This window comes from Anolis sagrei, chromosome 5, assembly GCF_037176765.1.
Source record: "Anolis sagrei isolate rAnoSag1 chromosome 5, rAnoSag1.mat, whole genome shotgun sequence".
Taxonomy (NCBI): Eukaryota; Metazoa; Chordata; class Lepidosauria; order Squamata; family Dactyloidae; genus Anolis; species Anolis sagrei.
Genome location: NC_090025.1, coordinates 143,304,022 through 143,354,489, shown reverse-complemented (window position 1 = coordinate 143,354,489; position 50,468 = coordinate 143,304,022). Strand labels below are relative to the sequence as shown.

Genomic DNA, 50,468 nt, shown 5'->3' with positions numbered 1-50,468 from the left:
CCAAACTTAAAATATGAATGGTTAAGTTGGTGGTAAAAATATCTTTAAAATTCCTGGGTATTAGATCTGGGCAAAGTAGATCATACATTTTATTTACTATACCTTTAGCATCTCGGCCATCACAGTTAATATTGTAGCATGCACAATAATAATCATTTGGACATAAGGAAAAATATAACCCCACCCCAACACCAAAGGAACAAAAGACACTCTTACATAGTAAAAATCAGATATTTTATTGCCATGCTACAGTTCTTATGGAGCTGGCACTGGTGAGGGGACAAGGTTGTCAATAATACAGAATACATTTTAAAATGGACATTGGGTAAGCTCAATGTAAAAGCAAGCCAAAATTAAGTGGTAGCATATGGAGGATGAAAAAGAAAATATATTAGCTGTAGAATAAATGTTACTCTCTTAAAGGGAAGGCTGGAATGTTTGAAAAGAACAATTGTGGGGAAGGTGGGGGTTTAAAACAGTTTGCAAACTGCTCAGGAATATTTTGGCAACTCTTTAGACTTTTTTTTAATAAAATAAAACTCTAGAAAGCTACTTTTATACAAAGTTGCTATATTGATGCCTTTACATAGGAAAACATTTTAAAATGCAAAATTAGGACATACAACAACAGCTTTACAGTATTTTACAATGTAATGACAAAAGTAACATACAGACACCGTTTTGGCTTTTTATAGAAATGTATAGTTAGGCATTTAAGAAACTCATTTGTGGCACACTGGTGATTATAGGACTATACTGTCCATTTTCATGCTAAGACTTTAGATCAGTTGTACTGCAAATTCTGAAACATTATTTTCTTATCTAATCTCACAGTGGTTCTGAAGACATAGGTGAGACTATAATGGAATGAAATGTCATGTCTAAAAACTAAAGAAACAAGGCACCATACTTGCTGGCTGAGACATGCCATATCGGTACATCATACAAACACTATTTTCTTTTACAAAAGTGGAAGCATTTCCTATACATTCAGTAGCAATCAATGTCTTAGAAACAAGACAGCTTGCATCCAGGGTTTGGCAATCATCAGGGGGAAACACAGAATTAGTACCATATATTATTTTTAATACAAAGTGTGTGTATTGCATTGAAAATTAACAGGGCATTCAGGTTGTTGGCATCCATTGCTAAGTAAAATGCGAAGTACATAAATTCCTGAGTGAAGGACCCTCTCCGTTTTCAAACCCAATCATTTTACACACAGTACTCCAAACTTCAATGCACCAATAAAATCAAAATTCAAATAGTAATTTCAACTTTAAACACAAATAGGAATTTTAAACTTTCAGGTTTTTAATAGTACCGTATGTTCAGGCCATATGTGAAAGTTAGACACGTCACTTAATCTGAGGCAAACATGATGCTTTCGGTGAACAGAATGTAAGTTATGTGGGAGAATGTTTAAACAACTCTTTGCAGGAATGGAAGAAGGAAGCAGGGAAAATTTTGTGACAAAGGACTATTTATCATCTTTACTTCACTTTTACACTGCAAACTTATGTTTAGAGATGCAGAGGGGCTGAGGGCAATACTACAAATTCCAATATGAAGCAAATTTAAATGTAGCTGTCCTTGTGACTGGCTGTCACACATTAGGCTGGTTGTCAAACTATTCCAAAAGGCCTTAAGGCATGTATATGTAAAGTATCTATGGTATCTATGTAATCTGGTCCTAAACTGTCAATCAGGTCTAGCCCCAGATTACAAACTTTATGGCAAGATCTCTCATGGCAAACCCTTTATCAACACTCGGGAAGACAGCCTTTTTAAAAAACAGACAATCTCATTCATAATGACAGCTATACATTTCATTTTATACATAAAAGTACTTTTAATTAACATAGCAGAAAGCATGTACTTTACCAAGTATGTACTATGCCAACCTAAAAAAATGCTAATAATGTTTTCAATGCCCTTTGAAATTATAGTTTAAAACTTTCATTGTAAAATTCAATTGTTCATGAACACGAAAAAGCAATGTTGTCAAACATTAAATTTCATTCTCATTCTCTCACACAAAATACTATCCTAGAGTCAATTCTCGGTTGCAACCTATTAAGAGGGTGGAACCCTGGAAAGGAAATGTCCACATCCTGTCCTTCCCCTCACAACAAGATGGGATCCTTCTGGACAATGGAGGCTGCAAGAGACATGCTTGCTGGCAGAAAGGTGGAGTGGCCCAGACTGAGGAGAAGCACCATGAACATGAAGAGCTCAAGTCATATAAGGACCTCCTCCAAGCAGCATTCTGCCTAGCAATCCCATAGCATTCCACTAATCTTCAGAAACAGAAGGGGAAGAGTACGGGAAAGCCCTGGTCCCTGAACTTCCTTCTACTTATGGTTTCAGAATCCTACTGATGCTGTAGTTCAGCAGAACCTCCAAAAAGCATCTTGACTCAAGAACAATATTAAGACGATTAATATCTAGGGTCATTCCACACATTGTTTTTAAAAAGTTAAAATGGACATTTTAACGTTATTTAGTGTTTTAGGATTGGGTAAGTATGTAAAAGTTATTTTGAAGGACACGTGTACCTTGAAACATACACCAGGAACAAATTACAATACTTTAAAATCAAAATATTTTGAGTGGTGTTTGCAAGAACTGGAGTGACTAGCTGCAAAAGACAGCACTGTAAAAGATATTGTTTCATAAGCAGTAAAAGCTGAAGAAATTCTATTGTTTTTATGGGTTAGTCAATAGTGAGAAGTGTAAACTAATATTTCAAGCACTTCGTGAAGATCTTAGTGTTATTATGAAGATATCAGATGGGAAAACACTGTTGTTTGCAGAGGAAAATAAAAACCTAGAACGTGATTATACTAATGATATTAAAGAAAAAAATGATTGGTTAGTACTAATGATGGGAAGATAGGAAAAAAAATGTCAAAATGTTTGTTCAGGCAATATTATCTGAATCTGAATTCAGAGTTCCATGATTTTTTTAAATGTAATGGGGAGAGTATTTACTTCAATTTTTTCTTAGAAAAGTTACAAGAAATTCATTTACTAGAGAAGGGAATAAACTGATTTAAATACCTAAATGGATCCAGGAATCAGAATCTAAATCTTATCAAAATCCACATACGTACCATTATGAGATCACATGCAACACTGCTTGGGCTGAGTCCACTTAATTATCAATCCATAATGTCAAAGACTACTGTACTAATTTAAATAGTAACCTGCACTGCAGTGGAAGAAACAAGAAACAAGAAAAGTTCCAGGCCAAGAAGATTAATTTTGTACAACCTGTTCATTCTTACACTAAATCTGCCCCAACACCCATTTTATATTTTATTTCATCTTTTCTCACTGGTCTAAAAATAAATGGCAAGCTTCCTATACATACATACTTATTTCCAGAAATTCTGCAACTGCACCAACAAACTTTTGACCTTCAGCACACTGTATAAAAATCCAGTACATGTTTTAAAGAACTTTAAAAATAGGAGAAAAAGAATACAAGATGACAAGATAATCTTGAGATGTAGCTCATGTGTAGCTCATTTCTGAGGTCAAATGTAATACCCAAGTTCTCCACTTCTGTTAGAAGCCTTGCTAATTTTGTCTTAGTAAACACATGCAATAGTGCAAAATTATTTGGAAATGAAAAACCATGATAATTTTTTAAAAAATATTGAAAACTAGGGTAGGCCAATGCCCACAAAAAGGGGAAGATCATACAATGTGTTTAGTCATACAATGTACTTAAATGTGTGATTTTGCAAAATAAAAAAGAAAGTTGGTCATTCTTATTGACTTCATATTGACTGGGCCCCTCAGCATATTAAAAACAGAAATTTATATTTTAAGAAAATACTGGTGCAGAGCACACTCCCAGTACAAACAAACCCAAAGACCATTTTCCCTACACCAATACCTTGGGCATAAGCATTTCTGCCATTTTTAGCAGAAATGAATCAGCAAACCAGGAAAATTAAAAAGAAGGACATGGAAATTATTCACTCATCTCATATTCTGGGAGGATGTTGTTCAAAAATGATCCAGAAAACAAGTGAAAGGGATATGAACTGGGATTACTGGATGAGTCCCTCAGTGGAATATGATATAGAAATATGGAATCCTTGAAAAAAATATGACTGCACAACTCTGAAAACTGTTATTAGCCAAAGTTGACAAAAAAGCTGTAAATTCCCTTTACAGTAGCTTTCTATGTTTCTAATTCTAGAAATAAAACTTGCAAATGTGTTATCAATATCTGGTAACATCAACTCAATATACCTCTCATTGTACTGGATCTGAGATGCATTGGTTCAGTAAAATCTTTTAAGGAACCAGTAAAAACGATAAAATTATATAAAATTATATATACAATATCTGAAATGAGTGTTGAGGCGAAGGGATTTCATGCGATATAGGGATACAGAGCTGTGATGAGTCATCTGTTGCTACTGCACCCGCAAATCTCACTTCTGTTTTGCTACTTATTGCTGAAATATAGCTTTCTTAAGAAACATGGACTTTTGAAGGAAAACATGAAAAATAAAAGACCAATAAGCAAATTTGGCTAGCAAAAGGCAAATTGGGTTATGCTGCCAGACCAATACAACTCTGGATTTGAAAAGGAAAAAAGGAAAATCTAAGACTTTATATGGATAACTGCAAGATGGTTTTCTAGTCGCACTGCCGATGGCCATTACAGAATAAATTGAGTGGAACTATATTTTAGATGTCAGACATCTGTTCTTGTACTTTTCTCCTCAGCAACAATAACATCAGCACACATATTGTACCTTTCTACAGTAAGGAATGGGTGGAGTAATTCACAGTTAAGGTTAACAGATAAAGGCACCAGAGAAATGCCTTGCATTCTTACTTCTGCAAGAAAATATGAGCTGACTGTAAAGCTAAAGACTTTCTGAAAGCTACTGTAAAAAGAGGTTTCACTATTATATTACCAGTACTCATTTCCTCAAAAGTATAGCATTTTTTTGGTAAGCACACTGCATGTCCAACAGAAGTCTTAATACTGATGGCAAACTAAAAAGGAGCTCCAATAAAGTGCATATCTTGTCATTTGATAGCAGCTAGCTAGACACACTGCCCCACTGAAGGTGACATAAAATGAGAAAGGAAAGAACTACCACGATTTCTTTCCAATATATATGGCAATTGGCAAGTAGATGATATCCAGGTACATAAGACATATGAAGAGAACAAGATAACAATATCCAGCAGAGACAATTGATCAAGAAACACATTATTGTAACATTTTCTTTCATATTATAATATTTTACTGGATACTTTTTAGTACCAATCTGCTACATGCGAGGTCCTGAGCTTAGCAGCATGGTTTAATGGCAGAGGAGAAGCGATCCCCAAACTTCAATCCACCAGATAATTTTCACTTCAGCTTCCAGAATTCCTGGCTGTTGGCCAAGCTGGCAGGGGCTTTTGGGAGCTGGAATCCAAATCACCTGGAAGGCCAAAATTTGGAAACCACTGTCCTATACAGTTCTGACCTGTTCTATTTACAATTGCTTATACCAAATCTCAAGAAAATGCCTACCTTCTCAAAAAGGGGCAAAGTCAAAACCTTATTATTTCCAGTCAGTGTTTGCAGCTGAGTAGAAAAAGATGAAACCTTTTTTAAAATCTATTTAAAATGTTTCTCTGTCAGAATTGGGATAAACCTGCCATAATTATAGCACCTTAAGGGAAAAAATATATCCCAAGTTAAAGATAAATAAGTACTGGGGATTGTGTTGTACATGCTTATAAATCTGGTGTTTACAAACAGGAATGCCACTAATCTTTCACTTCTTCAGATTCAAATGTTATTTTAGTTCAGATCCAGATGTAATTTGTAGTCATTTAAATGTTTCTAGGATCTTTTTCCCCCCAAACATACATTTTTGTACAGATCTGGAAGAGTTGAGGGTTGCAGGAAGCCCTGGGGCTATATTTTGCGCACCTCTCTTTCAGATAGTCAAGTTAATAATGATAGGAAAATGGCCTTTTCACCGCCCCTTCCTTGCTGCTTGCTAGTTGCTTTCCTACTTGTCATGGTTCAATATTGTTCTGCAAAGTAACGGAAATTTTGTAAAAGTTAATAACTAGTATTAATACTTGTCTCCCACCTCTCCCTCTATCTCATAAAGAAGAAGAAAGCTGGAATCATGAATTTTATCAAAATCACAATCTTTCTTTCAAAGCCTCTGGTAAAACCTGTACTAGGAACAGAAAGTTGACCAGTTAATCAATCCACCACACTCCATTCCTACCCATTGATCTGTTTGTATAAACTGATCAAAAAGATGTCAGCCATTCCCCTGACATACTTCCAAAACCCTGAACTCTTTCTAAGCTTCAATTGGCATTCTTAGTTCTGAGAACTGTCAAGGAAAGCTCTCTTTACCTCAAAAATCATCACAAGCAGTCTGAAGGAATCTGGGTCAGGTTTCAAGCTTCACTTGAAACTGATGTACATCTTCTAATTCTATCATTACGTTGCCATATGACATAAATAGAAAGGTATTCCAGGCAGTTTAAAGTCTTTAGGTATTATTTGAATGAAGACAAAACTACTAATGAACAGAATAGCATCTTTGTATGGTATTATTCACAAAATAACTAAAAACAGGCATACAGGTTGAACATCCCTTATCTGGAAATGCAAAATACTCCAAAATCACAAATTCTTCACATAGGTGGCTGAGAGAGCAATACCTTTGCTTTCTGATAATTCAACATACACAAACTTTGTTTCATACACAAATTATAAATATTATGTAAAATTACCTTCAGGCTATGTGTATAAAATGTATATGAAACATCAGTTCATTGCACATTTAGATGTAGGTCCCATTTTTAAGTTACTTCCTCAGGTATTCCAAAACTCGGGAGGATCTAAAATTCAAAACACCCCTGTTCCCAAACATTTCAGATAAGGGATGCTCAACTTGTACAACAATGTATCTTGCCACCGCAGCTGTTGAAGAACATGTAATCCCTTTGTAATCTGCTTAGCAACAATTGGAAAATGATGCTAGGATAGATATTCATTTGATTTAATCTAGCAAGAATCTCTTAATATATTTGTGTTTCTTAACTGGGGCAGTCCTTCCAAACATGATTAGAAAACATTTAGCTGTAATTGTCTTATTCAGTCTCTTGCATACAGTTTTGTTTAATACTTAGGGGCTTGTATTGAGAGATGTGAAAATTCAGAGGAAGAAAACAGCAAAATTGGAATTAGTTCACACATTTTCCACCAAAATAATCTTTTAGCATTTTTTCCAAATGAAAAATTGAAAGTTGTGGGAGACATCGCTTACACGGTGTTTTCTTTTTTCAGAATGAAAGGGTCCATTCTGAAGACTAAGATTCAAAGGCAGCAAATATTAATGATCAAAACACCACCATTGTGCAGCAACAATCTGTAAAAAGTAACCCCCAAAGTAGCAGAATACAGAACATACTCATAAACTTGGTCCTTTTGTGAAGCTTCAAATAAAAATTCAGAGACTGACATTATAGTTTTTTTAAATGATAAAATGAGATGGTGGAAACCAGCTTCAGCCTGGTATTTTGAGATATCCATAGACTGAGGGACAATGGTCTATAAATAAAATAAATATGGATGAGAGGCATCTAATTTTCTCTGTAATGACTAAATGATCAAGCCTGGTCTTACGTGTTTTTAACGAAAAAGTATTAGTGAATTCAATAGCACTCAATTCCTAAAGAAGTATGCACAAGATTACATTTCTAATACATTATTGCAAAGTTTAACCAACTATCCAAATTTACTGCCACATGATTTTCACAGCTGCTGTCTAAAAATATTAGTTCCTGCTGCTTCTTCACAGTAATGCTCAGCTTTGTGTAGTAAACAAACTTTTCTTTGTTTACTACAATATTAATAACTTCACTTTATGTCCTCTGTTTTACAATTGGTAGAAATAAAGATAATTTTGAGTAGACTCGTATGAGTGTTTACTGAGATTTTTCACTGAATTCAATGTAACTTACTCCCACCTAAGCAGATGCAGGACCATGGCCTTATATTTGCAGTTGCTGCACTTTAACAATGGACATATTTATATAATGTTTAAATAATGATGTTTTTAGTGTTACCTTTCATAAATATAACAGTACCATTATGTGCTGAGTTATGTATTATAATTCAAATGCTTAAAGTAAGAATAAAATGTTTTATAAAGAAAGTAAGTTTCTCGTACTCTGATCTTCCCCCTTATTTCTGGTTTTGTTTTTCAGTTCCAGTGTAAATAGGTTTTCTGTTTCTGAATCTGATAGAAGCCACGTTACTATTTTACAAACATAATGGCAATTAATGCTTCATCTGTAATTCCTCTAGTCTGTACTGCTATAAATCCTGCACTTTAATGGCTGTACTCCAAGTGTCTTTACTATGTAAGTGATGGCGCCTGGAAGATATTATCAGATAAGATCAGCAGATACCAAAAGTACTGGGAACATTCAGCAGTATTATCCATCTATTAAAGGGTTAAATTCATATGTTGATAAATATTTTAAAGGTATTCTCCACAATTCAGTAGCTACTCTGTTCTTAAGATTTGCTGTGCCAGAAAACATATCTTAAGATGGAACACAATGATATCAAGATCAGCACAACAGCAGAAACAAGTACTTTATGGCTGCAATGAAATAATGTTATCTTTTACATCTTAAACAGATAACACATTAAAGATGTTTAAGACAGGGATCATGGTCTGTCAGAAACCAAGAATGCCATTATTTATGGAACCATGTTACTGACTTGTATTGAGAAATCATACAATGTATTCACACCTATCATCCCACAGGCCCACAACTGTTTTCTGGAAAAAACCAAACAGGAAAACTCGTCTCTCAACATGCCCTTTTCTAAGGTGCCACAGCACTTTCTATTCTCAAACATATAATATGCATCTTTCCATTTGTGCAAGTAATAAAGAAGGCCATCTGAGAAGTGACAGTAATTACCAATGGGCCTTCAAAAAGTTTTTCCATGGCAATATAGAAACACGCTGAACAAAGACTATGTACAAAATTAAGAGTTTACAACCTATAGACTGTACAAGAGAGGTGAAAACAACAACGAAAAGCAAGGAAGGGAACAGACATTTTATAGAACTGAAAGTAAAAATATGCCGCTACAGACATAATGTAATTATAAATAGCATCACAACTGTCTAGCGTGAAAGTACCTGTACAACTGTACAGGAAAAAAAACTTGGCAAACCTAACCCAAGGTTTGTTTCAAGATGTGACTTTTCACACAGTATAAATAGAAGGTCAGTTCTGACTCTCTACTCTCAAAATGGTCTGGAAAGACATATTTAAGATACAGGCTGGAATCCAAAACTCTTTGTGCACTAGTGGATAGTGTATCTGCATATGCTATGGGAGAATTGCTGGTTATTGTTTATTTCATTGGACTGGACACGCCCCGGGGGGGGGGTCACTCCTCAACTCGGCACTGGCCCAGAAAAGCCCCACTGAATGCTATTCTTTGTATCCGTCATAGTCTTTTAGCCTTTCAGTACCATTCTCATTTTGATTATATCCTTTTCGGTTTTCCAAAAGATGTAATTTTAACTAGGTATATCTCATCTCCCTATGAAACACTATGCAATTTTTTGCAGAGAGGAAACAATCCTATAATTGACACACAGTCTTATTCTGACATCAAAACAGATCTGATCATAAGAGGATGGTTTTCAATTTCTAGTTCCTGGATTTGTAGTTGGTGATTTTAAAGTGCATCTGGTCATTAGTTCATGCCCTGTTTTAAACTGAAAGCAAGTGCTAAATGATAAATTTGCAGATTTCCATAATTCTTTTCCTGTCCCTAGCCAGACAACTCTTAAAAGTAATGGCATTCCAGTCAGCATTTTAAAATCTGAAATCTACTAATTGGCTATATGAAGAGACTTACACTCTTCAGTACCATGGCAAGCTGTTCCTATTGGGAGGGTTTTGGGGATCATTCCTACTCAACACTGGTTCACAGCCCAGAAATTCATTTAGTCCATGCAAGTTATTTAAAACAATCTGTACCATGTTTTTACACAACTCAGCCTGATCACAAACTCTCTCATTTGTGCTACATGAACTTGAACATGTGAAACTTCAGATCTATATTATGAGAGATTACACTGATCTGGGAGCAGTGCAGTTATCAGGAGGCATAGAAGTGTCATAACACTTTCAGTGACTTTGTTTATGGCCAGCCTGTCAACACTGGTATGTCACTACAATGTCCAGTCAAGGAAAGAGGCACTATAGAAAGATGGCAACACTGACCAAAAGCTGCTTCTGTAATAGTAAAATGATAGTGTTATTTAATACTCTTTCTGTCGTAAAATTCCCTTTAAACAAGCACATAAAGAAAAGGAAAAAAATCCTATAAATCTATGAAAAGTGATTTAAAAAGTCAAATAGAGCAGTCATTCATTTTTTTAAAAAAAAACTTCACAAAGGTGCAAATGATTTAACTAATGCTTTCCAGGCTCACATAGGCAGGTCAGTACTGTTATGTCTAGTTTTTCTAGAAGTACCGTCGTCTCGAGGCAATGCTTTCTGCAAGCTTGACATAGCAGCTGTTCTTTCAATGTCTATCACAGCATACAGCTCTGTGCGCCTGGTTGGAGTCTGTGGAAGTGGAGTGGTAGGCGTTTTGGGAGTCTGAGGGTTGTCAGAGTCACTACCAGCTTCCAAATCAACCTGTATATAGTTGAGCTGCCTGTGTTCTGAACTTGGTCGCCTAATATCGAAGTTAAAGACTGTTGGGGTGCAGTCCCGACGTCTTGCATATTCTATTTTGTGAGCACTTGATGGCACTGTTACGTTCTCTGTATTGACATAATTATGCATGGGATCTAAATTATTGTGATAGCCGTTAAGAGAAGGTGTCTTTGGTCCTAAAGTGTCATCCTCTTTACTGAGCTTGCGAGCTTCCCAAACTGGAGGCAAAGATGGAAGATTTTCATAATTTAACAGTGCAGTTCTCCTCTGAGCTGAATTGTTGACATTTTGAGTATCAGAGGTACTGGATGATATCAGGCGGCCTCTCCTGATCCCTGAGCTGCCAGGGATGGACAATCTATTTACATTTTCATATGTCAGTTTGTTACCAGAGGAAACATCTTTACGTTCATCACTGTCATACCCAGTGTCCCATTCATTATTACTATTCCCACAAGCTTGAGTACTGTTACCACTAGTTTCAGCACTGTTTCCACTAGTTTGAGTACTGTTCCCAGTTGATTCCAGTTTTTCTTTTTCCATTAATTGTCTTTGGACAGGTGTGGGGCCCAAAACAAATTTGACTCCTTCAGGCTCCAATACAACCTGAGCCTCTCTTTCATCAGGACATGTTTCCTCCTCTCTCGTGTTGTTCACTTCTGCACTGGAAACCTTTCGTTCCAGAGGAGTGCGCACACTTGGTCTGTTTTTCCTTTCCTCTTGCACACCAGTTGTATTCACATATGTATGGACCTGCAAAAAAACAGAGTCAAATATCAACTATAGAATCACACAGCTACCATCTAAGTTGTTCATGCCTGCATATTTTTGGCATATCCCAAAGGTGTACCAAGGAGAGTTCCCCCGGGGAGATAGGGTGGGTTACAAATAAGATTATGATGATGATGATGATAATGATGATTATTTGATACACAACAAGATTAGTACACAGCAAACAAGATCACTATGCTTGCTTTTGTATTGGATCTCATGTCAGACATTTTCCAAGTATCTAGGACTGTGTGATGTATTGGTGAATAATGTGTTGAGATTCAAGTAGGGTGACCTTTTGCAGGTGACAGATAATAATTTTGTCAGCACCAATTCTTTTTAAGTGCAGGCCAAGGTCTTTAGGCACTGAACCTAGTGTGCCGATCACCACTTGGACCACCTTTACTGGCAATTATAATTATAATTATAATTATTTTACTGACACAAAAACACAGTATGTCACAGCAAACGAGATCTATATGCTGAATTTCGTATCACAAAATCACAAATCGAACACTTCCCAAGCATCTCGGACTGTGTTGTTGTTATTGTTACTACTACTACTACTACTACTACTACTACTATAAAATAAGCACTATTTGAAAATACATGGAAGTAATTTATTAGCTACATGTGCAAAAAGGAAGGTGAATTTAAACCATCAAATGACCAAGGAAAATGATGAATGTTGGTAAAACATATCACAATGATTTTATGTAATGGAGAAAATGAAAATAACTAAAAGCAACAGAACTGAGAGAGCTGTATTTGTATAAAACAATACTGTAGGGAGTGTAGATTTGAGAACAGACAATGTAGCAATGCATTGTGATTAATGTTTTGTTTAATTAAAGAAAATGAAAAATTAAAGAAAAGAAACTTTAACAGAAAATGATAGGATTCCTTCCATTATGACTAACCACAACAGAATTAAGCTGGCACATGAATACCAGTACAGTTGCCCCCCCATACTTGTGGATTTGACTATTGTAGATTTGATTATTCACAGATTTGATTAAAATTGTCTCTCTAGGAAGCTCTAGGTCCTCCAGTGTAACTCTACAATTAACTTTCTCTAGTCATGCTGAAGGACATAGAGATTTCTAAAGAGAACACCTCTCTAGGAATCTCTAGGTTCTCCAGTGCAATTATTTAATCCGCTTCCAGTAAAAGCCGGCCATAAAGTCATGCTATGCTGGAAAACCTAAACATTCCTAGAGAAGTGTTCTCTCACTTAAAAAATAGCAATTTCTTTATCAGTAGTTTTTTTTCCTGTAGACTTTAAAAAAGAACTTACTTGCTCCTCAGCTACAAGCAAGGGATGCGTGGATTCTTCACCTACTGAAGGAAGGCGTGTACTTCCTACAGAAGGGTGCCTGCTGGAGGGATGGGATGAAGCATCTCCATAGGAAGGGTACCTTGGATATCCATTTGGTAAACTCTGCCCACTTACCCCTGGTGCTGTGCAAAAAGAAAATCCAATTATCCTGTAAGTTAGTAAAATTCCAGAAAATGTGTATTCATCCATTTGAAGGTCATTTCAATCTTGGCATGTGAATTGGACTGTTTAGGGAAAATGCAGGTGTAGCAATAAATAGTACACCATTTCAAAAACAAGAAAATGAAGTTTGTCAAAAAACCTTGATGGAAAGAAATCCCACCTTCTTGTTTAGATGGATTAAGTTTAATCATAAGATCCTGCAGAAAGCATGCATTTGTTCTGGGGTATGTTTATCAAGAAGTACTGCCTACTTTCCTCTCACTTCCTATGCATAACACAAAATGGCAAAATGAGAATTTGGAAAGAGGTCCTCTCAAAGAAGTCCACTTTTTGATCAGCAACTTCCAAATATTAAAAACAATTCCATTTTGAGCATTCCCTGACTCCTAGCCTGTGTTAAGCTATTAAATTCAATATTAATTGCCTGATTGCGGTGTTCATTGTTGTTGTTGCCTCTGCTTGGTGCCCCTATCGTGGACTTTTCCTAGCAGAATTTTCTCAAAGGGGGCCTGCCCTTGTCCTTTTGTGGCCGAGAGTGTGTGATTTACCTAATGTCATCCAATTGGTTGTCACTGTCCTAATTCTTCAACATTCAAACAACTACACCAGCCTGGTTCTCACAGGCGTGGTTGTGCAGCACCCAAATCACTGCTGTTTCACACCCAGTAGGAGCAATGACAGGTAATGTAACTGGGGGGTCACAACTAAGTAAAATAGATATATTGTTCCCACAAATTATCAGACTTTACTTGTCAAAGATTTTGGACACTTAGCCAAAATTATATGGTCAAATATTACTGTGCTGAGACCTCGGCACTAGCTAGCCATAGCCTGAAGTTACTTCAAGTCACTGATATCTTATAGCAGGGATTCTCAAACCAAGGCCCGGGGGCCAGATATGGCCCTCCAAGTTCATTTACTCGGCCGTCGCTCAGGGTCAACCTAAGTCTGAAACTACTTGAAAGCACACAACAACAACAATCCTATCTCATCAGCCAAAAGCAGGTCTACAGTTCCCATTGAAATACTAATAAGTTTATATTTGTTAAAATTGTTCATTTTAATTATTGTATTGTTTGAAAGTGGTTTTTTGCACTACAAATAAGATTTGTGCAGTGTGCATAGGAATTCATTCATGCTTTTTTTCAAATTATAATCTGACCCTCTAACAGTTTGAGGGACTGTGACCTGGCCCTCTGTTTAAAAAGTTTGAGGACCGTTGTCTTATAGCATAACTGTCGGGAATTTTACCAACCACCCCCCCCCCCCCTGCCCTTTAACCATCAACTTTGTACTGAAACCAGGTTTGGCTAGGCTTGGGGCTGCTGACTTTTCTGCCGATGCCCAACTTTCAACTCTGCTCCTCCTGGGCTTTAATGGGGATTTTTGTTTTTGTTTTATTTTCAGATTTTATTCTAATTTTAATATTTATTTATTTATTTTGTGGAGACTTCTCTTAATTTTCTTGTTGGCTCATGTTTATCACTGGCGACTGAGCTTAGCAAAATATACTATTTAATTGACGAGTTTCCACAATAATTGTAATTTGTTTTAAATTTTACTGTCTGTCCTTGTTAATTGTATAACGGTATTGAATGTTTGCCATATATATATTCTGTAATCTGCTCTGAGTCCCCTTGGGGAGATAGAGCCGCATATAAATAAAGTATATTATTATTATTATTATTATTATTATTATTATTATTATTATTAGCCTTCAGGTGATTTATATAAAAGTACACACACACATATGGAAATGCTCTCTAACATGCACATAAATCAGTGGTTCTCAACCTGTGGGTCCCCAGATGTTTTGGCCTTCGACTCCCAGAAATCCTAACAGCTGGTAAACTGGCTAGGATTGTAGGCCAAAACACCTGGGGACGCACAGGTTGAGAATCACTGATATAAACTCTATAGTGCATAGGTTCTACTGTACAATATAATGGCTTATTTGAATTGTTATAAGATTTTAAAATCGTATATATGTTTGTTTGGCAAATATTTAGAAACTGGGCTTAAAATAAATCATAGTAACAAAGATCAAAATATACAAATATTTGATACAAATTATTTCTCCTCTCTATCCCACAAAAATTATATCGCCAACATAGGCAGCTAAGCCACACATTTGTTAAATGGAACCAGTGTTATTCAAGCAATTTCTGTATGTGACTTATACTGCAATACTATATACATTTATTCTTAGGTTCTCATGTAGATGGGGACAGGATTGCAATAAGGCTTAGAAAAAGAGACTTTTTTGTAACTAGAATAAAGAGCAGGCTAAGGACAAAAATAGCCAAGACTCTATCACACTCCAAGGCAGCATATTCCAACTCTTTTCACCACTTCTAATGTTTAGGAGGATTCTCTTTTCCTCTAGTTTAAGCATGCTGCTCCATGTCTGCAGGTGTAGAATGCAGTTTGACGCCACTTTAACTGTCATGGTGAAATGCAATGGAATCCTGGGATTTGTAGGCACCAGCACTCTTTGGAAGAGAAGTCTAAAGAACTTGTAAAACTCCCACTCCCATGATTCCATAGAATTCAGTCCTGGTAGTTAACGTGATGTCAAACTGGATTATTTCTACAGTAAAGATGCACCCTTAGTCTCTGCAATATGTTCGTTTACAATTTCAAACATGACTAATTCTGCCAAAGACTTTCCAGGTCACAATTCAATATTAACTATCACTACATGATAATGAATTCACAAGTAATCAGTCTACAATAGACGTAATTTATTGGATAACACTGGCCAACACACATTTTAGTGCCTCAAATGTTAGAAATGTTTCTGAGTATATTTGACCTGCTGATTCCAAAAATGGTTTTCCCCTACCAGCTCTAGTTTTTGTGATACAGAACATATGTCATCTGATTGCCCACAGAAAACCATGATGACCATATCTAACAACCTAGAGTATATGTAGTCTATCAAATGCAATTTATTTATTTATATTTATTTATTTGGGGTTCTTATACCCTGCCCTTCTCACCCCGGAGGGGGACTCAGGGCGGCTTACAAAAGCAAAGGCACAATTCGATGCCTGCATCATAAAACAATCATACACAAAATACACAAAATTACATCAGAACACAGTTAACAACAATTCATACACTATTAACATAAAATCAGTAAAATCAATAAAAACCAATACAAACCCAATTTCTCCTTTTACCTGGTCAGCGTTCGCTAACTCATAGATCTAGTTTTACGTTCTACTTCATCAATCCTGCTGGTCTTACTCGCCTGATTGTCTGATTTAATCGCCAGAGTGCCCAAAGGCCTGGTCCCATAACCACATCTTCACCCTCCTCCTGAAAGCGAGGAGGGATGGTGCTGCCCTGATTTCCCCCGGGAGTGAGTTCCACAGGTGTGGAGCCACCACTGAGAAAGCCCTGCTCCTCGTCCCCACCAACCTCACTTGTGAGAGTGGTGGGGTCGAGAGCAGGGCCTCCCCAGATGATCTCAGAGTTCGGGGTGGGACGTAGAGGGAGATACGTTCGGACAGATACACTGGACCGGAACCGTACAGGGTTTTGTAGGTCAAAACCAGCACCTTGAATTGTGCTCGGAACTGAATCGGCAGCCAGTGGAGCTGGCACAGTAGGGGGGTGGTATGCTCCCTGTATGTCGCTCTGGTGAGCAGTCTGGCTGCCGCTCGCTGGACTAGTTGAAGTTTCCGAACAGTCTTCAAGGGCAACCCCACGTAGAGCGCGTTGCAGTAGTCTATTCGGGATGTGACAAGAGCGTGGACCACCGTGGCCAGATCAAACTTCTCGAGGTACGGGTGCAACTGGTGCACAAGTTTTAATTGCGCAAAAGCTCTCCCGGCCACCGCTGAGACCTGGGGTTCCAGGCTCAGCGATGAGTCCAGGATCACTCCCAAGCTGCTGACCTGTGTCTTCAGGGGGAGTGTAACCCCGTCCAGCACAGGCTGTAACCCTATATGCTGTTCGGCCTTACGACTGACCAGTAGGACCTCTGTCTTGTCTGGATTCAATTTCAATTTGTTAGCTCTCATCCAGTCCGACACAGCCAGACACCGATTCAAGGTCTGGACAGCCTCCTTGGTGACAGGTGACAAGGAGTGACAGATGTGGACATCATCTGCGTAGAGATAACATCTCAGTCCGAAACTCCGAATGATCTCTCCCAGCGGCTTCATGTAGATGTTAAATAACATTGGGGACAGAATCGAACCCTGTGGGACTCCACACACCAACGGTTGTGGGGCCGAACAGGTGTCACCCAGTAACACCTTCTGGGACCGTCCCTCAAGAAATGACTGGAGCCACTGCAAAGCAGTTCCCCCGAGACCCATGTCTATGAGGCGTCCCAGAAGGATACCGTGATCGACGGTATCGAAGGCCGCTGAGAGGTCCAGCAGAACTAACAGGGACACACTCCCCCTGTCCAGTTCCCTGCGAAGATCATCTACCAAGGCGACCAAGGCTGTTTCCGTTCCATGTCCCGGTCTAAAGCCAGACTGTGCCGGATCAAAATAATCAGTGTCTACCAGGAATCCCTGGAGTTGTGCCGCCACCACACGTTCCAGGACTTTGCCCAAATAGGGGAGATTGGAAACTGGCCGATAGTTGTCTAATTGAGTGGGGTCCAGTGATGGTTTTTTCAACAGCGGTTTGATAATAGCTTGTTTTAAGCTCGCTGGAATCTTGCCCTCCTGTAGGGAGGCATTAACCACCACCTTCACCCACTCTGCCAAACCCCCTCTGGCTTCCTTTATCAGCCAGGATGGACAGGGGTCTAGGATGCATGTTGTGGGTCGCACCTCTCCAAGGATCCTGTCCACATCCTCAAGCTGAACCAATTGAAATGAATCCAATAAAACCTGACAAGCAGATGCTCTCGCCACATTCTCAGAGACTGCAGGTAAAGTGGTGTCAAAAACCGACCAAATCCGCACAATTTTATCTGCGAAGAATCGAGCAAACGCTTCACAGCGAGCTCCAGAGCTGTCCGGGATCTCGCTTTTCGGCGGATTTAACAGACCCCTGACAACCCTGAATTAGCACCCCCAATAACCCCAGAAACAAGTCTAAAAACCAAGATTCACAAAAAAATTTAGTTGGGATGTGTAACTTAAATACACAAAAAGGCGTCTAAATTGGGGTCTCACTCTCAACACTCAGACAAGAGAAATTAACTTACTGGTAGGTGTGCGGGGTGTTCTTGGAACTTCCATCTCTGTTTGATGTGGATTTCTTTCTACTACTGGCTCTTCTACCACATTTATACTATTATTCTGCATAATCTCTTGCAACATATTAAATAGTTCTTCTGCACGGGCACACTTGAAGGCAAATATTCCTACAACAACACATTAGTTGTTAGATAGTCTTTTAATTATAAAGATAAGCTTTGAATTAATAGATCTTGGTATAGTCCATTTAGGCATAAACCTGTTAATAAAAAGTACTATTACTGTTTTAAAAGGTTTTACTCCCTTGAAATCACAAACTTGAAATAAAAAGTAAATTAAGAAACCAGAGAGAAAAATTAGTATGCATTTCAAAAAACATGATTTTTCTTGGTAAGTAAGGTACAGTTTTGCTGCAGTAGAGGATTTTTTGGTCAATTACTCTAACAACATAAAATTCCTGCACAACGAACTAAGAAGGATTTGACACAGGGTTCACAGTCCAGGTGCACATAAAGGTTAAGATAGGAGGGACTATAAAACAGATTGGGTAAAACAGACAAAGCCAGTTTGCTTTTGGTCTCAAGGATACACACAGAAACAAAGCAGACAATACCAAGGATGTCTCGCTAGTATTATTCCACTTTGCCTTTCAACAGCAGAGGGAGCCCAACTTACCATCATCAGCAAAGAAAGAACCAGTGGAGTTGCAGCTTTGGATTATTCTTCCATTGAAAGCATTAAGTTAAAGTTGACATTCTTGTTAACAAGCGTGTGTGTTTTGGTATTGCTGAGCTTTATCTTATCCAACATATTAAAACTATCAAACACTATTCTAGTTCAGCCTATAAAATTTACTGTGGTTACAAACTATAAAATCTAAAGATGTCAGTTTACTGGCCCTACATCAAGCCAAGAGTCTGTGTAATAAAGATGGGGGAAGATGGGGCAGTCATAAACACAAATTATTGAGAAGATGGTTTTCTCAAAACCATTTGTTTACGTGGAGTCTCAGTGCCTCCTAGTCTTGATGACGGTATCTATATCCAATGCCAGATGCAGTATTCCTTTGTATATCATTTTTTTTAATATTAGCAGGAAGATAATATGGTGTTCATGCCCTATCTGTGGACTTTCTATAAGTAACTAATTGGCTTCTTCTGTGTGAACATAATGCGACATGATAAGGCATTTGGTTTGATCCAGTATTGCTCAGTAGCACATATATAATATTGAAATGCATTGGATCTATGTCCTTTTCCTGGTTTTTTTTTTAAACTAAAAGTGGAATTATAACACACATAGTCGTTTCTGTATTGCCAGTTAGATCATGGTTATGGAATGAGCTGGACTGTACTCCCATTGTCCTTCATCACTAGCTATTTTAAGACTGATGTTCAGAAACAACCAAAATGTTGTTTCTAACCCTTGATTCAGACTATTTTTGTTTGTTTTTTTAAAGAAGCTCTGCTTTGCATTAAAAAAAACACATAAGTTCATGGTGGTATAACATTCAAAAACATTCTTGCTGTCCACCAGCTGGCGATGGCTTCAAGGTGACTTAGATTGACACTTGGTTAAACTGATACTGGTGAGCACTTGATTGAATTATTATCACCAAAATATTTTAGTGACAGTTACTAAATTTAGCAATCCTTAATAACGCAAACAAACAAACAGCCCTCACACAAGTAGGAAAACATTGTTGCTTACACAACAGGCTGGAGATAAAAAGGATAATTTTGCTAGTTACACAAGACAAGCCATGTAAAACACACTTCCTTTCCCCCCAAAGTAAACCATACTTTATGGTGATATAAAATGTTGGTAAATAGGTGTCTCTAAATAAACATACTTGCATTCAGAAAATACCAATCAATAGTTGGGTCTCTAAAGGAATGATTCCTTACCAAATAATTTTGCTGACATAATTTGATTTCAAAAAACAGCAATAAAATAAAATGAAATACATTTAAGGTTTTAAATGCATCAACAATTTATATCACTTAATCATATAATATCATATTTGTGCTTTACACAATGCCGCTGTTTCCAATTCGGTGAATAAAAAGCTGTAGATTTCAAATGGAAACAACACTTTCCTGGTATATGTCTTCAGCAACTGGGATTCAGGAGCCATCTACACTGATCATTTAATGTAGTTACAAACAGGTATTGAAAAAAGTAGTTTCACTGTGAAGATGATTACATAGGAAACCCTGGGACAATTTGAGGCCCAGATGGTGGTTACACAAATAACAGAGCATGGATGCACATTAAGGACCTTCTTTCGCATACTTCTGCAAGTGTTATCTCTTTACACTGCACACTGAACCCCAATAATCAACTTTTTATCTATCCAATCAATTTTAAGTACTATATAACAGATTATAGATAGTTAATTTTACTACTTATCCAAACTTTCATACAACTGCTGGAGTTAGCCAGAAAATTAATTGGTTATTTTCTGACATACTACAATAATTCATATAATTATAGTGCAACATAATTATAATTGATGGCATCGAATTGTGCCAATATGTAGACCGCCCTGAGTCGCCTGCGGGCTGATATGGGCGGGATATAAGTGACGTAAATAAATAAATAAATAAATAACATCCTAAAATAAATAACTAATAAAAGTTCTATTTGCCCAAATAGACTTTAGAATTGTTTTTATTCAATAGCAGCACTTTATGCTATAGGGTAAGTTGCTTCTGATATACAATTTAGTTCCTTAAGTATGACTAGTGATCAATTGCATGATTTTTTAAAAATTGACATGATAAATCTCTTGTGTGACCACCACCACTAGCCATGGCAGTTCTATTAGTATGTATGAGTTCTGTAATGAGTGCTTGAAATATAGATATGTGTAGAGATCAAATGAGCACACTTTAATGGAAATAGTACATATGGGCCATTTTAAGCATCCTACCTGAATCAAAATGAGAGATCAGAAAGACAAGATGTACTAAACTAGATTTTATTAAAATAACAAGGGTTTAACTTTTTATTTAGACCACTGTTTCTCACACTCCACTCCTCCAGTTGAAATTTCAGCTCTTAGAAATTGTGGGAGCTGAAGTCAAAACATCTGGAGGAGCAAAGTTTGTAAAACTCTGATTCAGACCAACTAAAACAGGGTGAGGCAGCATAACTTCCTTTTTTCAAAGCTTAATAAAACCCATTGTAGGAATCAGATTTTTTTAAATAATGTAGCACATACCTAAAGTTTTGTTTTACGTAGTTTTGAAGATCAAATTAGGTAGGTGACATCCCTCATTCTCCATACACTGAGTAAACTGATTTCTGGCGTTTGTCATTACTCTTGCCAGCATAGCAGGCATTATGTTGGTAATTTTTTCCTGGATGTTGGTCTTTGAATCTTGTAGGGTCCTTAGACGGCTCACATAAATACGGGATTTCAAAAAAAAAAACCCATAGAAAAAAATCACAACGGGCCAAATCTGGAGAGCGGGCCGGCCACTCCAAATCCGCTCGAAAAGTCAACGGCAAAAGCACGCTCCTCACTGTTCGCATGATGGCGACTGATGTCAGGACAAAACTTTATACTCCTGCCTCTCAAACGAGACAACTAGCGCTCCGCTACGTCTTCAACCGACTGAATGGCACGCATTTTTAAAAAGGAAGTTATGCTGCCTCACCCTGTATTTCTTAATACTAATGCTAATCCAAATTGTAATATTTACCTATTCCAGCTCTTCTTTAGGATCTAACTGCACCAACGCACTTGCCCTATAATACATATCACTTAACAGGAGTTATTTTTTAAGTTATTTCATATTTTAAAAGATGCCATTATACATACCTGGCCCAGTTTGACACCTTCGACCACTTTCAAAAGAGAAGAGATTGGAATCATAGCCATATCGGCGGAGACAGAGGTAATGCCATTTAACAGAGTCCCGTTTGCGGGTATACAAGATTAGTTCTGTGTCTGTAAGCTCCATTATACCAGAACCCAATTCATTACCATCATCATCCACATTTATAACCTAAAAAATAAAATGAAATCACAAACTAGTATACATAACATAAACATAGCTATTACTACTTATCATTTATTAAAGACAAACATGTACCTTATCAGATTCAACTGAATGGATATTTTATATATAAAATCTCAATATAATAGACAAATAAGTCCAATATGATGCAGGACTAATTCACAGTTCAAATGTATTTTATTTTTTCTCTAGGGAAAACTTGAGAGAAGTATAGTACCCATGCACTCAGAGTTACTAATGGCCACAAGCATTTTCCCCTAATCACCTGGTGGTTGATTACATCATCCTTATTTACTTTTGTAAAGCCATGATTAAAGACAACCCCAAACCATCCCTTTGGTAATCACAAAGGAAACCTACAGTATTTGTAACATACACATTACGATTCAGTTATTTCTTAATAAATCTATTAACTGAGAAGCTAAGTTAATATAGAAGGGAAAAAAACAAGTTGCCAGGATAATCTCTATCAATTCTTACAACTGTGTCACTTTCATCTCATCCCTAAATTAGAAGTTAGAACTCAAAGTAGCAAAGCCCCTCAAAATTTTACCTTGAATTTGTTTCGATGGTTATCAGGGACTGTTTCTTTATCTGGACAGCTACAACAGCTACCCATGACTTCTTTAGAAGACCATGTGATTGCTAGAGTCAAAGCAGAGAGATTTTTAAAGGGATGTGAGTGAATAACATAAAGATTGCCTATATTTCCAAAATACAGCACTAAAAAAACACATACAGAAAAAAACAATTATATATCAGTGAGGAGACAGTTAATCTATGCATATGTGACAGAATATCAGGACTTATTCTAGACTTGCATTTGCTTAGAGTAGATCAATTATAATCAACTGATATCCTAAATCCAAACCTGTCTGATTGATTTAAATAGGTGTACTCCAAAGTTCCGTGAGTTCACAGATGACCACAAGAAGAACTACAATTCCAAGTAACCAACCTGTTCTCCTTCTTTGTGGGCTCTGTGACTCACACAAATGGAAGACGAGCAAGCTAGTAAACATAGGAGGAAGGAGTGTCATTCAACACAAGAGAAAAATACAGTCCTTCTGCTTGAGACCTCATGTCTAGTCTGTAGTGAGAACAAAAGGTTGTAGGCTAATACCATGTGGCAGCTTTACAAGTGACATACGGGGGGGGGGGGGAGCCACTGACACCACCACTGCTCTACTTGAGCAACTTCTCCCTTGGGCAGGAGGCTGTTTGCCTACAAATTCATAACAAATAGTTCAGGCAAATGGTAGCTGGAACCCATTCACTGTGGTGACACTACAAGCCCTTTATTGTGGAGTTGCCTTTAGCTACATGAACTACTTAGCTGAAAATTCAAGGGCATTAAGCTGAATATCTCTTTTATCTGGAGGCCAACAGTCTCTGACAGTGAGGCCCTCCTGAAACAGGACTATAAGGCAAGAAGCTGGGTTGCAACATGCCTGAAATAGCCAATGAACACAGGCGCTGACAACATGGTCCTCTCCTAGATAAAGGAGTTGAATTGCTGTGCTTTTCAAGGATCTTTTCCCCACAGGAGGCACAGCATTTGAAAAATGCAGAAGAAATCACACAATGACAAGGCTCCCACACAGGAGTGTCAAAAACAATATGGGAACTGATGGAGAAACTAAAAAAACATGCCAAATCCAGCCATGAAGATTGTCAGAGAATGATAGCCAAAACACAAAGAATAACTCAAAAACCAAGACAATTCATAGTCAACTCAACAAACAGTCAATGAAAGAGAATGCTTAAGGCACCTAATCTATGCTGCTGCTGTGGCCTACAAAAAAGGAACACTTTGTCAGAAGTGTGTGAGATTAAATGGACATGTAAGAGTCTAGATGGTTCCAAACGATGCACTGCACAGACACAGACAAACCCATTTGTGTGAGTCACAGGCCCCTTCTACACTGCCATATAATCCAGATGATCAAAGCAGACAATCCATGGTATCTGCTTTGAATTGGGTTATATGAGTCTACGCTGCCATATAATCCAGTTCAAAGCAAATAATGTGGCAGTGCAGAAGGGGCTACAAAAACCACAAAGAAAAACTGATTTTGAGCTGGAGAACCACTCTTAAACCAATTAAATATACTGGTATCTCAAGAAAGGCTGTAGAGTTTCCACTTTTTCATGGATTCTTTGATTTGGTCCTTTTCTGTTGCCCATATCAGGAGGATCTTATATAGTATTGTAATTATTTTCCTTCCAGCTGTCATGATCTTATCCCAGAATTTGTCCTTTTCTTCGAAACCACTTTTTTTCTCTTTCCTAAAGGCCTCATTCAGTTGTCCATATTGTAACCATGATAATTTCCCGTATGTTTTCTGGATTTCTTCCCGAGTCTTCAGTATATAGGTATTGTTAGCTTTTGTGAGAATCTCTTTATATCTGGGCCATCTCTCCCATCCGAGTTCTCTCCTCTGTACTCCTCTCCAATAGGGAAACCCAGAGGGGGGTTTTTTGGTAGAATTTTAGCTTGTATTTCTCCCATATTCTTATCAAGGAGGACCTGACAAAGTGGTTGCCGGGTTTTTTTTTTATCATTCTTTTCTCGTACCAAAGGTACGCATGCCACCCGCTTCTTAAGTCGTTACCTTCCAGTGCAAGTTCTTTAACTTTACTAAGATTGGTCCAGTCCCTTACGCATATAAGTCCACACGCATTGTGATATAATTGCATGTCGGGTAACCCAAGTTCCCCTCTCTTTCTCTCATTGGTTAAGCAGCCTCGTCACAGAAGAAGAAAGATAAATAGACTTTAGTGGTTTACGGGAAGATGACACATTGAAAATCTAAATCTTGATGTTTGTTTGTTTTCTTCTTCTTCCTTTTTTCTTTCCTTCTTTTTTTCCTCTTTTCTCTTTTTTCTGTCTGATTTTATTATATGTAAAGTAAATTTCTTGAACAATGTATCCCCCTCACCCTCACAACCCCCCTAATAAAGATTATTCAAAAGAAAGAAAGAAAGAAAGAAAGGCTGTAGAGCAGAAGTCCTCAAACATTTTAAACAGAGGGCCAGGTCACAGACTTTCAAACTGTTGGAAGGCCAGATTATAATTTGGAAAAAAAATTGAATGAATTCCTATGTAGACTGCACATATCTTATTTGTAGTGCAAAAAAAAAAAAACACCCACTTTTAAACAATACAATAATTAAAATAAAGAACAATTTCAACAAATACAAACTTATTAATATTTCAATGGGAAGTGTGGGTCTGCTTTTGGCTAATGAGAAAGGATTGTTGTTGTGTGCTTTCAAGTCGTTTCAGACTAAGAAGGACCCTGGGCGAGGGCCAGGTAAATGACCTTGGAAGGCTGTATCTGGCCCCCGGGCCTCAGTTTGAGGACCTCTGCTGTAGAGTTTCAACAAGGAATTATTGGGAGAAAAGGAATTCTTTGGAACTGTTGGTTTTTTCTGCCAAGCTACTTTCCAAATTGAAAATTTATTTGGAAATTATTCTTTGAAACCAGTCAGAAAAGATTTCTAAACTTGTTGAAAAGGAACATTTGGCTAAAGGTAAATACACTCACCTAGATTTGGCCATCAATATTCCCAGCCTCTGGTACAGCATGAGTATTTCTGTCATACTTCAAAACACCATGTTGACCTTTCACATAGTCACTTGACCTAGAAAAGAATGCATAAAAACAAATCTATGATATATCTTCCAAAAAGGTCCTTTGCAAAGAAAAATTGTTCTAAAAGTGAAATGTTTAATTAATGACTGATATCTGTAGAAGATCAATGTGCATCTTTAGCTTAGTCATGTAATGTTGCTTTTCTGCAGTCATTTGGAGATGGCCTTCACTTGCTCTCTCTGAAAGCAAGCACCCAAATATAAAGAAACAATTACTGGCATTCTATGTAAGAGAGAAATATCTGAAATCCCAGGATCCATTCCCTTGACTTTCCAGGTTAAATATTACTTAATGGAGCATTTCTACCATTTGACAGATTTTCTCCGTTTGTCTAACATTGCGCAATAGAACACTTATTCCATAAAGATAATGCATTTTAACTGTGGGGTTTGGGGGATTTCCTCTTATCAGAAATATGGCTTACCTGGAAATTGCTACTTAATTCAAGTGGGATGCTAACTTCAAAGGTAGCATAAGATATAATCAAAACCTCTTGTGTTCAGAGAAGAATCAGTAACTACTTTTCAACAATTTGTGTCAGGTTTAAGATTGATCATTTGTCTGACACATGTGCAACTCCCACTAGGCAAGAATGTGAATGGCCACCTGAAGCAGTAAAATTATACATGCAGTCAGGTCTGAGTTGGAGGAATGTGCACCTGAAGAGAACTATTATTCTCAGGTCAGGCTTCATGTGCCTAGATCAGGCATTAGCAAACTTTAACCCGCCAGGTGTTTTGGACTTTAACTCCCACAATTCCCAAGAGTCAGTAAGCTGGCTGGGATTTCTAGAAGTTGGAAGTCCAAAACACCTGAAGGGTCAAAGTTTGCCCATGCCTGGCCTAGAATGATCCTTCGGGCTTTTAGAATGGGGCTTGTACCTAGGACATTAATGGAAGGATTAAGGAGGTTGCACAACATTGTCTTAAAAATGACCAAAATGTACAAATAAAAGCAGTCCATATTATACTAAAAGGCAACAAGACAAGGCATCAGGCAAGTCTCCCAAGGAAAGGCACAATACAGAGACATGTAATAGTTCAGAGAACTGCCAGATTAGCACAACTAAATTTAAGAATAGTGCAGGCAGAAATTGTCCTTTATGTTGGACTTTCTTGGCCATTAACATTTTAAATGGAGCAGAGAAAGTGAACCCACTCATATGTTTTGGGGCTAAAACCCTCATCATCCCTCACTTCTAATTATATTGTAAGGCAGTGGTTTTCAACCTGGGGTCCCCAGATGTTTTTGGCTTACAACTCCCAGAAATCCCAGCCAGTTTACCAGCTGTTAGGATTTTTGGGAGTTGAAGGCCAAAAACATCTGGGGACCCAAGGTTGAGAACCACTGTTGTAGGGGAAATAATTAAACCCAACGTCAACTGAAGGGCTGCACAATTCCCACCCATGTGTCCAATTAATCAATGCTCTTTTTAGCTAGAAGGAATACTACACTTGTGATATAGTCAAATAAGCAGATAGAAACAGATAGTATAGAGCAGTGGTTCTCAAACTGTGGGTCCCCAGGTGTTTTGGCCTACAACGCCCAGAAACCCCTGCCAGTTTACCAGCTGTTAGGATTTCTGGGAGTTGAAGGTCAAAACATCTGGGGACCCACAGGTTGAGAACCACTGTTATAGAGCCTGTTAAGACAGCAACCTGACTTCTAAAATGTGTATTCCCTTCTTCCTAAACACTTATTTTACATTTTATACTTTTCTTCCAAGGATAAATTGTAAATGTCTCAAACTTTCTAGGCTTTAAATTTCTACAAAATTTATTATGAAGTGAGAGTACAACAAACTTTGTGTTCTTTGAGTCACTGTTTTAAAAAATTAACTAAATCCTAGACATTGTATTAGTAATGACAATATTAATCATAATAAAATACTGGCTTTTGTTATAAAATAATAAATTTACATGTTGGATAGCATTATGATGGACAGACAACACATACTTATTTTTCCCAGTGAACAACAATATCATACTTTAAGATCAACAGCAAACAAAACATTGTAAAACCAAAACCTCTTATTCAGTATAGTTTTGATGTCATGGATAAAAAGAGATTGGTGAAATGTGGCTTTCTAGGTGGTCCAGCCACGCACTCCTAGCATTCCTCATCACTAACTATGCTGACAAGGGCTGAAGGCAACTAGAGTTCAACTATAGAAAAGGGGATTTTGTCCATTACTAGTTTATAGGACATGGAAATACAGGGAAAATAAGATAATGCTTCCAGTTTCTAAAGACTGGTGACAATGAAAATCATATCAGCAGAACTATTTTTTTAAAAGCCTTGAATTCTAATTTTAAATATTTTGTTTCTCAGATATTTAGTTACTTAAAAGTCTAAATATACATGAACCAAGCATACTAGAATATGATTAAATTGCTGATTTAAAAAAAATATATTGCATTAGAAGAGCCAGCAAAACACAAAACCATAGATACTATACTGTTCTCAAACCAGCAAAACAAATGCTTACATGTGTAAGGTAAAAACAGTGAAGTTACAAAATTATTTTTTTTTACTAAGCTTCATATATAAATGCTGCAGCTGTCTGTTTTCGAAACATGAAAGAGACTACATTTAGTTTGTAAGTTTATGAACACATTCTTCAAATACCAGTAATATTAAAGGTCTCAGAAGAGGCAAGACCTTGTTCCCGAACCTTAACTTCACAGTTTAATCCTTGGAACAGCTGATTTAAAAAAAACCTACACAATAATTTAGCTCAGCTTGTCTTTTTGAAGAGGAAATCATGAAATACCATTTTGCACTAGTGATAAAGTTGGTATATTCTGGAAATCTCTTTTCATGGGATTTTTTCTCTGCTATTCAGTATTCTTCAAATGAATATTTAGTTCATATCATTTCCACACAAAAAGCAGTGATGCTAGCAGATGAATGTTTAAATGCGACACAGGCTAGCAAAACTGGAATGACAAACCATTTCCCACACCAATGAATGGTTTATTTCACATTCACAATTTTTATAAATATTCAGTGATACTGTAGCCAGGAACTTAATAGATATTTCCTACTGTGATGCCTGGGACATATCTCTTATATTTTGAAGACATCGTTATTCAAAGTAATAAACTATGTACACTGATTTATCTTCAGGCCTAAAGCGCCTCTGAAGTCATCCATCATGAACAACTTGCCTTTTGATTATTTGTATGTATCTTGAAAGAGGCTGAATAAACTAGCTAGTCTTTTACAAGCTGCCTCTGAACAACAGGAGGTTTCTCCAGAGCAGCTAATTTTATTTACATCGCCATCTATTCTTTTCACATATTCTCTTACACAAGGCAAGCTACTGTTCCATTATATCTGGCTGAGGTTCTCACTTTCAAACCTAATTGAAGCATAAGTATATCAACAGGAAAACCATGACAGACCTAAAGCACATGCATTTATATCCCCTTTCACCATTTTCTGAGCTCAATGTGCTACATGTCATGTCACAAATGACTCCAGTGCCGAACTGGAAAGGAAGATGCAATATTTAAATGGGAAGTATAGTGTGTAAATATAACTTTATACACCTTCTTTCTAACCACAGTTCTGTTTTGAAAAGTCTATCAAGTAGCTAAGCACCAGGCTTGTCGGGAGGGATTCTACTTGGTGGGTCATATGCTGTCTGGGGCTGATTCAATCCTATATTTAAAGAAAAAACAGAAAAATAAAAATAAACTGAAGCAAAACTCCATCTTGGAGGTTAGAAAATAAAATTCAGGAAACAGGAATAGCTAGTACAAGTTGAGTATCCCTTATGCTTTGGACCAGAAGTGTTTTGGATTTTGGAGTATTGATATCTAGGAGATGGAACCTACATAATTCATTTACGTTTCATATACATCTCATGCACATAGCATTTACTAACCATTGTCTGTGCACACTGAACATCCAGAAAGCAAAGAGGTCACTACCTCCGTCACCCATGTGGACAATTATGGATTTTTGCAGTATTTTGGATTTTGCAATTCCATGTAAGGAATGCTCAAAAAGTAACAACATCATTCACAGAGTCAGATCTAATGATCTAGAGGAAGAAGTGTTATTTGAATGTTCATTTTCCCAGTGAGAAGACATCATAAAAACCCACAAGCTTCGTAACAGCAACTTATTGTCACAGTTTTAACGAGTCTCTCATCACAGCGCCTTAAAATTAGAAATGTAGGCTCCTCATGATAAAATCCAAGGGCTTTGGCTCCTAAGAAAATGAAGCAATAGGGAGCCCCGCACAAGCTTCAACAAAATTGTAAGTTGCTCCACACCGCCCACATAGCTTTAAATGCTTGAGTGTGTGTGATTAGGAGGGCTGATGCATGATCACATCAAATTCCTTCCCTCAACTCACAGATCAAAAACTTGCCCTCTCAGCTACATTCTTCTTTAGACAGCCCCTGTTACCCTGGTAACTCTATGCTGCTGACACAGGCAGCTGGTCCATTTAAAGTCAGCCCTAGCTGGCAACTGAAATGTTTGTTCAACCAGTTGGGAATATATTTTCTCAATTCCCGAGGAGCTGCTGCTTTATGCTTTCAAATCTCATGAGCAGTTTTATTCTCATCACTAGTTACCAACTGAACTTCATTACATGCACTTCTTGTACATCTGGCAAAGTAAACGTAGTGTAAACTTGTGAATAATGTTTAAAGACACTGGAGAAGAAAGGAAGAGTTTTTTAATGAGTAGCTTTATGTACACAGAGATACATTGTCTTCCTTGTAAACTTACAGTATCAACTGCTGTAAATATGCTGCTATATCCATAAACCCTTGGAGTTATTAAACATTAATGGAAGTCTTCTGTAAAGTTCATCAGAGCCCACAGTGCTCACAAATTTCTGACAGACAAGAAAAAGCATTGGTTCTGAATTAAAATGAAAAGCATATTTCACAACAAATTCCTTTATATTTACAAAATCACTGTATCACTAAAATGTCAAAAAGATGACAAGCAGAGATGATGGTACAAAAATGTGCTTGCACACACAATGGCCAGTCCTTGAGATCAAATATTTGGACGTTATGTTTCTTTTTCTGCATGAAAAAGATTTCTTGGAAGAACTCAAAAGCTCACCATGTTTATGACATTTTAGTGATCCCTACCCTGAATTTTACTTTTATTCATTGATGACATGGCAACTTTTTTGCTTTTTTATTCCTTATTTTTAGAGTAAGAATTAAAAACTACCAAGGCTCAAAAGGAACCACCCAAATTCTCTGTATGAGTCAGTGTTCTGTGCCATCCCCTGACATCTCTGTTAGCAGATCGCGAATGGATGATTCAAGCACACCTGATGGAGATATGCAGCAGAATGACCCATGCCCAGTCAAAGCAGACAGAAAGAAAAGACTAGAGCAATAAATCAAGCAGATCCAAGGTGGGTGGCCTCTGTGAGAAAGGGGGTAAGCTGGTCTTGCAATGATGAATTTTAGTTCACACTGAGCATTATTTGAAACACCCAACCCTACTTAATAACAATGAAAAATAGTATTGTTTGGTATGCTATAAACGTTATTTTAGTAGACCGCCAAGAGAGCACACCAAAAGCTCACTCACATTCCAAAGCTTTTGTTCTTGACCTCTAGTCAACAGAATATGCTTGCATGCATTAAAATAGGAATAACATTCCACTTCTTTGATAAAATAAAAACTTCAGTCTGATTAATTCTGATAAAACAAAAAAATTAAAGTTCCGATATCAGGATCTTTTAAAGAACCTAAGACTAAATGGATGAGACTAAAGGCCTCTCTTGTCCAGCATTCCATTTCCCCACAATGGTTAGCTCAATACTGATGAAACCCCTCAAGCACAACAAGAGGGAAATCTTGTCCACAAAGGTAAATGAATTCTATTTCCTTTTACTCCTCTCCCCAAAAAGTTTCTCTTCTCTTTCTAGAGCAGTGGTTCCCAACCTGTGGGCCGCGAGACCTAAATTAAGGTCCGTGGCTCTAGATTATTAAATAGGGTTTTCTGTGGGTGAGAAGATGGCGACTACTGGATGGCATACGTTCTGTATCAGAACTAGAGCTGATGTGGTCTAACCAAATCAAATCTGAAGTTGACCAAAAACTGATTCCTAACCCTTTTGGTACTAAAGTTGGAGAGTTGTCCCAAGCCAAAGTGGTCCCTGGTGAAGTGGTCATTGGTCAAAAAAAAGTTGAGAACCACTGCTCTAGAGCTTAGACTGTATATCAAGTGGGTGCAGTCTAATGCTCTGTCCATACTGCTCAGTGCCCCTGCCCCAACTTTCAAGAGAGAAGACAGCAAACTCAAAGGAGCAAGAAACAAAGCAATCTTTTCCTTCCCCTTGAAACAAGTATCAGCCACTTCTTTCTCCTTTAAATTGTCTCTGCCCTCACTTCTTACCAGTAGCTTTTGCTTCTGCCCACCCTGTTTGCAAGTTGTGGACAAGGACGCTTTGGACAGGGTGAAAAAGGGCAAAAGAACTCTATCAAAAAGAGCCCTTTCACCCCCATCTAAAAACCCTTGAATGCAAGCCACACATGTGTAAGCTACAGACATGACTCTGTGCTAGAAGTCCAAAAGTTGTCAAATTCTACCTACATATCTTCCCAACATGTGCTCCATGCTTTCTTTTTATAGATAAAAACTATTTGAGATCCTTATAGGGAGAAAAAGCAGGATATAAATTAAATAAACAACACACAAACTACAGTATTTCTGTTGCTAACTGCACTATTTAGTGATGGATGAGATAATCAAGAGTTTTAAAAGCCACATGAGCCAAAAAAGGTATCCAACTCTTTAATTATGTGGGAGTTATTTATTAGCAGCAGGGTTTGTTTAACTATTTAGAGACATGGGGTACTACCTATCTAACCCCCAATACTCCTATAAACCAACAGAAGAGTATGTAGTGCACTTGCAAGGGAACAGGCTGGATAGCAAACTAGATGCACCCAGACCTTCTGACTTCATCTCTGATATCTACCCTCCACCCACCAATCCTAGTGGGAATCAATCACAACTCATTAACAAAGGCAGATGATTTATCAATCTAGTTTCAATTAAGCACATGTCTCCTTTAGAAAATGAGGAAAAGATATGCAAAAGATTGTAATATCTATTGAAGCAGGAATTACGAAACTTCTACTTTCTAGTTACTTGCTTTATTGACTGTGAAATGTCTCTACAGTATATCTGAAGGGGGAATATTCATAACTAGCATGATACAATCTTCATACAGGGAATTCTCACACTTTACAATATTTACATATTAATCTGAACTGTCAAGGCAACCAATAAGGAAAGCAAGCAAGCAGTAATTTGAACTAGGTGTGACTGACACATGTAAATATTAGTACAGGTTTAAATGAGTATGATCATTGTAACATGCAGAAAGACATGGATATACATGTAATCTAATTTCATTGAAATTCATACTCAAAAAGAGCAATGGTCTGTTTTCTTATTTATATTTTCCTAATCTGATGCCACACAATAGTCACTCTTTTCTATTGTGACATCATGTTCTGTTTAAGTTTCATTGCTTGTAAACTGACAGTCAAATCTAGCACATTTTTCTGCATCTCTTCAACATTAACTATACACACTGCTGAGAAAAATGTCATTTCTGTAAGGCAGAAGATGGCCATTACATCCCACTGGCTACTGGCATGTTATCTTGCCATTGTTACACTCAGAGATGTCTTAACTAAGACTTCAACAGTTTAGTTTAAAATAAGGTTCTTTCCATGCCCATTTCCCTTCCCCTTCTAGAAAGAAAAGGAAAATAATGGGTTGCTCTGAGTTTTCCGGGCTGTATGGCCATGTTCCAGAAGGAGAGAATGCTTCTGGAACATGGCCATACAGCCTGGAAAACTCACAGTAACCAAGTGATTCCAGCCACAAAAGTCTTCGACAACACAAGGAAAATGTTTTTAAAGACTATTAACCCACAATCAAACCAGGAAATATAGAGAAAATGAAATAGAGAAAATGAAATCAAGAAAATGTTAAGCCAGCAAGCCTGAATACCCTAAGGGCATTTCCCAGAATTACCTTCTAGAACAGTGATTCTCAACCTGTGGGTCTCCAGGTGTTTTGGCCTACAACTTCTAGAAATCCCAGCCAGTGTATGGGAGTTGAAGTTCAAAACATCAGGGGACCCACAGGTTGAGAACATAGAATCATATAATCATAGTATTGGAAGAGACTACATGGGCTATCTAGTCCACCCCTCCCCCCCCCAAAAAAAGCAGGAAAAGCACAATCAAACTACCCCTGACAGATGGTCATCCAGTCTCTGTTTAAAAGTTTCCAGGAAAGGAGGCTCCACCACACATTCAGCCCAAAAAAACCACTCCAAAATACGTCACTCCAAAGGTCTATAGTAGCCAAATGTCTCAAAAGGTTTAGCAGAATCAACAAAAAAGCAAATCCTCCTGTTCAGTTCCCCACATGGAGCATCTACCAAGGCAATCAAGACCATTAACTAGATCTGAACTTAATCAGGAATTGATCCAGGTAACCAGTTCTATCCAATAAACCCTAGAGTTGTGCTGCCACCTGGGATTCATATGCTTAAACAAGAGTCCTAGATTCTCTATGCAACATTCCTCACGTCAAATGAGTTTGAAGCTATTTTAACTCTATAATGTAAACCTACCTCATAGATCATAGGAGGCCCTCTATTCTTGCCTGTGCCCCATGTTTTGAATGGCTTTTATCCTCTTTTCCACACCACTGTGTATTTGTTGTCTGCTGTGAAATTCATGGGCCAAGTTGCTAAAGCATAAGGGAAAAGAGCTAAACCTTCAACAACAGTCATATGGTTACTATGATTTACAAACTTTAGGGAAGAAACTTACCTGTTGAAAACAGCTTGAATCAAGGCTACAGCTAGAAAGATCTCAAAGGGAAATTCTTAGTATTCCAGGGAATCACAAACCTGCCAAGGCAGGGATTCTGTACACTTGATGAAGTAGATAGATTATACATCCCACTATGACACACTATCCAGGAAGTAAGTCGAGGTCACTGCAGCACACTAGGTTAGGGAATTACAGGTTTGGTAAGTGTGTGAACTAGTCTTCCATGACGTCAAGTACAAAAAAATGTTATCTTATAAGGTGGTTTTGTTTTTGTACTGTCATCATTTCACTATTAATAAATTATGTCTTGTTAATCAATTCAGATGGGCGGGTGCTTGAGTAGGGCATAACATCATCAACTGAGACAACTGGGCTCCATTTCTTCATACCTCGAGATTTATAAATAACACGAGCAAGCCGTCAACACTACCAATTCTCTTGCTTCCTCTTACACATAAAGAAACGAACAGGATGGGGGCCCACCTTTGTGATAGCTGGCTCAGGTTGATATTCAAGTTGTTTGCAAACAGGAATGAAGCCCAAAATTCTGAAATGTCCAGCTCCAGCAAAAGCTGTGCTTCATTAAAACTAACCTTGCATCAATCCTAATTACTTATTCACTTGCCTTCTCAGTCACATTAACCACATAATCATCCCATCCATTCTACCCACACACCTCTTCACAGACTGGAGGGGGGGGGGCTTCTTCAGCTTATCTGTTGATCATGCCAAGTATGTGAAAGGTTAACTTGGCAACAGACATGCAAGAAACAACTTGTCTGAACAAACAGTACTCTTAGAGTACTTTCAGTAAAGACAATTACACTATGTGTTTAAAAAAAGAATCAGCACCACCAAGAAAAGAATTAGCTAGACAATCTTAAAAGATTCCGCATGACTGCCTTCAAGTTGTTAAACTGCTATTCCAAAGTGGTTTTAAACATATTTTTTGTAATTCTAAGTCTAATGTACCCAACTCACAGAAAAGGGTGGGGGCTTATAGCTTTGCATGGCACAGAGTTCACTCACCTACAGACCCGTGTTAGTAATAAAGTAATGTCTAATGAAGATAGTCAAGATTTCAGATACCTTTACAGTCATGTGGAGTATCTGTTTTTTTTAAAGGAGATTCTCAGGATACTGAAATGAAAGGCTGAAGACAAAGGACCTATTTGTCTCCCACAGGAATGCTTTCATGGTGTTATCTGTTCTGTAGGAAAGCATGGAAAATCAACCTCAGCAAATTTCTCTGAAAACATGCTGTTTGCATTCTACTGTGTTTTTCTTATAGTCTTCACTGGAAAATCAATTAATCGTTACAGCAGATAATGATATCCTAATTAAAACCATAATAACCAAATTAACAGCAACACCATGCACAATTTTAGCAGGACAGAAGGAGGAGAGCCCTAGGTGCTCTTAATAGAGGAGGAAAAGCAATAAAGTGTAGCCATCTTCCAAGAGAACATGTATATTACTCTGGGAAAAATAATATTTAATCACTCAAATAGATTGAGTGATTTATCTGTATCAAAGAAATGCAGGGTTCATAAATAACATCACTCAAATAGATAATAAATAATAAACTTTATTTATACCCCGCCACCATCTCCCCAGTGGGGACTCGGAGCAGCTTACATGAGGCCAAGCCCGAACAAGTTACAATAAAAATAAAAACCAAAACACAACCGAAAACGCAAACAAGATCTAATATATTTAGCTGTATCACAGAATTGCAGGGTTTTTTTTTCTATATTTAATTTTTTTTAGAAATTTATCCTCTTTCTTTGGGAGGCAAGTGACAGAAAAGTAAAAATAAAAACAAATATTTGAGTACTACAAAGACAGACTTCGTAATGGCCCTTGTTTGTTAGGTTTTGTTTCCTGTTTGCTCTGAGGGTACTATTCTGTGCACCCTGTACCTTTTGTCATGGCTTTGGGCTTGTACAATAAACAATTTGGATTTTGTAATAACATCTTTAATCAATTAAATCTTAGTAATTGGGTGTTATGCTGTTATAGCTGTGCCCTAGCAGCATTGTCTCCTGACATTTCGCCTACATCTATAGCTAGCATCTTCAGAACGTGGCTATACAGTCCTGAAACCACAACATCTCTGTGATTCCAGCCATAAAAACCTTAGACAGTACAAATCTCAGTTTCTTGTGCAACATTGTGTCCAACACTAGCAGATGCTTTCAGTAACAAAACATGCTAAATTGACCAAAACAAACTGTGTTCACTTGAACTCATGCGAGAACGTTTTTGAAATTGAGTATTTTCATAACTGACTTTTGTGGACATCATTCTGTATCAGGAATACTAGCAAAACTGAAAAACCTTTGAAAACACAGTGTAGTCTTTCCCAGCATGGTGCTCTCCAAATTTGTTATCTACCTGAGGATTATAGGAGCTGTGGTCCACACATATGAAGTCAGGAATGGATGGAATAATGGCAAAAATGGATTCAAACTACAGAAAAGAAGATTCCACCTAAATCCCATGAAAAGCATTTCTGACCAAGTTCTCTGACAATGGAATATGCTGTCTTTGAGTGTGGTAGGATGTCCTTCTCTGCAGGGTTTTCAAACAGAGACTATGGCTATCTGTTGGAAATGCCTGGACTAGTGTTCCTCCATGGCAAACAGTTGGACTGGATGGCCCTTGGGATCTCTTCAAACTCTATAGTTCTATGATTATAAAATAGTATATGTTGTTTGTTGTACACAGCAAAAATCACAGGCAGGCACTACTGCCAAAATTTGGGCAGGGCTAACTAGATGACAAAGAAGTGGCCACTATTTGAAGCAAGACTCAGCCACACTGAAATACAACATTACAAGGAAATGTAGTTAGGGCAGTATGACTGGGCTGGCAGGTCTACAGCCCTGCTTGAAAAAGTCTAGACCTGTTCCTGAGCAGTCTTAAAATGTTTCTCTATTAAATTCTTCAAAATATTGTATTTATTTTTTTTCCACAGTACATAATAAAGGATCACAAAATTCATTATCAACACTAAATTATCCATTAACAAATTTAATAACAAAGGAAGGGCACAAATAAATAAATGAAGTTCTCCCCCGCCCCCCTTAACTTTTTCTTCTTTCAAGGTATTCCATTGCTATTCTTACAGATTTAATTCCCCCCTCTCCATAAAGGGTAACCCAGCCTAAACATCCCAAAGGCACCAGTTCCTACTGATCTTGGAAGCTAAGCAGGGTCAGCCCAGGAGGGACACCACTTAAAGGATACCATTTTATATATAGACATGATGATCCACAGGTGGAGCAACCATAAGTGAAAAATAACATCCTTCTAGACCACTTAACTGAATAATGGTACGCAATTGCAATAGATTATTTCAGTATACATTTTCTGCCCCATTCAAAATTTGTGGGTTTTTTTTCAAAAGCAAATATCACTTCTACCCTGTGGAAGCTATTAGAATATCTATTTCTTAAGACCATGAGAAATAAAAAGCTATATACATCTAACTATTTAGCACACTGCTGTTCAAGATAGCTGTTACATGGAGAAGACTGCAGGAGGAATGATCTCCCCTCCTGTTTCATTGACAAAAGCTGTGTCACCAGTGGGAAAAAAACAGCTGACCCCTCCCAAGGTAGCCACAAAAAAGTCTGACAATTACAGTACAGTTTTCTCATAATCAGTGCAAACATTTATTAGCTTTTGGAAGTGTTAATCTGTGTGTAGCCTTGCAGCCTGGGCCCATCATTTTGGACAGAGCAGAACTAAGAGAAGTACATATCTGGTCACATAAATCTTTCCACATAAAAATATCAAAACATGACGAAACACTCTAGGAATCAATATAGCACTGAACTTACTAAAGAAAGTTCTAATAAACAGAGAAAGATGGCATTTCATTTTTTAAAAGAACTGAATTAATTATACATCTCTGGAATTACACAGAAAAACATCACATTAATATGCATGGATTCAAAAAGAAAACAGCCACTTAGGAATAAAACAACGGTCCTGTGATAATATGCAACTGAGATACATAATGACATTTTTCAGCACGACTGTCAGTGGTACGAAATGCTCTTCAGACTTATGTAGAGAGATTTCTATTAAGGATGACAGTTTTACTGCAAACTATGCATAACAAAATACCTAGAGTACAAATAAAATATTTATGGATGCTACTGTTACATATGGCATTTCACCACTAACATTAGGGTTACGTTAGCAGATCTTTTCTAAAACAGACTTTCCCGATCTCCTTTTGACCAGAAGGCATTGAACACTATAAATGTACTGTTGTAAGCATGTCAAAATGTGGAGATTAAGGGTATGGTTTTTGAAAACTCGGGGGTTTTCTTTTGCAGCTACATAAAATACATATCTATATGTATGTTTTGATCGTATTAAATGAAGAATATGGGAATAAATAATTCAATTTTATTTACAAAGTAATAAACACTGATCTTTTAACAAACTTATCCTGAAACATTAAATTTTCATTGGAATGTTATTATACAGTATGCATATCATAGTTGCTAGACCTCCCTATTCCATAATCAGTCTGATGTAAACAGTTTCCTTAGTAATATACAGCAGGCAATTTAACAGCCATCAGTGCTGGTCGTTATCTATAAAGTCCTAAATGGTTTGGGTCCAGGCTATTTGTCCAATCGCATCTCCCTATATAGGCCATCACGTGTACTGCGGTCAGTGGAGGAGGCCCTGCTCTCAGTCCCACCCCTGTCTCAAGCTCGGCTGGTGGGAACGAGAGAGGGAGCCTTCTCCGTGATCGCTCCCCACCTCTGGAACTCTCTTCCAAAAGAAATAAAAATGGCTCTACCCTCCTCTCCTTTAAGAAACTTTTGAAAATGCACTTATGCACTTCATCATATGGAGAGGAGGACTAAGATATTGTAATGCTGGTAAATCCATTTACACTATATGATGGCTATGATACATTTTTAATAAACACCTGTATTGGCCATTTCAAATGGAATTCATTTCTAATGGCTTTAAATGATATATGTTTAATGTTCACTCATGTCTTTGTTTATTGTCTAACTTGGTTTAATGCTACCTAGTTCCATTTCAATGTTTAATTTTTCATTATAAGTTTATTGTTATTATGGTTCATTATTTTGTATTATTCCTGATGTTGTCTGTACTTTGTAAGGCATTGAATATTTGTCTATTACTGTGTGTAAACCTCCCTATTGGGAGAGAGGACGATCTAGAAATAAAGTATCATCATCATCATCATCATCATCATCATCAGTAAATTAACCATTTTTCTATGTGATCATCATACATACCACCTTCTAAATAAATGCATACATTTCTGAAGTGCAGGGGGTCCTTCAGAAAACAACACACACACATGCATGTGTGTGTATATACACATTCAATATTTGATATATGTGTGTATGGCACTTAACAAAAACATTGTATACCGTACAGTGCCATTATTTTAATTTACAAGGACCCTAGGACAAATCTATCATTTAATTTTTTTGATAAGATACGCTTAGAGAGGGTTTACCACAATTGCCTTCCTTTGCGAGAGTTTTAAAAGTTTATCCAAATCTTGTTTTCTATGAAGCTAATAGAATAGCCTTTTAAAAATGGATATAGTCCTTCTACAACATTCTGGTCTAATGTTGCAACACCAATTGGAAATATTTACTGATCTCCATACCTCTCAATATTGAATAATTTATCACTTTACACCCTCTCCCCTCCCGCCTCTACCAGGACAAAACCCCACTCAATTAGACAACTTTCAGCCAGTTTCCAATCTCCCCTACTTGGGCAAAGTCATGGAACGTGTGGTGGCACTTTAAATCATGGCTCCCACAAATACTAAGTCCAGCACTCAAAGTACTACATCATGTAAGCTTTCTCTATTTTTCTAACTAAATACATGGTGAGCTAGGGAACTAGAAAATATACAAAATTACAAGGTTGATTTTCCTCATAGCTGCCATTACTGAAATCGGAGACCTTTAATAGATGTGAATAGTTTGTAGATATTTCTTTTATCAAATTGTACACACACATTTCAGAGGAAGGAACTGGCAAAACTACTGCGGAGTATTTCTTGTCTAATAAATTCATGGGGTCCATAAGTTGACAGGCAGAAAGTACACACACACATTATAAAACATCTATTTCACTAATGGCACCTATGAAGAAGAGATTACCTGTAGACTCCTGTGTTTTTTTTACTGTTAATCTCACCACAGCTTGTTTGCCATTACCTTCTAACAAAGCCCCTTCTTCTCAATGTTGGAAATGCAGTGGTTAACAACAATTTCTACCTGTGGAAAAGTCACACATTACATAGGGCAACTTTTTTTCTTGGTTTTTTCAGCCTGTTCCTGGGGTTATTTGAGGCACTGTTTCAGAAAATTGCATTAGATAGACCACACCACCACTACCAGTTTCTTATATAAGGTTATCATGATTTTCTATGGGCAAGCAGATAGCAACTGCTATATGTTTGTATCTCAAAAACTAAAACTCATATAGGAAAAGCTGTGCCATTTTTAGACTCAGTATGTCACATATACCTAGAAACAGGTCTAACATATGAGGCACCAACATGTGTGTTGGCCAGTGATTTGGCTGCTACATTGAAAAGGCATTCAGAGCAGCTCAGGTGCACAGGAGTAAGCTCTCATGCTTCTTTTTTTTTTTAAGAAGAGAAGGGAGAGTCAGAAGGAAAACAGAAGGAAATACAGAAGTCATCAAAAGGTTTTGTCTTGGCTAAGAAAGCAACCTCAAAATTGTTGACACTACAGGAGATAATATTGTTCTTAACATTTTCACACATATAAAATGGAGATATCTATACTCCAAAATTAGTTTTGACAGTTCAAAAAGGGACTTCTATATTGACTCCTCTTTTCCCAGCATCACTACCATTGAAATATAAGCACTTTCCTATCTCCCACCCATCGGAAATTCAGTGGATTTTAGAGATGTAACATCTCTAACTAACTTTGAGATAGACTGGAGCCCATTCATTGTGTTCCATCAGCAAAGACTGTTATGTGGGGAAAGGATGTATCAATGGTTCTTTATCATTTAATGGGTGTAGAAAATTGAGAAAATATAACCATCAGAGAATGTAACATCCTTAGATTAATGTAGATTGCATGTAGTTGATGTATTTTGATGTTCAGAATGTAATAGTAAAATGTTTTCTTTTACTCTAGAAAAAATATTTTAGGATGTAAGTTTTGTATGTTTTTTTTCTAAATAAAAATTAATTTAAAAAGAAATTCAGTGAATGTTCAAAGCATACATACAGTAAGGTGAAAACACTCAAAATTATATGTGCTTGAAAAACAACTGCCCTGTAATCCCAACTCCTTCTCTCCCTTGTATCACTAAACAAACAACTTAAACAACAACTGTGTCTTGTAATAGGTATACTCTAATGTTAACACAACATTAATATTCATTCATTTAATGTATTATACATATATGAATATCCTTCTAATATTTGTTCTATCTAAAACTGTCTATAATGACATCTTTGCCTCCTACACTAAGGAACATCAATAAACTATTCAGGGAATTGGTTAGGCCAGATAAATAGAACAAATCCTTTGCACATGGTCCATCTTTAACTGTTGCCAAAAGGAAGTTACAAGAATAAATTCAGCATTTAATATGCATGAAGAACGATATCTCATACTCAGATTATGCCAGAACCATAGCTGTTGCTAAAACAGAAAAGTAATTTCTATACATAATGTGATGGTGGTAAAATGTAGCTCTAAGTTTGCATACAGCTCTACTCTTTCAGTCTCCTCAACCTACATTTTTTTCTAGCAAAAAAGTGTGAACGGCCTCTTCTGGAAGCCTAACAATTTACCATTGAAAAAAGTGTAAAGACATCCCTACATTGTTAAATGTGAGTGTATGTGCCTTCAAATCGCCTGCCAATTTATGACGACCTCATGATTTTCATAGAATTTTCTTAGAAAAGGAATACTCGGAGGTGGTTTTGCCAGTTCCTTCCTCTGAAATATAACCTAATGCACCTCATATTTATTGGTGGTCTCCCATCCAAGTACTAAATGGGGCTAACCTTGCTTAGTTTCCAAAATCAGACAGGGCCTTTAAGGTATTTACTTTCTTTTTAAAAAACACAGACATGGACTTTGATCCACTTCTGTACCACCATCTAAAGAATTCCTGGGGTCAAAAACTGCTCCAAGACTTTAAAATTCAACACCTTATGATTTTCTTTCCTTTTTTGAAATGTGAGCACTGAAGGAAAATGTCACTAGTGGAGTGATATTTATATTGGTGACAATATCCACATTTTGTCCCATACCAATAGAGCAATGGTTTCCAATCTGTGGTCCATGGACCACCAGAGATCCCCAAGACTGGAAATATGGTCCACAGCCTCACTATTACTACAACAAGAGAAACTGGTCTTGCAAAACCTTCTTATAGTGCCGAGGATTATTAAATATGGTTTTCTGTGGGCAACTACTGGATGACATATGTTCTGTATCAGAAACTAGAGCTGATTTGGTCTATCCAATGCAATTTTCTGCACCCCAAATAACCAAACCAAATTTGAAGTTGACCAAAAACTGATTTGTAACCCTTTGGTACTGACGTTGGAGAGTTGTCCCTGATCAAAGTGGTCCCTGGTCAAAAAAAGGTTGGGAACCACTGCCATAAAGTATGTCCCTACGGCTCACTACTAGACATCCCTACACAATGGGGATCAAATCTTCCTGTTCCACAAAAGAACTGCTTTTTGTGCAAACTAAAAACAAAGAAATAGAAACTGTACAATATCTGCACAATTCCATGGGCAAGATCCTTTGGGGGCACAAATAGCCTCCCTGGAACAAATGCCCAACATGGGAAGGAAAGCCATTTGAAAGCAGCCAACGTAAAGAGACAACCCCTGCAAACATAGACACACAGTGACAATTTCCACACACCTATTTTTATGTCAGAAAGAGGAATAGGCATGACCCTGGGACAAGCACAGTACCAGGCAGATGTTTTCTCCAGTGAGAGAAAAAAAGAATTCTGAATTGTTAAGCAGAACTACGTTTAAAAACCATTAAAGTGCTGGGATGTTATCAAGAAATGCCCAGGTTTTGCAGCAATGGAGGATGACTGTGTGTCAATTAAAAAATGCTACCTAACCTCATTCAATATTTTTATGAATGCAGTTTCTCTTAGATTTAAGCTAAAATAAAATGGTAAATAAAGTTAGTTGTGAGAGACATACTTTATTCAACCCAACCTGGCAAACTAAAAAGTACCATGAAGTTTGAATTAGCATTTACTATAACTGCATTTTCACAGAGCCTCTTTGGTTTGTTAATCACAGTGGCACATGAAAAGACCCTTTCTGTACGTGCATATAAGCATAAACCTAAATTACTCTGGTTGGACATTTTTTAAGACTATCCCTTCAATGTTCCAATATTTCAGTGTTAATCATTGAAACAATGTAACATTTGACTTTAGATAATGAACTGATCTTCAAAATAAAAGAATTAACTGGGAAAAATAATTTAAAGTATGCATAATCACTATAAACCGAATATTATCACCTTTATTTAAAGTTGGTATTTTCATAATACAGACATTAATTCAGAAATAAGTCCCACAGAGTCCATAGGAAGAAAGATGGATAAAAGGGTGGCTTACTTCATTTACTTCTGAGAATTAATTAGATAGTTAGGAACATGGGTACCATCTGATAACTTCAGAAGTATGACCAGTTAACTCTGATTTTATCCCTCAGAAAACTTGCATTTTAAAAAAACGAAAACAGGACTAAATTTATTTATTTATTTATTACATTTATATCCCACCCTTCTCACCCCAAAAGGAAGGACTCGTCGAGCGTCCTTACAAAAAAGCAGCAATTTGATGCCATGCACATTCGTATATACAGTAAAAATAGACATATACATTAAAACCAAAACTCAGCAGCAATATTAAAATAATTATTAAAATCATGTCATCCAGAGTCAAATCCAAGGCCATTCCACTAGTCATTTCACAATTCCACTAGTCATTTCACTTACTTGTCTGCATTATGAAAACGACTTAGGACTTAAAACATTAGTGCCAACTTCCAATACTGTGTAGCTATATCAACTACCTTTTTATGTTTATACTACTAAGCAACATTCAAAATAAATCACAGGTTTAAGTATACCATCTATGACATAGACAGCATCTCATCTCAGTAATCCTATAAATGCATGTGAATTAAGTAGTGTAAGGCTAACTCTTCTACACCCTGTGTAAGCAAGTAATTTGCCCTAAATTCCCCACCACTATGTTGTTACAAACATTTTGCAGAGTAAAAATGGAAAAAAAAATTACCCACATTCAGCTACCAATTGGCATGGGACTTCAAAAGCAAGGCCAGTAAAATCCAGCCTTTTCCATCAACCATCACTTTTATCCAACTAAGGACATCCACAAGGGAAAATGAGCCTGACTCCCACTAGATATAAATGTCTATGAATAATCATTGCATTGATCTGGCACTACCAAGCAGATCTCCTTCCTTGTAATGGAATCTCTTTTTATTCTATAAACCTGAAGGAGGATCTGTGTCTTCTTTATCATTGATGTGATTCACTTTGTACTTGCTTGAGAAGCAAGTTCAAATATTTTTTTAAAAAATGAACTATTTTGTTTAAATGCCAGGAAGAAATGCTTGAGTGAACAAATGTCACTATTTCTGGCATACTTTACTTCTCAGGCCATACTTCAAAAATCTAGTTACTTGATTCATTTAGAATTCCTTCAGCAATTTTGGCATCAGTCTGAAAGCACACACAGAATCACTTTACTAACATATTACAAAGATTTTACAAGAGGCATAAAAGCATGAATCTTCTTCTGAAGAATTTACAGTTAGACAAATGAAAAACAAAATAAAAAACCATAGCTATTAAGAGTCAAAGCCCAACAAGTTAGAGGCTAGAAACACTACTTTTTACTGCAAATTCTAGCATTCCCCCCATCCAGCAGAAGCCATTTCTTGTCATCACAAATAAACACACACACACACAAGCACTGCTTCCACTACCTCAAATAAGTACAACATACATGTTCAAGGGGGGAAAAAGATGTTGAGAACACATTTCAATTCCTGTAGGTCTATGGTAAATATGAAAGGCTTGATGCTATACTGGAGTCATCAGTTATAGGTCATCTCTGAGTAAAGAAACATCTCCATTCCTGCTTACAAGATCAAACTGTCTTGATGTGTAAGGAGCAGTATTTATCTCCAAAGGCAGTTCATCAAATTAAATAAATCAAAGTATTGTGAAAATCACAGTGACCAAGTTATATTTTATTTGAAGAGCCTCAGAAATCCAGTTTTGAGAGATTACTGTTTAAATCATGTCTACTATTCTGATTATTTATTTATCATATTTATACCCCACCCTTCTCACCCCAAAGGGGACTCAGAGCGGCATTTACACATAGGCAATAATTCAATGCCATAAAAACAACATACAATTAAAAATAAACATGTACATTAAAACAAAAGAAATTAAAACATCTAGACATTACACCAATTGTTAAAACCACACAGTCCAAGATCATAATTCAAAGCCATTCCAGTTGTCATTGCACATATTCCTTATTCATTTATTGCATCACAATTATCCAAAGGCTTGGTCCCATAGCCACATTTTTACTTTCTTTCTAAAAGCCAGGAGGGAGGGGGCTGATCTACTCTCACTGGGGAGGGGGTTCCACAGCTGAGGGGCCACCACAGAGAAGGCCATGTCTCTCGTCTCCAACAACTGTACCAGCGAAGGAGGTGGAACTGAGAGCAGGGACTTCCCAGAAGATCTTAATCTCCAAGATGGTTCATAGAGAGGGATACATTCGAACTGTATAATGGACTGCAATATTTTGAGCCAGGCATCCTCAAACTGCAGCCCTCCAGATGTCTGGGCCTTCAACTGCCAGAATTCCAAACAATTGAACAAGCTTGTTGGAGCTTCTGGGAGTTGGAGGCCCAAACAGCTGGAGGGCCGCAGTTTGAGGATGTCTGTTTTAAGCCGTTTTATATTGATGCACAATCAACTTGAGACATGCAGGAACATAATTTACATATGTTCATGCACATCAGCTTAACTGATTTACAAAGCAGGTTCACAACTAAGCCAGTGATCACTACAATAAAAACAACACACAAGACAGCATCTGTCTTTGCTTCCACCTCCATGTTATTTATCTCAAGGACATCCATTATAAAATACAGGATGTCTCCCACCATCCCCCCCCACCAAATACACCCTTAACTACTTGTAATTCTGGAACTTTATTTATTTACTGCAATTTATTTCAAACAAAATATATAATGTATTGTCGAAGGTTTTCATGGCCAGAATCACTGGGTTGCTGTAAGTTTTTTGGGCTTGAGGATGCCTGCCATAGATACAGACAAAACATCTGGAGAGTATGCTTCTGGAACTTGGCTATACAGCCCAAAAAACTTACAGCAATCCAATATATATACTGTATCCTTAAAATAATTGAAGATGCCATTAGTAGAGAAGTGTCATTAAAGTACAAGAGAAACAAGTGAAGTTTGCAACTGTGGGTTTGTGAATAGCACACTGCTACACAGGGATGATCATTTGAACACCTTCCATAAAATTGCAATTTGTAACTGACTAAATCATTATTATAACATTTAATCTTCTGTATAAATATATGTACATAGCCACCAAATAATTACCATAGCTACTATTTGCTGTTAGAGGCTGTATACATTTTTAGGAAACAGTCTGTATAGATTGCATCAAGGAATACAAGTACGGGCAAATAATATTTGTTATTTGGTGGCTCTTCTAGTTTCTGTGCTCTGAAAGGAAAGAAGAGCCATTCCTCAATATAAATATATGTACATAGCCACCAAATAATCACCATAGCTACTATTTGCTGTTAGAGGCTGTATACACGTTTTTTGGGGAACACTCTGTATAGATTGCATCAAGGTATGCAATGTATGAGCAACATTTGTTATCTAGTGGCTCTTCCAGTTTCTGTGCTCTGAAAGAAGAGGCAGTGGACATGTGGGAAATATGTGTCTGCCTAGCTCAGCATACTATGAGTGCACATTCACTGTAGAAGTAATGCAGTTTGTTATCACTTCAACTGCTATGGCTGCATGCTATGGAATTTTGGGAGTTGTACTTCAGTGAGGCAATGGATAAAGACCTGACAAAGCTACAACAGGACACTGGGGGTCCTTCCACACAGCCCTAAATCAAGACAAAAAATCCAAAATATCTGCTTTGAAATGAGTTATATTAGGCAAGCCCCACCCTGGCAATCTTTAGGAAGAGCTTGAAAACTTGGCTGTTCCAATATGCCTTCAATGAATGAATGAATTCCCTGACCTGACCAAGTCCTGCAAATGCCCTCACAAGCACTTTACCTCCCCTAGTAGTGCAATCCAATCTCATTTATCCCCCGAATCTCCTGTCCAGGTACAATAAACTGCTGTCTCACCTAGTGTTTTTAATTTTTTTAATCCTTTGGAATTGGCCCTGCCCACTGAGATTTATCCCCGCCCCCGTCTTAAATGATGTGATTTTATTTTGTTGATGTATTATTTATAATGTACTGTTTTGTATGTTATTTTTATTTTTTCATTAATTTTATTGCTGTGTCTATTGTATACTGATGTATTGTATTGTGGGCTTGGCCTTGTGTAAGCCACCTTGAATCCCCTTGGGGAGATGGAGGCGGGTATAAATAAAGTATTTTTTATTATTATCTGGATCCACACTGCCATAAATTTTAGTTCAAAGCAGACAGTGAGGGATTTTATTCAGCTGTGTGGAAGGGTCCTGGGCCATGGCAGTTAAAGTGATGTAAAACTGTATTAATTGTACAGTGTACCTCAGACATGAGCAACCTTTGGCCCTCCAGGTGTTTCGGACTTCAACTCCCACAATTCTTAACAGCCTACTGGCTGTTAAGAATTGTGGGAGTTGAAGTCCGAAACACCTGGAGGGCCAAAGTTTGCCCATGCGTGGTGTAGACACATCCTACACCTCTATAAAGAAACAATACTTATGGCCTTTTATTTGCAGTAGAACCAGTAGGGATACAGTGGCCAAAACTTCCCTTTTTTTTGTTGGTTATAACCCCATTCTGACAACAAAAGTTGCCCTTTATTTGTTTAAAGCTGCTAAAAGGAGATCAGAGTACATAGATCAGATTGGGGTGCAGTGTAGGGGAGATGAGGATAGTTGATGCATATATCTATAGCTACCTGTATATTTAGATTTTATTTTAAGAGGACTAGATGTATGTTCCAGTGTGCCTTCCCGGAATAATGATCCCATAGCACTTTGTCCTCCAAAGCACTTTACATTTCTTTAGGTCTGCCCGTATGCCCTTCCATAAACACCACTATCACCTTTTCGTCCATGCCCCAGCATTACTTCCAATTTTAATTTTACATTTGGGCTTCCCAGTTTTTAATTGTGTGCTGTCTTATTGATAATGTTGTATATTTTATCGTCTATGGTTTTTTTTAATTTTAATTACTTGTATTGTTGTTTTATTGCTTGTATTGTTGTATTTGGGCTCGGCCTCATGTAAGCCGCACCGAGTCCCCTGGGGAGATGGTAGCGGGGTACAAATAAAGTTTGTTATTATTATTATTATTATTATTATTATATTGCATGTTGTGTCTACACTGTTTGTTTTTGATAAGGCCAATTGGCTAATCAATAAAAATTGTTGTTGTTGTTGTTGTTGTTGTTATCAAGAACTCAACTGCAGAAAAATAGGAAGCTGGCCTCGAGAGACCCCTTATACTTGCAATGGAAGCGCAAGTGTAGTTTCGGTGCTTTGAAAAGCGAAAAGCACACATACACACACGCACAGACATGGCAATATTATAGACACTTCCTGGAGGCAAAGCACCCAGCCGGACACGTCAATGACCCCTTCAGCCAAGGGAGCTGCCCAGCCCAAACCGCAGCCAGGGCGGGCATTTGTTGACAACAGCCTCCCTTCCACGACTGACGCGCGTCAACAGAGAGGCGTCTACATTTAATAAGCACCCACCCTGCCCACAAGGAAAGCCCAAGGCGTTCCTCCCGCCCGCTCTCAATCTCTCTCCTCACAACAGCAGCAGCAGCAGCAGCAGTGGCTCCCAAGCCAGGCCGAGGAGGAGGAGGAGGAGAGGCGCCCGGCCTGGGCTGTTGGCGGAAGGTTTTCTTCCCCGCTCACCTTCTCCTTCATGAGGCCCAGCCGCCCGTGGGTAGCCGGAGACTCTCCCCGCCGCGACGCCAAGCAGACCTCCGATAACCAACAGCGGCAGGGAAAGCAGGCAGGCAGGCCTCGCTCAGGACAACTTCCGAGGCCGAGGGGGCGACTCCTTCCGGGGCAAACGGAGGGAGAGGGGCGCTTCTCCTGGGCGCGCGCGCCGGGATGCTCTGACGTCGGCGAGGCTCCTCGCCTTACCCAGCGGGCGGGGGGAAGGAGGGAGGGAGGAAAGCAGGGAGGGAGGGAGGCAACCACCCACTGAGAGGGCTAGGCCACGCCCCCCCCCAGGGCACCGCCCTCCTGAGTTGCTAGGCAACGCCGAACCTAAGGGGAGGGGCCTTCGGGGAAGATTTGCAAGAGCCGAAATAAGCCCCCCTCTCCCCCCTCAAGTCATGCGTTGCCTAGCAACCCAGAA

At 37.7% G+C, this 50,468-nt stretch overlaps 1 protein-coding gene across 2 annotated transcripts; it reads right to left on the bottom strand.

Moving 5' to 3' along the window:
- Positions 1–212: 212 nt before the first annotated feature.
- Positions 213–50,228, bottom strand: FRS2 (fibroblast growth factor receptor substrate 2). Of its 2 annotated transcripts, XM_060777474.2 has the most exons (7): positions 50,018–50,228; positions 25,784–25,880; positions 22,786–22,877; positions 22,034–22,220; positions 18,213–18,371; positions 12,830–12,993; positions 213–11,514 (listed from the first exon to the last, which is right to left on the bottom strand). In XM_060777474.2, exons 3-7 carry the CDS (start codon positions 22,849–22,851, stop codon positions 10,528–10,530), a joined length of 1,563 nt encoding a protein of 520 aa, XP_060633457.1. In that variant the 5' UTR covers positions 22,852–22,877; positions 25,784–25,880; positions 50,018–50,228; the 3' UTR covers positions 213–10,527. The 2 variants fall into 2 exon arrangements, with proteins under 2 accessions (XP_060633457.1, XP_060633458.1); XM_060777475.2 differs by lacking the exons at positions 22,786–22,877; positions 25,784–25,880; positions 50,018–50,228 and adding an exon at positions 18,880–18,926 and having other exon boundaries at positions 22,034–22,118.
- Positions 50,229–50,468: the final 240 nt, after the last annotated feature.

Excerpts from the sequence above, each read along its gene's own strand:
- FRS2 (XM_060777474.2), bottom strand. The coding sequence starts at position 22,851 with ATGGGTAGCTGTTGTAGCTGTCCAGATAAAGAAACAGTCCCTGATAAC. Across the intron at positions 22,221-22,785 it reads ACCATCGAAACAAATTCAAG|GTTATAAATGTGGATGATGA; the intron begins GTAAAATTTTGA and ends TTTATTTTTTAG. Across the intron at positions 11,515-12,829 it reads TGCTTGTAGCTGAGGAGCAA|GTCCATACATATGTGAATAC; the intron begins GTAAGTTCTTTT and ends GTTTTTTTGCAG.